The 61452-nt window shown below is 43.2% G+C and overlaps 2 protein-coding genes and 1 long non-coding RNA gene across 5 annotated transcripts in view; 2 read left to right on the top strand and 1 right to left on the bottom strand.

The window, feature by feature from the left end:
• The first annotated feature begins 2449 nt into the window (after positions 1 to 2449).
• LOC115512123 lies at positions 2450 to 3296 on the top strand. The gene is made up of 2 exons (XR_003968282.1): positions 2450 to 2517; positions 3199 to 3296. It is a non-coding gene; the product is annotated as an uncharacterized LOC115512123 (long non-coding RNA).
• A 1812-nt stretch (positions 3297 to 5108) lies between these two features.
• On the top strand, positions 5109 to 56389 carry DZIP1 (DAZ interacting zinc finger protein 1). Of its 3 annotated transcripts, XM_030312801.1 has the most exons (19): positions 5110 to 5185; positions 5297 to 5857; positions 13568 to 13652; positions 16365 to 16489; positions 19048 to 19209; positions 25168 to 25305; positions 28244 to 28306; positions 34530 to 34670; positions 35119 to 35167; positions 36316 to 36372; positions 38460 to 38516; positions 43833 to 43892; positions 49514 to 49656; positions 50087 to 50249; positions 50552 to 50681; positions 51532 to 51585; positions 53227 to 53420; positions 54875 to 55005; positions 56217 to 56389. In XM_030312801.1, the coding sequence occupies exons 1-19, from the start codon at positions 5183 to 5185 to the stop codon at positions 56316 to 56318; spliced, it is 2418 nt and encodes an 805-aa protein (XP_030168661.1). In that variant the 5' UTR covers positions 5110 to 5182; the 3' UTR covers positions 56319 to 56389. The 3 variants fall into 3 exon arrangements, with proteins under 3 accessions (XP_030168671.1, XP_030168661.1, XP_030168681.1); XM_030312811.1 differs by lacking the exon at positions 51532 to 51585 and having other exon boundaries at positions 5109 to 5185; XM_030312821.1 differs by lacking the exon at positions 43833 to 43892.
• Positions 56390 to 60358: 3969 nt separating this feature from the next.
• CLDN10 (claudin 10) overlaps positions 60359 to 61452 on the bottom strand; it is a 23057-nt gene continuing 21963 nt past the window's right edge. The window contains 4 exon segments of the mRNA XM_030312835.1: positions 60359 to 60647; positions 60649 to 60694; positions 61303 to 61379; positions 61381 to 61411. Coding sequence (XP_030168695.1) covers positions 60474 to 60647; positions 60649 to 60694; positions 61303 to 61379; positions 61381 to 61411 — 328 coding nt within the window. The 3' untranslated portion in view covers positions 60359 to 60473.

Raw genomic sequence — 61452 nt, 5'->3', positions numbered from 1 at the left:
AATAAATTAAACTACATTTTTGTTTACTTACTATAAGAATCAATATTCACCTGGGGCGCCTGGGTGGCTCAGTCGGTTGGGCGGCCAACTTCGGCTCAGGTCACGATCTCGAGGTCCATGAGTTCGAGCCCCGTGTCGGGCTCTGGGCTGATGGCTCAGAGCCTGGAGCCTGCTTCCAATTTTGTGTCTCCCTCTCTCTCTGCCCCTCCCCCGTTCATGCTCTGTCTCTCTCTGTCTCAAAAATAAATAAAACGTTAAAAAAAATTAAAAAAAAAGAATCAATATTCACCAATATTTCTATTTTCCTTTTTTAGGATATTTCTGTCTTCAAAAAATACTTATTTGAGCATTTACTACATGCTCAACATGCTAGAATACCTGAAGTTCTCATTGTCTATTGGAGATAGATACTTAAATAGTTTCTTTTTCTTTTCTCTTTAACTTTCTTTTTCTTTCTTTTTTTTTTTTTTTTTTTTTGAGAGAGAGAGAGACAGAACATGAGCAGGGGAGGGGCAGAGAGACACAGATTCTGAAGCAGGCTTTAGTCTCTGAGCTGTCAGCACAGAGCCTGATGCAGGGCTCGAACTTGTGAACCCCAAGATCATGACCTGAGTTGAAGTCTGACACTTAACTGACTGAGTCACCCTGGTGCCCCCCTACATAGCTTCTTAAAAGGGAATTGTGTAATTATCATAACCACTTCCTGCTGGGCTGTGCTAACTGGTATGAGAAGTTTGAAAGAATCAAGAATGTATGAATGATTGCCATGCCTTACCAAAGTCAACTGGTTCACTTTATTTCTTCCAACTCCATATATGTGGGGTAAGGTACTGACCGTGGGGAATGATGGATATGAGGAACTCAAATGGTGTATCATCAAATAATGTTCAACTATCATGCTACACACACACACACACACACACACACACACACACACACTCACACACATACCAGAAAGGGCTACAGAGTATAGACTTTGCAAAAGCAATGGCCTTTCTAGTTCATAATGCCTGAAAATTCTACCTAGAGATCTTTACCCATTCTACTTTTTTTTTTTTAAGTTTATTTATTTTTGAGAGAGAGAGAGACAGAGCATGAACATGGGAGGCACAGTGAGAGAGGGAGATACACAATCTGAAGCAGGCTCCAGGCTCTGAGCTGTCAGCACAGAGCAGACTCACCAACTGTGAGATCATGACCTGAGCCCAAGTCAGAAGCTTAACCGAGGGAGCCACTCAGGTGCCCCCTACCCATTCTACTTCAGAGGATTCTTATGGGATCTTGGATTCACTTTCGAATTGAAGCATTTTAAAATTCAACACATTTAAAAATCTCACCAAGGCTGTGCAAGGCCTCATGATTTCAAGTAAAAACTAAAGAAAGGAATTCACATAAATACTTATTAAGCTACTACTATGCTTGAAGACTTGTATTAAATAAAATGCGGTACAAAATTGATTGGGTCAGGGAGAATCACAGGGAAAACATGTTACCATCCTGAAAAGATTCTGTAGTTACTCCTTTCTAAGTGAAGAACATTTTTTTGCTAGAGCAGACGCTAAAATTATGCAAAATACGCACTCAAATTCCTCAATCTGGGTCAAGCTCATGGCTGTTATAAATGATACATGAATACATACTTTTCGGATTACTACTTATTTTAAAATACTGAATTTTGTCCAATTGTCAGACCAAGTGTTCCAATTTTAGGTTAAAAAAATAACTACACTACTCTTGAACTGCGACATCCCGTCTCCCCCCACTGTCAAACTTTGTACCAACAGAGATACGTGCCTCGCGTCCTGAAGTGGACAAAACCGAAAGAACGCGGAAACCTACGTGGGTTTACTCCGTGTGTGCTTCTGTGCACAGACCCTAATCCCGTTTTCCACGTCACTCAAATGCACAGCTGCATTAGATAGCCTCTTCAAGGTTCCTTGCATCTGCAGACTTCTACAATGAAAACTCCTCTCTTCTTGGGAGCGAGTTCACAGAAAGCCCCTATGGTGAGGGCCAGGCCACCCGAAGGATTGGACTGAACCTGGTTTCTCTTTGAAAATCCTTTCTGGGAAGAACATCCCACGCCAGCAACAGAGCGCGCCCCGGCACCACGTGTCTGCACCAACGGCGGGATTGGCGGAGCGCATTTTAGTGCTGCGGTCTAGACGCGCGCGGTCCCGCCCAGCTGCCAGAGGAGCTGGGACGCCGAGAGGAGAGGCCGGGGGGAGATCGCAGAGGGGAGGGGGGCGGGTGGGGGGTGGGGGATCCCGAGGCGCCAGCGGCCGCGAGTCTGGAAAGGCCCCAACGGCGCCAGGCCCGCCACGCCGCAACTTGCCCAAACCAGACAGGCTTCATCCTGCGCCCTGGAAGAAGGAGCCGGCCCGCCGCCTCCCGCTCGGCTGCTCCTCTGCCTCCGCCGGCCCCGCCTGCGCCAGCAGCGCCTCTGGGGTCTGGGCCCCCAGCGTCGCCTCAGTCCGCCTGCAGCGCCCGGCGCCCGCCAAGGAGCGCGCAACTGGGGTGAGCCGAGGCCCGGGATGCGCCCGGAGACCTTGGGAGCTTGCGGCGGACCGGGCATCTCGGGGCCCGCGAAGCCAGGGCCTCCGCCCGCTTTCCCCGGCTGCGAGCCGAGGCACTGCAGACCCCGCTGGCAAGGCTGCGGCAGCCCCCACCCTCAGTTTACCTTCTAACGGGTGGCGCCGAGCCCTCGCTGGAGCCCACCTAGCTCGGCCTTTGTCTTTGCGGGTTCAGCTGGCCGGCCCTGCAGTGCACCAAGGACTGGTTGCGCCGCGCGGGGCTGCTGCCCAGCCCCGGGATGGGGGACGGAGGGAACGGAAAAGCGTGCCCCCTTCTTTCCTGTTCCGGCCATCTTGCGACCGAGTTTCAACCAAAGGGGCAAGGATGGCCAGCAGCGCGGCGCTCTGGGCCGGAGTGGCGGCGGCGAACAGAGATGGGCACCTCAGTCCCGCGCGCCTCTTCCCTGGACCGCAGTGGGGGCGTGCGGACCAGCCCTCTCATTCAGCTCCAAGGGCCTGGGCCCAGAGCACGGGTGAATCCCTTAAGAGGCCAGAGGCACAGAAAATAGGAGGGATACCGGCCGGGAGCCAACAGTTATTTAAGCGCCTAATTCATTCAATCATTCTTTATCCACGTGTCCATTTGGCAAATTCTCAGCTCCTCACTATGCCTGTCCGTTGTTAGGTGCTGGGGACACACGGTGAGCAAAAGAAATCACGGCCCTTGTTCCCGCTGATCCTGCAGTCCAGTGGATGGAGCCCACAGGACACAGACCTGCCAGGTCGGTAACCTGACGTCCTTTAAACAGATAGGGAAACTGAGGCCTAGGACTGACATAACTTGTTCTAGGTCAAGCAGCAAGTATATCGAAGAATCAAACTTTGAACCTAGATCTTTAATTTTATACTGGCTGCAGTGAACCGTTAATAGTTCTTTTTTCCTAAAGACCCATTAAAAGTTGTTTGGATGGACAGTTTATATGAAGTCATATGAACTGCATGCTTTATTTCTTGGATGTTTTTATATGGATTTATTTCTAGTTCACAATATCTGGGAGTGCTAAAAATATTTGATATTACAACTTTGCTTGAAGTTACTCTGAACGGTATTTTCCTTTCTCCTACTCACATATCTGGCTGTTAGGAAAGAAAAAAAAATTCCTGATGGTTGGTCCACGCAGGGACACCCCGGTGGATTGAGGAATGTCTGGCTTTTCCTCAGCTCATTGATCTCTGTGGTAGCCACAGGCATCACCCAAAAGACCCCAAGAATGAAAGGCCTGATGTCTACAAGTTGCTGCTAGAGCAACTATCAGCAGATGCTGCAGATCTCTGCAGATCACAGAATGCAGCTGCCTCACAAGTTTGTAAGGTAAACACCGGGGCCCTCTAAAACTTGATGGTACAAAGCTGATGGTTAAAGTTCCCCTATATATATATATATATATATATATATATATATATATATATATTATAATTTTTTTACCTTCACATTTTGAAAAGGTATCCTTTTGGGAAGACAAGTACAAAAAGTATTAATAATATCTGTGGAAGTTCCTTAATTTGTACTTTTTTTTTTTAAATGTTTATTTACTTTTGAGACAGAGAGAGAGCGAGCATGAGCGGGGGAGGGGCAGAGAGAGAGGACACAATCCGAAGCAGGATCCAGGCTCCAAGCCATCAGCACAGAGCCCAATGCGTGCGGGGCTCGTGCGGGGCTCCAACTCAAAAGCCGGAAGATCGAGATCGTGACCTGAGCTGAAGTCGGACACTTAACCGACTGAGCCACCCAGGCGCCCCTTAATTTGTACTTTTATCAGTGTCTTATACTTACCAGTATCTTATTTTTATATGTAGGCAATCCATAGAGGAAAAGAGACCCCATTTTAAAAAGTATTTCAGGTGTAAGAAATTTAGAAAGCCTGCCGTCAGATATAATTAGCTCTGCCACTATTTTAATTTTTAAAACTTTATTGTGATATAATGTACAAATGCACCCTTAATTTTCAATGCACAATTCGATAAGTTTTGGCAAATGTATATACCCGGGTAATCAACAAACAGCAAGCACAATCAAAACAGAATATTTCTGTTATAGCCCCAAAAGTGTCTTCCTGCTGTTTTGAAGCCAATTCCCCTCCATCCCATTTAATTTTACATAGTTTTGTTGTTTAACGTTTCTTAAGTCTGTGTGTAAAAGAGGAGGATGAATAGGCATTTCTGATCTCAAAATCTAAGGTGAGGACAGGGGTGAATAACCGGAGGCTAGCGGCCGGAACGGAAAGTTCCCCGGGGATGTGGCTCCCCACTCCTTAAGGACAGGGAGGGTCAGCCCCAGAGCCAGGGAGGGTGGTGGCCCGGTGAGCTGGCGCTCAGGAAGTGCCCTCTTCCGTGGACGGGCTCGCCCACGAGGTCTCCTCTGGTCCCGCAGGGCCCTGGGCGCACGCTGACTGTGCGGGGGCTGGCGCGCCCTTTGCTCTCAGTCCGGGTCAGGGCGCTGCCATAGCAACGGCCTGGACGCCCAGACCTTAGGCCGCCGCCGCCGGAGACCCGGCCATCTCCCGCTCCCGAAGGGTGGGGCGGCGGCGGCCCGGGAGGCGGCCGGGGCCGGATAGACGGGACCGCCCCCTCCTCGGATACCAGCTGAGGCCGCGGGTTTGCTTCCAAGCATGGTAAGTGAGAGCGGGGAGGTCGGGCTGCCTGGCGATGTGGGACTGGGGGCGGCCGGGGCTCCCCGGGACTCCCAGCACCCTCACCACCCCTACGCTGCCTCCTCCCCGCAGCCCTTTCAGAAGCACGTCTACTACCCGCTGGCCAGCGGCCTGGGAGGACCCGACGCCCCCGCAGCAGCTGCCGCGGCGGGAGCGGCCACGATGGCCTGTGGCCCCCCCAGCGTGGCGTCGGTCCCCCTGCCCTTCTTCCAGTTCCGGCCGCGGCTGGAGAGCGTCGACTGGCGGCGGCTGAGCGCCATCGACGTGGACAAGGTGGCGGGCGCCGTGGACGTGCTCACGCTGCAGGAGAACATCATGAACATCACCTTCTGCAAGCTGGAGGACGAGAAGTGCCCGCACTGCCAGTCGGGGGTGGATCCGGTGCTGCTGAAGCTCATCCGCCTGGCGCAGCTCACCATCGAGTACCTGCTGCACTCGCAGGAGTTCCTCACCTCGCAGCTGCACCACCTGGAAGAGCGGCTGCGCCTGAGCCTGGCCGATGGCGAGCAGAGCAGGAAGCTCCTCACCAAGCAGGCCGGCGAGATCAAGTTACTCAAGGAAGAGTGTAAACGCAGGAAAAAGATAATCTCGACCCAGCAGCTGATGATCGAGACCAAAGCCAGCTATTACCAGGTGGGACGCTGCGTTGTGATTCCGATTCATAATCCAGTTTAACATCCTCGATTCCCACCTCGGTATTGAGTGAGAGTCCTTTCCTAGATCACCGATTTTTTTTTCCCCTTTGTGAGATTTTTACTGTAAATCAGAAGAAACAACATGGTTAAGCAAAATAGTAATTTTAACCAACAGCTGACATGGTTCGTTACCTTCTGTAGACAACCAGAGGATTAATAATTAAACAAGCAATGTTGTCTGTCGTGCTTTGCTGAAAGTCCTCTTTATAAATGCTGGCTGTTTAAGAAACTGTGTCCTCCCCCTAATTGATGTAATGAGAAATAAACCAGGTACAAATTGCTGTCAAGGTCTGGCCCCAGATGATCTGGAATGATTAAATTTGTGGGGCTTTTAGTTCAAGATATTTTCAAGCTTGCTGAAAAGTTGTAAGAATAGCGCAAAGAACTTCATAAACCCCTCACCCAGATTCTCCAGTTGATAACATTTGCCACATTTGCTTTATTTTCTCATTCTATATATACATATTATTTTTGAACCCTTGGCCAGTGAGTTCCAGGCTCCTAAGTAGTTCAGTTTGCATATCTCCTAAGACCAAGAGCACTGACTAATGTAACAATATTAATGATATAGAACAACAGTATTTGTTAATTGAACTGGTATTTTAAAAAAAAATTTTTAATGTTTATTTTTGAGAGAGAGAGACACACAGAGTGCCAGTGGGGGAGGGGCAGAGAGAGAGGGAGACACAGAATCTGAAGCAGGCTCCAGGCTCCCAGTTGTCAGCACAGAGCCTGACTTTGTGGGCTTGAACCCACAAACCGTGAGATCATGACCTGAGCCGAAGTCAGAAGCTTAACCAACTGAGCCACCCAGGCACCCCTGAACATGTAGTATTTTAAATATATTTTATGGGGCACCTGGGTGTCTCAGTTGGTTAAGCATCTGCTCTTGATTTTCTGGCTCAGTGATGAGATCTAGCCCAGTGATCTAACCTGGGGGCTGCCTCTGTGCTGAGCATGGAGTCTGCTTAGGATTCTCTCTCTCCCTCTCTCTGTCTCTACCCCACTTGCATGTGTACTCTCTCTCTCTTTCTCTCAAAATAAATAAACATTAAAAAGTAAAATAAAATATATTTTATTAATGTAACAATAGTATTAAAAAAATTGAAACCTCTTGCTTTTCTGTGTTTAATCTCTAACTTTTACAGGTTAGATATTGAGCTAAGATAAATATTGTAATTTTTTAGTATAATAGAAATCAGTTGTATATATTTTTTTATTGATTAGATGGAGAAAATGCAAAGGGTATCAACAATGTTTGATAAAGTTATCAAAGAAGCAATAGGCTGACAAGACTGATTTCATATCCTTACATTGTAGTCACTTTGGCTAAATATGAATTAAAAGGCCTCAGTGAATGGGCGCCTGGCTGGTTCAGTCAGTAGAGCATGTGACTCTTGATCTTAGGGTTGTGAGTTCGAGCCCCATGGTAGGAGTAGAGTTTACTGGGAGGAAAAAAAAGCCTCAGAGGACTTAGGTACTAGCAGCGTGAGTAAATGCAGAGAACTGGGTGTAGGCACAGATTATGGTGTGGTCATTAGTGCTTAGGACTGACCCAACAGGAGCCTTGAGAGAAGTGTACTTAAGATAGGTGCACAATTGGGACAGAATACTGTTAGAAAGGCTTAGTGTTTAGCCTTGGGTACACAACCCTGAGATATAATCCTCAAATGACACCTAATGTTGCTAATTGCCTACTTGTTTCATAAATGCCATGTACATATTTATAAATAGTGTTGATATGGCCTTTTATAAATACATCTATTAAACAATGAATAGAATAGGTTCTATTTAGACATTAAAAATAATTTAGCTTTGGTAGCAATCAGTGATATGTTAACAGCTATAACATACAGAAATTTTATGTTTATGAACATTTTTTCATTCTTTTAGTTACTATAAAAATAGCTGTTAGTAAAGATTTTCAAATGTGAATGATACACATGAATAAAGGTAAGGGCTTCGTTTTATTTAATGACTGACACCTGCCAAGTTGGCCACTCAGCAGAGTCTCTGAATAACAGAGTTATCACTCAGCAGAGTCTCTGAATAACAGTGTTGGGTGTATGGCGTGCCCCACTGTGACCATGTAGAGGTAGGATTGCCCAGACCATTCCTACTTAGTGTGGTATAGATAACACTCTGCTCTCTTAGGTGCCTTGCCATTGTCTCTTGATGGACTGAGCAGTGTGAGCCCTTTAGGGTGACAATTCCAGAGTTGGACTGTCTGGGTTTGAATCCTAACTATTCCACCATGCAAGTCAGTTAACATCTAGACCTCAGTTTCCTCATCTGGAAAATGAGAACATTAGTAGTAGGTACCTTTTAGGGCTGTTCTGAGAATTCCATGAGCTAATGCACATGCAGCATAAGGAAGTCTCAGCAAATGGCATCTGACATGTGGTGTTGATTTCCACACTGGCTTCTTGGTAGTGAGCTGTGACTCCTCAGGATCTCTGCAAGGCCTCACGCCTTTCCTAGGAGGTGAATAGCGGTGGTACAGGAAGAAGGCCAGGGGTTGCAGTGATGATGCTGTAAGAAGCGGTGATTCAGGGAGGGGAAGTCAAGTCTGCTGCTAAGAATAGTTGGCACATAGGCTGGCTGGGGGTCCAAGATGTTACAATTATTTCAACTCCAGGTTCGGACATGTGAGGATATTTGGCCTATGATAAGATTTATAGGAAGACAATTGATTTTGTTTAAATAGCTATTTGACTTTAGCCTGCAGTCATGAATTTGTGTTTATGGAGACCTCCAAAAGCTGGGGAAGTCTCATGGCCATGTGTAAAGGCCAGTGTGTGCCAATGATGTGGTTGTCAAATTATTTTTTTTAATGAAATTAAAAAATACCAGTGTATCATAACAGGACTTAGACTCATTTTAAGAAGAACTTTTGTTTTCGCAGCTGGAAGACTCAGATTCCTGTCCATGCTTTAGCACTACAGGCAGATTTTGGAATCTATGTCAGTGGATTTCTGACCCTGGTTGCAGTTTTTCAGTGGAGATAGTGTTGGGGTAGAAAAAAGCATGCATTTTGGGGTGCCTGGGTTGCTCAGTTGGCTAAGCATCTGACCAGCTCAGGTCACAATCTCACGGTTTGTGAATTTGAGCTCTGCGCTGGGCTCTTTGCTGTCAGAGCAGAGCCTGCTTCAGATTCTCTGTCTCCCCCTCTCTCTGCCCCTCCCCTGCTCTGTATGTCAAAAATAATGAACATTAGAAAAACAAAAAGAAAAAAAAAAGCATGCGTTTTGCAGTCAGAGAGACATAGGTTAAAAAATGCATCTTATTGGGGCGCCTGGGTGGCGCAGTCGGTTAAGCGTCTGACTTCAGCCAGGTCACGATCTCGCGGTCCGTGAGTTCGAGCCCCGTGTCAGGCTCTGGGCTGATGGCTCGGAGCCTGGAGCCTGTTTCCGATTCTGTGTCTCCCTCTCTCTCTGCCCCTCCCCCGTTCATGCTCTGTCTCTCTCTGTCCCAAAAATAAATAAACGTTGAAAAAAAAAATTAAAAAAAAAAATGCATCTTATAACGCTGTGACCCAATTCATTCCCCACACCCTTAACCAACCTCTGGCAACCACTGGTCTTTTTACTGTCTCTGTAATTTTGCCTTCTCCAGAATGTCATATAGTTGGTATCACTCAGGATTTAGCCTTTTCAGATTGGTTTCTTTTACTTAATAAAATGCACTTAATGTCCTTCCATGTCTCATTTATCTGGTCACTTACTGAAGAACATCTTGGTTGCTTCCAAGCTTTGGCAATTATGAATAATGCTGCTATAAACTGATATGTGTGCAGGTTTCTGTATGGACATAGGTAATCTAAGTGGCTGTGTCATTTTGCATTCCCACCAGCAATGGGTGAGAGTTCCTGTTGCTCCACTTCCTTGCCAGCATTTGCTGATGTCAATGCTCTGGATTTTGGTGATTCTAATGGGTGTAGGGTGGTATCTCATTGTTTAAATTTGCATTTCCCTAATGACACGTTATGTGGAGCATCTTTTCCTATGCTTAATTGCCATCTGTGTATCTTCTTTGGTGAGGTGTCTATTATAGTCTTTGGACTATTTTGTAGTTGTTTGTTTTCTTTTTGTTGAGTTTTAAGAGTTCTTTGTATATTTTGGGTAACAGTCTTTTATCAGTTGTGTGTGTTTTGCAAATGTTTTCTCCCAGTCTGTGGCTTGTTTTCTCATTTTCTTCACATTGTCTTTTACAGAACAGAAGTTCTGAATTTTAATGAAGTCTTGTTTATCAGTTATTTCTCTTTAAAATTTTTATTTATTTATTTTGAGAGAGAGTGCACGCACACATGAGGGAGGGGCAGAGAGGGAGGGAGAGAGAGAATCCCAAGCAGGCTCCACACTGTGACATTGCGGAACCCCGTGTGGGGCTTGAAGTCATGAACCATGCGATCATGACCTGAGCCAAAATGAAGAGTTGTTTGCTTAACCAACTGAGCCACCCAGGCGCCCTCAATTATTTCTTTCATGGATTGTGTCTCTGGTGTTGAATCTAAAAAGGCATCATCGAGATCATCTAGGTTTTCTTCTATGTTATTTTTAGGAGTTTTATAGTTTGGCCTTTTACATTTAGGTTGGTGATCCCTTTGAGTTTGATTTTGTAAAGGATGTGAAGTCTGTGTCAACATTCATTTCTTTGTGGATGTTCAGTTTTTCCAGTACCATTGTTGAAGAAACTGTCTTTGTTCCATTGTATTGTTTTTGCTCCTTTGTCAAAGATCAGGTGGTGATATTTATATGGGTTTATTTCTTGGCTCTCTCTTCTGCTCCACTGATCTGTTTGTCTGTTCCTTGGACAATACCACACTGTCTTGATTACTGTAGCTTTATATAGTAAGTCATAAAGTTGAGTAGCATCAGTCCTCCAACTTTGTCCTTCTCCTTCAATACCTCGTTGGCTATTTTAGGACTTTTGCTTCTTCATACAAACTTTAGAATCAGTTTGTTGTTAACCACAAAGTAACTTGCTGGGATTTTGATTAGGGTTGCATTGGCTCTGTAGATCAATGTAGGGAAAATTAACATTTTGATAATATTGAGTCTTCTTATCCATTAACACAGATATTCATTTATTTAGTTCTTTGATTTGCTCTTCAGAACTTTGTAGTTTCCCTCCTATAGATATTTTACATGTTTTATTTTATTTTATTTTTTTGAGAGAGAGTGTGTATGCATATGAGAACATAAGCAGGGAAGGGGCAGAGGGAGAGGGAGAGAGAGAACCTTAAGCAGGTCCCATGCCCAGGATGGAGCCTGACTCTGGGCTTGATCCCACAACCATGAGATCATGACCTGAGCCAAAATCAAGAGTCGGACATTTAACCTGCTGAGCCAACCAGGTGCCCCTAGATCTCATACATATTTTGTTGGGTTCATACATAAGTATTCATTTTTGGGGTGCTAATGTAAAGGATGGTGTGTTTTTAATTTCAAATTCTACCTTTCCATTATGGAATATAGGAAAGCAGTTGACTTTAGTATATTAACCTTCTACCCCACAACTTTGCTATACCTGGTTATTAGTTCTGGGGTTGTTGTGGGTTTTTGTTTGTTTGTTTTGCCAATTCTTTTGGATTTTCTATAAAGACATTAATGTCATCTGCAAACAAAGAAATTCTGTATCTTCCTCCCTAATCCGTGTATTTGTTACTTCCTTTCCTTGCCTTATTGCATTAGCAAGGACTTCTAGTACAATGTTGAAAAGCAGCAGTGAAAAGGGACTTCCTTGCTTTGTACCTGATCTTAGTGGGGAAGCTTTGAGTTTTTCCACCAAGCATGATATTAGCTGTAGGTGTTTGTTGTAGCTAGTCTTTACCAAGTTGGGAAAGTTCCCCTCTTCCCTGGAGTTTTTAACTCTTAGACCCTTCCACTGTGAGCCTCCAGCAATTTGTCACAGTTTAGGTTTTCCTACCCCTTCTTACCCTGAGTTCATGGCTTTTCTGTATTGTTCAAATAGTTAAAATATCTATTTTTTGATTTTAGAAATTAAAAGTCACAGTTTCCAGAAAGCCTCATCCTTTCCTTTCTCCAGTGCTGTGCCTGGCCCTAAAGCCCACACCGACATCTGAGTCCAGTGGGCAGGCCATGACATACTAAACTTGAGCAGTCATCAAGAGCAGAGAAGGCTGGAAAGATACTTTAAAGACTCCCCAAAATGCAAGGCCAAGAAATATGCCATAATGTTGGCTTTCTGGGAAAGAGACCCTGAACTTCTGATGCAGTTATACTGATTTGGAGTAAGGCAATACTGCACATGAATAGAAGAACATGTTAGTAGCACAATGAAAATGAAACTGCAAAATCCAAACTGGAAGAAACTCTGTAGGACACGTGTTTAGTTTCTTCAGCAAAAGAATTGCAAAGATAAAAGAGAGATGGGGGGGGGCGGGGGCGGTCTATAGACCAGAAGACAGTGGAGAGACATAATGAGCAGTTGCAGGATATGGCCGTATTTGGATCCTGATTCAAAACAAACTGTAAAATTTTTTTCTAAGAATGTCCTTTTAGAGGCTCCTGGGTGGCTCAGTTGGTTAAATGTCTGACTTCAGCTCAGGTCATGATCTCACAGTTCGTGAATTTGAGCCCTGCTTTAGGCTCTGTGCTGACAGCTCAGAGCCTGGAGCCTGCTTCAGATTCTGTGTCTCCCTCTCTCTGCCCCTCCCCCACTCATGCTCTGTCTCTCAAAAATGAATAAATGTTAAAAAAAATTAAGAAAAAAAATGTCCTTTTAGAGATGGATTCTGAAATACTAACAAATGAAATATATAATATCCAGGTTTTAATTCAGGGTAATCCAGGAACAAAGATATAGATGAAACAAATGGAATTTTTGCTTAAAATTTGAATCTCTGTTAAAGTGGAAAATAGAAATATTTGTGGATTTTTTTTTCAGTAAAATTCATTTTAGGAGGCCAAGTATTTCTAAGCATGTGTTCAGTGATTTATTAATGCTGGGCTCTGAGAATAATGCTGTGAATAAGATAGACAAGAGCCCACACTGTCAGGAATGTGACATTCTAGAACCAAGAGGGATTGAGCAGAGAACAATAAACAAGTAAAGTGGCTAAACGTGGAAATAGTAACTGTTGAGACATGCAATGATGAAAGTAAGTGTGGTGGGACAGTGACTGGCAGGAGGGCCATCTGCCAAGGTCTTGTTGAGGACGTGCCCAGTGGGGAAGATGCTCCCGGAATGACTCCTGAATGTCAGGAAGGAGCCAGTGGGGGGAAGGTCTGGGCAAGGTTCAGGCCGGGCACGAGCTCATGCAGAGGCTGAATTTGGCCTGCTTGAGGGACAGAAAGAAGACTGGCGTGGCTGGAGTGTCTCGAACAAGTTGGTGACAGGCTGGGAACCAGCTGTGGAACAGGAGCAGCATCAGGGGTTCCTGCAGGCACCCAAATGGGCTACTCTGGCTGTCGGGAGATAGCTGTCACTGCCTTGTTCTCAATTTGGAGAGAACACCCTGGTTTACAGTTGTCTTTTTAGTCCTGCTTTTAGTATCCCTTGCCAGGATGATATCTTTTGGGGGACTGTTCCCAAGAGGTGGTGCTTTAGGTACCCCAATTTAATTGAAATTAGGTGGGAGAGCACTTGTTACAGACATTCAGATTTGTTGCTGTCTCCTTTTCAGTGCCATTTTTGTGATAAGGCCTTTATGAACCAAGCTTTTCTACAAAGTCACATTCAGCGCCGCCACCCTGAAGATTCTCAGCTTGGTAAGTCACGAGCTCAGCTTCACAGAACTGTTTTCCTTTTGGTACCTTTCTCTATTTTCAGCGAGGCACGGTCCAGTGCATCTCTCAGTCCTTCTAAAAGTATCATAGTCTTTGTTCATTCATGAAATATTGAGCGCCTACTATGTGCCATGCACAGCACCAGGCCTGGGGCTATGGGCGCACACGAAACAGACCAAGTTCTGCCCTCTGGGGTCTTACATTCTGTTAGGAGGGGCAGAGGAAACACACTTAAATAAATGAGTGGTTCCTCTCAAACGGTGGCAAATGCAACACGGAAAATAAAACAAGAATGGGGTGGAGGTGGTCAGCAAAGTCTTCGTGGAGGAGGCCTTATTTGATCAGAGACTGGATTGATGAGGAGGTCCCAGCCCGGGGAAAAGCTGGGGAATGAATATCCCAGACATGGGGAGCTCTGAGTCTCGGAGGTGTGAGGGGCAGGCAGCACAGCATGTTTGAGGAACAGACAGAAGATCAGTGGAATAGAGCGAGCAAGGCAGTAGCGTGTGGGGACATTGGAAGGGAGGGGGCCAGGTCACGTGGGGCATTGAAGGCCCAGGCCAGGAATGTGGGTGTAGCGGCTGGTGAAGAGCATAGGGGCCGTGGTGGTGGAAGCAGGTGGAAGAGTAAGGAGGCTACTGGGGTAATGCAGGTGAGTGATGTGGCAGCAGGACCAGGACGGGACCAGGGAAGACCAGAGAAGTGAAGATGGAGAGGACGTGTGTTCTGCACAGAGCCCACAGACATGTGACTTAGCATGAAAACAAGAGATAAGAGAAAGACAGTCTTGGATTTTGTCCTGTACATTTGGGTGAGTGGCAGTGACGTCTACTGAGGTGGGGACCTAGGGGTGGGAGGTGGGCTGAGGAAGGAAGGAGAATGAGAGTGTGTGTTGGTCAGGGTAAACCTGAGGCATACATACAAACGCCATGCGAGTGGAGATGCAGGGGGTCTGGAGGTCACGGTGAGGCCCAGGGTGGAGATACAAATCCAGGAGTCGTTAGCAGAGCTGGGCTGGATGAGCTCACCTAGACAGAGAAGAGAAGGTGGCTAGGGGCCAGCCTCAAGGCTCTCCCAACATCAGGAGCTCAGGAGGAGCAGCCTAGTGGGTGAGAAATAGTTATGGAAGCAGGAGGGAGACCTGGGGAGTGTGTTGTCATGGAAACCAAGGGAAACAAGTGTTTCAGGAAGGAGGCAGTGACCAATTTACTGAATGTACCTGAGGCGTAGATAGAGTAAGATGAAGACTGAGAATTGGTTATTGCTGTCACGATGGCTGTTGTTGACCTTGACATAGCAGCTTCAGTGGATTGGTGTGGACAAAAACCCGAGGGGAGTGAGCTGAGCTGACAATCAGGTGAGCAAGTGGTCATGTTGTAGACATTTGCTTCAGTAACATTTGCTGGGAAAGACAGCAGAGACATGAAGCATTGTCTGGAAGAAAATGTGGAACAAAGGGAAAATTTTTGTTTCATTTGATGCGGGAGATACAAAGATGTGTTTGGGTGCTAATATGAATTAACCATGTTTAGAGGAGAAAAATAAGCAAGAGAGGGCAGGAGTTCGGTGGCTTATCAACTAGATTTCCTGTTAGTTAAATATTCTTAAAAATAAAAAGTACCAGGTCTATTTCTTCTTGCAGATCAAAGCATTCTGCAGATTGCCTAGAGACCAGTAACCCACTGGAATTCTCATTATGATCTTAATGTTTTCATATCTAGATGTACGTACTCCTAACTTGTCACTAAGTACTTGCTTTCTGAAACCTCCCTTTTTTGCCAGTCTGTTTCCATTCCTGCCTATTTCGGACAAACAGATTGATTTAGGAAAATAGCTAAGCTTTGTATAAACAATACGAATGGCATAAAATTCCACATGGAAGTCATGGACCGTTGATACTACTTAGCAATATAGTGGAGAGATTGGGAAGATTAAATAGTTTAATTAATCTACCATTCTTCCGTGTGAAACTGACCTTCTTTCTCTTCTGTTTCAGTATCTTATTCTATCTCATACTCGTTTCAGAGAGTATTTCGGACTCTGAAATGAGTATTATTTCTTCAGGTCATCTTTGAGATTCTGACTTTCCACTTTGGCTTTCATACCTTGCATGTCTACACTCACAGACACATGTACATCCATTCAGTCATGTGCACATCTTCATGTAAGTACATGTACATAAGTATCTTCCCTTCACTTGTTGCTTCCTTTTACAACCTTCTGGTACCTCTTTTTGGCCCTGTGAACAGTTTATGGCCCCAGTTTGCATCTTGAATGCCAGCCTCTGATTGTCTTAGCACTGATGGGGTTCTCAGGAGAATGTGGTGGGAGCCAGAAAGATAGTGACCTGCCGTGGAAGCTTCCCTTCTCTCACCGAGACAGGCATCTCAAAGAAGAGCCCGGGATTATTCCTTGTCACCATTATTATTCCCTGAATGGGCTCTCACACTGTCTCTGGAGGGTAATCCAATACAGTGGCCGAAATAATCTGCTGAAAGTAATTCAGTGCCCAGTAACACGATGGGCTGCAAGTAAACACTCATGAGCAAAAATTGGCTCATGTGGCACAAAAAAGTAATAATATCCCAAGTTGGAGCAGTTTCCTTTGTATTTGTCATATCAATAAGACCCTGTAAGTTTTCAGATAGGTTTCAGTAGAGGTGGTATTTCAATAAAATATTTCTGTTGCAACAGAGTGTAAGAAAAAGGCACAGACTGATAAGCTCCAGAGTGAGATTGACATGCTGAAGGAGCAGCTGCAGCTCACCAAGTCTCAGCTGGAGGCTGCACAGCACGCCCACGCTGTCAGGTTCTCTAAGGTACGGTACTGAATTCGGAAACGGTGGGATGGTGAGAAGAATCGGGATTAATTCCTTTTAAATGTTTGGTGGAATTCACCAGTGAAGCCATCTGGTCCTGGGCTTTTCTTTGTTGGGAGGTATTTGATTACTGATTCAATCTCCTTATTCATTGGTCTGTTCAGATTTTGTTTTTCCATGATTCAGTGTTGGTAGGTTGCATGTTTCTAGCAATTTATCCATTTCTTTGAGATGGTCCAATTTGTTGGCATATAATCATATGCATAGTGGGCTATTATAATCTTTTGTAATTCTGTAGTGTCCGTTGTAATGTCTCCTCTTTCATTTATAATTTATTTGAGTCCTTTTTCTTTTCTTGGTTAGTCTAGCTAAGAGTTTGTTAATTTTGTTTATCTTTTCAAAAGCTCCAACTCTTAGTATTGTTCATCTTTTCCATTGTTTTTCTGTTCTCTATTTTATTATTTCTGCTCTAATCTTTATATTTCCTTCCTCCTGCTAACTTTGAGCTTAGTTGTTTTTTTTTTCTAGATCTTGAGGCATAAAGTTAGATTGTTTACTTGAGATATTTCTTTTTTTCTTAATGTAGACATTTTTAGCTGTGAACTTTCCTCTTAAAACTGCTTTTGCCATATCCCATACGTTTTCGTCTGTTGTGTTTCCGTTTTTGTTTATCTCAAGATCTTATTTACTTCCCTTTTGATTCCTTCTTTGATGCATTGGTTGTTCAGGAATGTATTGTTTATTTTCCACGTATTTGTAAATTTTCATTTTCCTCCTGTTGCTGATTTCTTCTTCTTTTTCTTAATGTTTAGTTCTGGGAGAAAGAGAGAAAGCACAAGTGGGGGAGGGGCAGAGAGAGAGAGAAAGAGACAGAATTCAAAGCAAGCTCCAGGTTCCAAGCTGTTCAGCACCGAGCCTAATGTGGGTCTCAAACTCATGAACCAAGAGATCATGACCTGAGCTGGTCTGTCACTTAACCAAATGAGCCTCCCAGGCTCCCCCTTCCTGTTACTAATTTCTAGTTGCATACAATTGTGGTCAGAAAAGATACTTGATATAAATTCAGTCCTCTTGAATTTGTTAAGCCTTGTCATCTAATGTATGATCTATCTTGGAGAAAGTTCCACATGAGCTAAGCAGACTGTGTGTTCTGCTGGATACTATCTGTTGGATATTATATGTCTATTGGGTCCATTTGGTATGAAGTGTTCAAATCCTGGGTTTCCTTATTGACTTTGTGTCTGGGCAATCTATCCATTGTTGAGAGTGGGTATTAAAGGCCCCTATGATTACTGTGTTGCTGTTTATTTCTCCTTTTTGTTCTGTTAGTATATGCTTTATAAATTTAGATGCTGCAATGTTGGATACATAAATATTTATAATTCTTATACCTTCTTGATAAATTGATCTCTGTTATTGTTAAGTAACCTTTGTCTCCTGACATCTTTCTTTTTTAACGTAGGCGTTTACAGCTATAAATTTCCCTCTTAGCACTGCTTTGGTTTCTCCTTTTTTTTTTTTGGTATGTTATGTTTTAATTTTCATCCATCTCAAAGTATTTTCTAATTTCCCTAGTGAGTTTTTCTTTGTCTCATTGGTTGCTTAAGAGTACAGTGTTTAATTTTTTAAGTATTTGTGAATTTTCCAGATTTTCTTCTGTTATTGATTTCTGGCTTCATTCCACTGTGGTTGGGAAATACACTTAGCACACTTTCAATCTTTTAAAATTTATTGAGAGGGGAGCCTGAGTGACTCAGTCGGTTGAGCATTCTATTCTTGATTTCAGCCCAGGTCATGATTTCATGGTTCATGAGATTGAGCCCCACATTGGGCTCTGCGCTGACAGTGGGGGAGCCTGCTTGGAATTCTCTCTCCCTCTCTCTCTGCCTCTCCCCCTTCCCTCAAAATTAACAAATAAACTTAAATAATTAAAATTTTTGAGACTCTTTTGTGACCTAACATTTGCTCTCTCCTGGTGAATCTTCCATGAGCATTTAACAAGAATGTACATTCTGCTGCTCTTGGGTGTTCTGTATATGTCAGACTAAGTTTGTTTATTGTGTTAAGTCTGCAGTTAGGTAAAAAAAAAAAAACAAAAACTGAAGGTCATTGAGAAATCAAAGGCTGATTGACTAGACATAAATTTAGCTTGTATAAATAGGAATTTGTGTTTTGGGAGAGAGATGGGGCTACTCTATCCAAATTGATACAGTATTGAGAATGGTTCTTCTGCTCAATAGACATTTTCTTTTAAAGGATGTTTACATTTTACATATTATTGCATATCTACTATACAAGTTCATAGATCACCGAACTCTTGAGACTTTGGACCTCTGTGTTTGTATTTTAAGAGGTGTAAGGATGAAAGGATGCCATGTGCTGTTTTTGGCTTGGAAAAATCGCTGTGGATGTTGCCTATGAAGTGCTATTGCACACCTAACTGATACACTCAATACTAGCTGGAGCTATGTCCATTTATTTAAAATTTTGCACATGTCATTTATTTAAAATTTTGCTTCATATAGAACTTTTAAAACCATGCATTCAAATAATTTCAGGAATATGAAATGCAGAAAACAAAAGAGGAAGAATTTCTGAAGTTATTTGATAGATGGAAAGAAGAAGAAAAGGAGAAACTAGTTGATGAAATGGAAAAAGTCAAGGAAATGTTTATGAAGGAGTTTAAAGAATTGACCTCCAAGAATTCAGCATTAGAATATGTAAGTATTAAACCAAGTACTCCTCATAGTATTGGTAGGATTGTTGCCTTGAGAGGTAACATTAGAATGGCATTATGGCCAGTGGATCTAGAAGTCACTTTATTGTGCCTTGGTCCAGACAGCCCCTTTCTTGAGAGTCCTGAGGGAGCTTGAGACCTACAGAAGACAGAGCAAGTCAGAAAAGTCATTTCTTTGAAAGTGGGAGCTTTGGCTCCAAACGCATGTGCAGAACACTTGGTACATTTGAGGGGCTCCTGGCTGGCTCAGTCAGTGGATCATGCAATGCTTAATCTCGAGGTTGTGAGTTCAAGCCCCATGTTGGGTATAGGGATTAACTAAAAAACTAAAGATTATGGGGCGCCCGGGTGGCTCAGTCAGTTGAGCGTCTGACTTCAGCTCAGGTCATGATCTCACAGTCCGTGAGTTCGAGCCCCACATCGGACTCTGTGCTGACAGCTCAGAGCCTGGAGCCTGTTTCAGATTCTGTGTCTCCATCTCTCTCTGAACCTCACCCGTTCATGCTCTCTCTCTCTCTGTCTCAAAAATCAATAAGGGTTAAAAAAAATTTAAAAATAAAATAAAATAAAACAATAAAGATTAAATAAATCTTAAAAAAAAAAAAAAAGAACACTTGGTACATTTGGTACCCTTGGTCAGATCATAGAAGAGGGTCTCTGTTTCCTTAGCTAGTTAGGATAGCCAATAAGCCATAAGCCTCCTCCCTGAATTCTGAAGCTTTCTAAGTTCCAAAGGAACTTTCCGGAAAGACTGACACAGATCACCAATGTGGAAGAAGAAAGCCAACCCACAAAGACAGAAGTAGAATTTTTTTTTGCCAGGTCCCTTCCTGGCCGGTGGAAAGGACAGCTGTTCTGAGCAAGCAGAATGTAACTAAATGACTCTCCATCCCCTATAGGAGCAGTCTTGTTCCACACTGCCCTGGTCACATGCATAGACAGAGACATGGCTTGCTGGGCTAGGACCTTAACCTCTGTGACAGTGATCGCTGTCCTCCAGCGAAGAATGACTTGAGCTGGATGGGCAGCCCAGTCCAGGGTCACCCTTGGGGAAAGGAAGCAAGATCCTTGAGCTCCCTCTAGGGGCCAACAAGTTTTACAAACTAAAATGGAAAGATATTTTTGGAATATGGCTCAAGGCCTTCTCTAAAGCGCCTTGAAGTCTTGCATAGGGGTAGGGAAACCACAACCTGTGAACCGAATCTGACATACCACCCATATTTGTATGGCCAGTGAGCCAAGAAAGGTTTTAATATTTCTAAATGGTTGGAAAAGGTCATAAGAAGAATATGTCACAACACATAAAAATTACATGAAGTTTACATTTCTTTTTTTTTTTTTTTTTTTTAATTTTTTTTTTTCAACGTTTATTTATTTTTGGGACAGAGAGAGACAGAGCATGAACAGGGGAGGGGCAGAGAGAGAGGGAGACACAGAATCGGAAACAGACTCCAGACTCTGAGCCATCAGCCCAGAGCCTGACGCGGGGCTCGAACTCACGGACCGCGAGATCGTGACCTGGCTGAAGTCGGATGCTTAACCGACTGCGCCACCCAGGCGCCCCGAAGTTTACATTTCTGTGTCCATAAGTTTTATTGGCATACGACCACATGTGTTCCTTTACACTTTGTCTGTGGTGCTTTTGTGCTGGAGCCATACAGGTGAGTGATTATCACCAAGGCCTTATGTGTCTCCTGAAGCCAGAATACCGTCTGGCTCTTTACAGAAAATTTGCCAGCCCCGTCATACCTTTATAAAGCAAACATGGCAAAATGTTAACAATTGGTCCAAATGGGTGTTCATTATATTATTCTTTCAACTTTTCTTTTTCCTTTTTTTTTTTTTTCATTTTTATTTATTTTGAGAGAGTGCACAAGCACTAGCAGGGGAAGAACAGAGAGAGAAAGAGGGAGAGAGAGAGAATCTCAAGCAGACTCCATGCTGTCAGTGCAGAGCCCAATGCAGGGCTCAGTCTCATGAACTGTGAGATCATGACCTGAGCCGAAATCAAGAGTCAGTTGCTCAATCAACTGAACCACCCAGGTGCCCCTCAACATTTCTATAAGTTGTAATTTGCAAATAAAAAGTTGAAAGGGAATAAATTTGGATGGTTCACTGTGTCTTTTTTGTAGGGCTACAACTTCTTGTTGGTTCAGTCATTCCATATCACCTCTCCTTGGTTGTTGTTTCTAAGCATCAGAACACCTAGGCAGTAATTTCTCTATCCATGGTTTCTTTTTCGACCCCTGCACCAGGGACCTTTCCTGAACTCCTATCTGTGGTTCAAAGTGGGATGCCGTATAACCCACTGGTGGATTGCGATACTAACCAATTTAAGACTGGCTTCTCACATCTTCTTCATCAAGGCTGTACTCATTTTTCCCTTTGTGATAAGCTGCTAATTAGAGTTCTTTTGCCTAAGGTTCCATCCAGGATCCTGCCCCCAGCTCCCTGCTCCCGGGATAATTTTAATAGTGGATTGGGACTTTTCCCCACATAGGGCTTTTTTACCACTCCTACCTTTTTTGGGGGGTAGGGGGGTAAAAAGATGGCTTTATTGAGATATAGTTTCTATACCATAAAATTCACCCACTTAGAGTGCACAGTTTGGTAGTTTTTAGTATGTTCACAGGGTTGTGCATCCATCCTCACGTTTTGGAATATTTCATCACCACGAGAAACATTGTGCCCGTTGGCACTCCCTCCCCCAAGCCACTGGCAACCACAGATCTGCTTTCTGTCTCTGTGGATCTGCCTATTCTGGACATTATGTGTGAATTGAATCATACAATATGTGATCTTTTGTGAGCAGCTGCTTCCCAGTTAGTATAATGTTTCTGGGATTCATCCACGTCGTAAGGATGTATACACATCACTATTTCATTCCTGTAGTTGCCGCATGATTTTCCATTCCATGAATATCATACTTCTTTTTCTTTTTTTTTTTATTTTAAAAAATTTTTTTTTTCAACGTTTATTTATTTTTGGGACAGAGAGAGACAGAGCATGAACGGGGTAGGGGCAGAGAGAGAGGGAGACACAGAATCGGAAACAGGCTCCAGGCTCTGAGCCATCAGCCCAGAGCCTGACGCGGGGCTCGAACTCACGGACCGCGAGAACGTGACCTGGCTGAAGTCGGACGCTTAACCGACTGCGCCACCCAGGCGCCCCTCTTTTTCTTTTTTTTATGTAGAGTTTCAGATTGTTTTTTAATTTAAATTTATTTTTTATTTTTTAAAATTTGCATCCAAAATAGTATATAGTGAAGCAATGATTTCAGTAGATTCCTTAATACCCCTTACCCATTTAACCCATCCCCCCTCCTACAACCCCTCCAGCAACCCTCAGTTTGTTCTCCATATTTATGAGTCTCTTCTGTTTTGTCCCCCTCCCTGTTTTTATATTATTTTGTTTCCCTTCCTTTATGTTCATCTGTTTTGTCTCTTAAAGTCCTCGTATGAGTGAAGTCATATGATTTTTGTCTTTCTCTGACTGACTAATTTCACTTAGCATAATACCCTCCAGTTCCATCCACATAGTTGCAGATGGCAAGATTTCATTCTTTTTGATTGCTGAGTAATACTCCATTGTGTATGTATGTGTGTGTATATATACATACATATACGTGTGTATATGTATGTATATATACCACATTTTCTTTATCCATTTATCCATCGATGGACATTTGGGCTCTTTCCATACTTTGACTATTGTTGATAGTGCTGCTATAAACATGGGGGTGCATGTGTCCCTTCAAAACAGCACACCTGTATCCCATGGATAGATGCCTAGTAGTGCAATTGCTGGGTTGTAGGGGAGTTCTATTTTTAGCTTTTTGCAGAACCTCCATACTGTTTTCCAGAGTGGCTGCACGAGCTTGCATTCCCACCAACAATGCAAAAGAGACCCTCTTTCTCCACATCCTCGCCAACAACCATGAATATCGTATTTCATTTGTCTGTTCATCAGTTGACAACATGTGGGTTGTTTACCCATTTTTAGCTATAGATGGTTTTTAAAATTATTATTATTTTTTAAGTTTATTTATGTATTTTGAGAGGGACAGAAACAGTGTGAGTGGGGGAGGGGCAGAGAGCAAGAATCCCAAGCGGGCTCCATGCTGCCAGCCCAGAGCCCGACACAGGGCTCAAACTCATGAACTGAGAGATCATGAACTGAGTGGAAACCAGGAGTTGGATGCTTAACTGACTGAGCCATCCAAGTGCCCCTAAAATTATTATTTATAAGAGACTTCATTTTTTAGAATAGTTAAGCTTACAGAAAAATTGAGCATCCAGTACAGAAAATTTCATGTAACACCCCCCTCTCCTACCCTGTACAGTTTTCCATCTTACTGACAACTTAGTCTGGTACATTTGTTACGGTTGATGAGCCAATACTGATATATTAGTATTAATTAAACTCCATACTGTGGTTCCACTTCTTTAGCTTTTACCTAACGTCACTTTTCTGCTCCAGGGTCCTCTCCAGGATACCACATGATATTTAGTTGTCACACCTCCTTAGCTTGTCTGAGACAGTTTCTCTGACTTGTTTTCAGTGACCTGGACAATTTTGAGGAGTACCTTACCTGTCAGTAGGACGCCCCTCTACTGGAATTCACCCAGGAGTCTTCTCTTGGTTAGACTGGGCTTACGGGTTTGGGGGATGAAACCCTCAGTGATAAAGTTACAGTTTTCATCACATCATCTCAAGGCTAGTACTCTCTTCATGATTAATGGTTGTTGGTGTTGACCTTGATCACCCGGCTCAGGTTGTGTCGGTCAAGTTTCTCTGCTGAGAAGTCAGCCTCCACCAATTTCACACTGTACTCTTTGAAAAGAAGTGGCTGTGTTCAGCCCAGATTTAAGCAGGGGAGCGATGCTCCCCACCCTTTTGTTTCTTCGGTTAACGTATCACCTTTTGTGATTTTTCTGAGGGTTTTGTACCGCTGCTAACTTTAGGAATAACATAACAAGCAATAGGTAAAATTAAAACATGTTGTCCCTCATGGGTTCACGGATACAGTTGCAGGATGATGGTGGCCTCACCACTCAATTGTCATGAGAACCTGGACACCTGGCTGGCTCAGTCAGTCAAGCATCTGACTCTTGGTTTCGGCTCAGGTTATGATCTCACAGTGCATGAGTTCGAGCCCCGCATCGGGCTCCATGCTGACAGGGCGGAGCCTGCTTGGGATTCTCCGTCTCCCTCTCTCTCTCTGCCTCTCCCCTGCACATGTCCCCCACCCCCGCCTTCACCGCCTCTCTCAAAATAAATAAATAAGTAAATAAATAAATAAACATAAAAAAATTGTATTTATATTAGGAATACAAATAAGTAAAAAAATAAAAAGATATAATCATGAGAACCAGCTGCACGCAGTTCCTCTGTTCCTGGACACTGTTGTGTGCCCATCAGAAATTTTAAGACCCATTGTATAAGACTAGAAAGTCAGGTTGTCCTTTCTGTTGCAATCACCCCGTACATATGCTGTTGGAAAAACTGGAAAGCAGCAGAAAGAAAACCAGAAAACCAGTAGGTGGGAGAAGGAGAAAGCACAACAAGCATCTAGTAAGGATAGTCGGATTTAAACGTGGCTACATGTTGGGGCGCCTGGGTGGCTCAGTCAGTTAAGCATCCGACTTCGGCTCAGGTCACGATCTCACAGTCCTTGAGTTCGAGCCCCACGTCAGGCTCTGTGCTGACAATGTGGAGTCTGGAACCTGCTTCAGATTCTGTGTCTCCCTCTCTCTGCCCCTCCTCTGCCCCTGCGCGCTCTCTCTCTCTCTCTCTCTGTCTGAAAAAAAATAATAAATAAACATTAAAAAAAATTAAATGAAAATAAAAGTGGCTACATGTTCCCCAATTTTATTTGTGTTCAGTCTTTTGAAAGTATAGACATCTGCACCAGTGAGTTTGCATTTATTTTCTTTCATAGCAATTGTCAGAAATCCAGAAGTCCAACATGCAGATCAAGTCCAATATTGGCACGTTAAAAGACGCACGTGAGTTTAAAGAAGAACGTCCTCAGTATCCCCAGGATTTCCAGAATGTGATGCAACTTCTTGATAGTCAGGTATGTGCCAGTGGCCAGTAACTGCAGCTGGGGCTTGATTTTTCTTCCTGAAGCAGTTTACAGCAAGCATTTCCTATAAAAAAAGGGTTTGTCTCTTCCCGTGACCATGAAGCTAGTTCTTTTCTTCTTGTCTCCTAATACACATATAATTAATCATAGCTGTTCATTAGATGCTTGTTGATTGACTAACAGATGGAGATATAGACTGGTTGGCAAAACTGTTTCATTTTTGGCTAACGCAGTATCAACTTGAATTGTGTGGGATTACCTTAGAGTTTATTTTTCGTATTTCAGAGGTAGGTCCCTGCTGTCAAAAGGCCTAGAAAGGCATAATGAAGCACTAACTTTATTTTTAGAGCTGAAATATCTGGCTGCATTGCTGTACTGATGGTCTTCTTCATTTATGAAACCTAATTACAGTCATGTGGAAAGTGGCGTCCATAATCAGCACAGTTGTCATTCTGGCAATTTTCACCCTCCTGGTTTAGGGGAACATTGCTTTTTACCAGGAAACAAATGGAGATTAAAGTTTATGAAGTTAGGATTTTGTTGAAAAAAATATTTGCAAACAACATATTGGATAAAGGATTAGTATCCAAAAACTATAAAGAACTTACCAAACTCAACACCCGACAAACAAATAATCCAGTGAAGACATGAGCAAAAGACGTGAATAGACACTTTTCCAAAGACATCCAGATGGTAACAGACACATGAAAAGATGCTAAACATCACTTATCATCAGGGAAATACAAATCAAAACCACATTGAGATACCACCTCATACCAGTCAGAGTGGCTAAAATTAACAACTCAGGAAACAACAGATGCTGGTGAGGATGTGGAGAAACGGAACTCTCTTGCATTGTTGGTGGGAACGCAAACTGGTGCAGCTGCTGTGGAAAACAGTGTGGAGGTTCCTCAAAAAATTAAAAATAGAACTGCCCTACGACCCAGCAATAGCACTACTAGGAATTTACCCAAAGGATACAGGAGTGCTGATGCATAGGGGCTTGTGTACCCCAGTGTTTATAGCAGCACTTTCAACAATAGCCAAATTATGGAAAGAGCCCAAATGTCCATCAACTGATGAATGGATAGAGAAGATGTGGTTTATATATACAATGGAATACTACTTGGCAATGATAAAGAATGAAATCTGGCCATTGGCAGCAACATGGATAGAAGTGGAGGGCATTATGCTAAGTGAAATAAGTCAGTCAGAGAAAGACAGATATATGTTTTCACTCATGTGTGGAACTTGAGAAACTTAACAGAAGACCATAGGGGAAGGGAAGGGGAAAAAATAGTTACAAACAGAGAGGGAGGCAAACCATAAGAGACTGTTAAATATAGAGAACAAACTGAGGGTTGATGGGGGAGAGGAGAAAATGGGTGATGGGCATTGAGGAGAGCACTGGTTGGGATGAGCACTGGGTGTTGTATGTAAGCGATGAACCCCGGGAATCTACCTCCCCAACCAGGAGCACACCATACACACCGTGTGTTAGCCAACTTGACAATAAATTATATTAAAAAATATATACATATCATTTTTAAAAGTAAGTGTATTTTTGGAATACAGACCACTGCCACTGTTTCTTACGTTGCTGCTCACGTCTTGCCTCTCTCCCTGGCCATTGGCCTTCCACCGTGCAGCCAGGCCGGCCACGTCACTGTCCTGTCTTATCCTCCCACGGCTCCCCATTCTTCACAGAGCCAAGTCTGGAATCCTTAACCAGCAGCCAGAGTCCCTGAGGATCTGGACCCTGTGGTATCTCGCACTGTTCTCGGCTTTACCTCAACGCTCCAGCTGCACCAAACAGCTCATGGGTCCCAGGAGACAGCATTCTGTGGTTCTGCTTTTGCCCTTGTGGCTTTCTTTGTCACACACCTCTCAGTCTTCAGGACCTGCGGCTTAATTCTTCAGCTGAGGCAGCACCTCTTCTAGAGAGTTCTCCTGGACCTTTGGGCTATTGCATTTGGGTAGTTCCCTCAAGCAGAGGACCTGAGAAGGTTGCTCACATGCACATTATGGGGGGGGCTGTCTGTTGTTAGGTCCACTTTCCTCCTATTCAAGGCAGAGTGTGTCCCTCAGTCCTCGCCCAGCTGGCCACGACAGCCCAGCGAGGCCGCTGGCATGTGGTAGGGGACCGCGAATTGTGTCTTCTATTGAACTGTTGACAGTTGCTCCCTGTGAGCTGGGCTCAGGAATTGAAGGACCAATTATGAATCCCAATGTCCCACCTAAAATTCTTTTGTTTCCTTCCTGTGAGCTGTGTTGTCAGGTCAGAACCCAAGGCCTCAGAAGCCTTGGTGTTTCTTGGGGCACCTGGGAGAATCAGTCGGTTGAGTACCTGACTTTGGCTCAGGTCATGATCTCACAGTTCGTGGGTTCAAGCCCCGCATTGGGCTTTGTGCTGATAACACAGAGCCAACTTCGGATTCTCTGTCTCCCTCCCACTTTCTCTGCCCCTCCCCATCTTGCACTCTCTCTCTCTTAAAGATAAATAAATAAACATTAAAAAAAAAAAAAAAGAAACCCTGGTGTTTCCTTTTAGCTCCTTCGACTGCCAAACTAGCACCTATTTTTGAAAACAAAATTTTATTGGAACACAGCTATGCCCACCCATTTATGTATTATCTAGTGGATATTCTCCTACTGCTGGTAGTGGTGACTGAGTCCTTTGGCCCCAGAGCCTAAAATATTTACTATTAGTCCCTTAAGAGAAAATGTTTGCTGACCCCTGCCTTAGAGTTTAAGATGATAACCACGTGCAAATGTATTTAGACACTTTTGAGCGTCTATAATCTAAAAAATGCTTGCTAAAATTTTACCAAGTAGGTAGTTGGGTTCCAGAGGTACTCACTACAAAGGAAGCTTCCATTTTGAGTCAATTTTATTGCACATAAATTACTGTTGTTTTACTGTGTCATAGGAAAGCAAGTGGACCGCCCGAGTTCAAGCTCTTCACCAAGAACACAAGAAAGAGAAGGGTCGGGTAAGACTAAGAAGCCAGAGTCTGTCGGTGGGTCATTTTTTTAAAGAATATATGTTTTTTCTCTACGGCAAAGGTAGTGTTTGTCTACTTAACAAATTTTATGGAGAAATGTGTGACAGAAATTAAAATTACTTATAATTTCTACACCAACGATAACCACTGCTAACTACTTTGTTGTAACTTCTTTTGGTCTGTTTTCTGTGCCATAAATGTAGCATTTCTGTACGTTTTGAAACCATACTTAGGGTCTTACAAATTTTGAATCATGTTTTATCACTGTGTACGCTTCTCACTTAATAGATTGTAAACTTTCTTCTGGCTTTTTGGGGATTTGTTGTTTTTTTAACATTCTTGTGTGTGTGTGTTTTTTAATTGTTTATTTGCTTTTGACAGAGAAAGAGAGACAGAGAACGAGCAGAGGAGGGGCAGAGAGAGAGGGAGACACAGAGTCTGAAACAGGCTCCAGGCTCTGTACTGTCAGCATAGAGCCTGATGCGGGGCTCAAACCCATGAACCATAAAATCATGACCTGAGCCAAAGTCTCAACCAACTGAGCCACCCAGGCTCCCCAGTATTCTTGTGTTTTTAAAAATATTCTTCAAAATCATAATTTTTGTAATGGCTATAGAATGATCTTGTGGATGTATCATAAGTTATTATTAATCATTCCTTTATTGCTGAACCCATCGTTTCTGATTTTTTCACATTGCACATCAGTAGTCTAAATAATCTTTAATTTTATTAAAGATAATTTAATGTGGGGCGCCTGGGTGGCTCAGTCAGTTGAGTGTCCGACTTCGGCTCAGGTCATGATCTCACGGTCCGTGAGTTCAAGCCCCGCGTTGGGCTCTGTGCTGACAGCTCAGAGCCTGGACCCCACTTCGGATTCTGTGTCTCCCTCTCTCTCTGCCCCTCCCCTGTTCATGCTCTGTCTCTCTCTGTCTCAAAAATAAATAAACATTAAAAAAAAATTAAAAAAAAATAAAGATAATTTAATGTGAACAATTCTTCCATTTTAGTGAAAACAGTTTGATTATAATACTGCCTTTCAACTGAGTACATCCCAAATTTAAGCATTATTGCACTGGTGCAGAAAATCTAAAGTACTTTTATTTGAGACAGGAAAACTTGGATGTATCTTTTCACTTCATATGTACGTTGTAGCCCTATGTCTGCTGTGTCTTTGTCGGCTTGGCTGCTATAACAAAATACGGTAGACTGGGTGGCTTACAAACAACAGATATTTATTTCTCACAGTTCTGGGGCTCTAGGGATTGAGCAGAGAGTTTGTTAAAGTGAGGTCGTGGCTGCGTGTAGGTGTAAAGCCCATGTTGATTTCTCCAGCCTAAACTACCCTCTGAGCTCCGGATGAGATAGCCAGCTTTGTACTTGGTATCTCCTCAGGCTTCCCAGGTGTCATATGTCTCAGATGAGGTGCTCGGGCTCGTCCCCAGATGTGGTTTTCTGTTGTTTGGTGGCATCCTGGTCTGAGCAGTCAGGAGCAGGCCTTGAGCCCGTGTCTCCCTCAGCACCCAGCACCCACCACCCAGGGCCTGCTGCGTGTCTCATATCCACATTCTTCTGTCCATTTCCATTGCTCCTGCCCTCCACCAAGCCCCCGCCATTTCGAAAAGGACCCTGTAACTGGTCTCCCAGTTCCAACCTTCCCTTTTCCCAGTTTGCTTTCCAAGGAGCAGACAAGACCATCTGGCTGCTGGCTACCACCTGCCACCTCATCCCGGATCCTCTCTCCGAACCTACACTTTCTGACCACAGTCGCCTTCGGGACACTTGTAGAACATGCCAGCCTTTTTCTCTTCACACATGCTCTTTGCTGCCGGGACATCCTTCCATTTGCTCTTCACGTGGCTGTCCTTCCCCTCTGTATTAGTGTTCTGTGCCTCGTAGCAAATTACCAGCAATTCGTCTTCTCCGAGTGTCCGTGAGCACAGGCCTGGTGGTGCCCTGTGCTCGGAGTCTCACAGCCGCATTCGGGACGTGGACTTGGCTGCTTTCTCATCTGGGGCTCAGGGTCATTCCAGGCCCGTTCAGGTTATTGGCAATATGCAGCTCCTTAGGGTTAACAGTAGGATCAGGACCCTTAGTTCCACAGCTCACTACCCGGCTGTTGACTTCTTCAAGGCCAGCAGGAGAGAGGCGCTCGCCTGACTAAGGCCCGTGCAGGATAATCTCCCTTTGCATTAACTCAGAGTCAGCAGATTAGGGACTCAAAAAAAATTTTTTTTTAATGTTTATTTTTGAGAGAGAGACAGAGAGAGCCTGAGCAGAGGAGGGGCAGAGAGAGAGGGAGACACAGAATCCAAAGGAAACTCCAGGCTCTGAGCTGTGAGCATAGAGCCCAACGTGGGGCTCAAACTAATGAGCCATGCGTGAGATCATGACCTGACCCAAAGTCGGACACTTAACCTGCTGAGCCACCCAGGCATCCCAGACTGGGGGCTTTAAATGTATCTGCTAAGTCTCTTCACGTTTGCTGTCTTGTGTTGGTTAGAAGCACATCTCAGACTCCAACCAGCCCATGTCTTCGAGTCTGCTCTTGCTGCTATAACAAAATACCATAGACTGGGTGGCTTTAAACAAGGGACGTTTATTTCTCACTGTTCTGGAGGCTGAGAAGTTGCACGGTCAGGGGGCCGGCTCAGTTCCTGGTAAGAGCTCTGTTGCAGATGCCTTGTCGCTGTGTCTTCACGGGGCAGGGAGAGAGCAAGAGAAAGCTCTCTGGTTTCTCTTAAGAGCACTAATCCCATCATGAGGACCCTACCCTAATTCATCCAAACCTAATCACCTCCCAAAGGCCCCACCTCCTAATACATCACGTGGGGGATTAGGGCTTCGACACAGGAATGGAGGGGCAGAGGGGTGCACAAACATTCAGTTCATAACTCCACCAAGAGAAAGGTTTTACGCAGGGCGTGTAGTCTGGGGGTACAAACTTGAGGACCATTTAGAATTCAGGCCCCTCTGGCCTTGGCTTACAAGTCATCTGACACCATCTAAGTAGGTAGCCTCCTCCCTTACGGTTCCCATCATGTCACAAGTGTAACTCTGATTGCTGTTTCACATAGTTAGATTATTTATTCACTTGTTTACTGCCTCTGATCGGATCACTAGCCCTGCGAGGGAGGGACTCTGTCTATCTGGTTCTCTGTTGTATTCCCAACGTTGACTAACCTAAAGTGTGATTGGCATTCATTAAATATTTGCCGAATGAATGTGGAAGGTTGCTAGTCGGCCAACAAGGAGATCATTCAACCTTGTTATGGATGGAGGAATGCTGATTGGAGGGGTCAGAAGAGCAGGGTTGAAAGAGTCATCTGTTGGTATGAGCACAGGCCCCTGGTATGAACCCGGGCCCCCTTAAACTCAAGGCCATGCTGGTCTACCTTGTTGCCCTGCTCACCTGTCATGCTTCAGGCACTGAGCCAGCTTGAGAGAAGAGGCAGTGACAACTTAGAGCGGTTGCTTTTCTGGGAGAATGTTCTAGCTTCCCTTCAAGATGCTCTAAGGTAGTAGAAGTTCCTAACCAGGACGTACTTCAGCATGACCAGAGGCTCTTTCCCAAAATACTCTTGCCCAGCTCCACTCAGTGAGATTCTGATTTAGTCTAGGATGGTTTCTGTTTTGGATCCATGGTTTGAACAACTGCTCTTATGATTTGAGGTTCAACTCTTGTCCTTCAGGACGTCTTACAGCATTGGTATCTAGGGACAGAATTCAGGCCTCCTTACGAATGGGGATGATGTTTAGTCCTTGCTCCTTTAAAGCCTCCTGTACTCCAGACCATTGCAGGAGTTCCGGTGGCCCTCCGGCCAGAATAGAGTGCAGGTTGCAGAGTTGTATTCTTGGCCACTGCGAGGCGTGATGGAAAGATGGTCTGTTGGTGGTTTGGTGGAGGGAGGAGAGGCCTTCCCTGGTTCCGAGTCGGCTGAGCTGCCCCAAGTATTGGGAGTGTGGAGTGTCTGTGTTGCCGCTAGGCTACGCTGCTCCATTGTCTGTTGGTTTTGCTTGTTCAGAAGCTGCTTTTCTCCTTCCTTAACTTCTCTTAAACCCTAACAGAGGGGAGAATTCAATCAGGTTTAGTAATCTCTGCCTGAGACCTAACTATTAATTATTCCACATGATTGCTGCCTACTGTTCCTACAATGCACATATTGTATTTCTCTGTTTAAGGGAAGTTGTGATTGCCAACTTTTTATTGCTTTACCTAGGCCTCTTGGCAGCTCTTTGTTTTTTTTTTTTTTAAATAACATTGGTAGGAGTTCAAAGGGAGTCACAGATAAACGATGGCATGCGCTTTTGACCCGACAGAAGACTGTAGAGCTTGGGAGGTTGTATGGTGGTCACGTAACAAAAGGAAAGGAGGACAGAGTACTGTGTTCTGGTAGAGAAAAGAGCATAGTACTTGGAATGGTAGGAGGTCACAAGAAATGGGCTCAAGAGCTCCAACTTTCTGAAATAATCTGTGGCTGTCCCTTGCTTAGACTGTTCTCTCAGCAGACTCTTTTCTGGGCTTTTCTAGTCCATTCTCAATTCCGATATCAAAATGTTGCCAACCCTTAGCTTGTCCTGTGTCTCCATCTTCTGGGAGTCTGGACGAACTCTACATGTTGTTGATCAGAAACCCCTACCCAGACCCCTGGACATTTTCACTGGCTTTTCCTTCTATTTTCCAGCTCAGCATTTCCCAGACTGCTTTGGGGCACTCTCCTCATGGTCTGTAGAAAATGTGGGGAAGGTTGTTGGCAGTGTTCTCCTGGGGGAGGTTCTTGGCATCCGCTAGGACACGAAAGGTTCTTCTTCATCCTCACTCAGGAAACCTTTTCCACTTGGTTCAACCCAGTGCTTGTCTCACCTCCTCTGGGCACAGAGCACTCCAGTGGGAAGACCCTGCAATGTATTGAGAGAGAGCATTAACTTGTTGTTGTTGTTTTAAATGTAAATAGATTTTTTTAGAGCTTAGAACTTAAAATAGTTTTAGAATATTTTTCTAAAATTAATTATTAATTAATATTTAATTTTTAATTAATAATTAATTATTAATTAAAATTAATAATTTTAGAACTTAAAATAGTTTTAAGTTCACAGCAACACTGAGCAGAAAGCACAGAACGTTCCCAAATACCCCTCCCCCCCTCTATACGCACAGCCTCCCCCGTTATCAACATCCCGCACCACAGTGGTACCTGTGTTGGAATTGCTGGGCCTACATTAACACATCATTGTTACCCGAAGTCCATAGTTCACATTAGGGTTTACTCCTGGTATCGCACTTTCTATTTCTATAGATTTTGACAAGTGTCAAATGACATGTAGCCACTGTTATAGCATCATACAGAATGGTTTCACTGCCCTAAAAATTCTCTGTGCTCTATTCATCCCACCCTTAACCCCTGATTTAAAAAGCCAAGCAAGTTGGGAAATGCTGCTTTAGACGCTCTTTGTATTTCTCCTAGGCACACTCACCGGCCCCCTTTCTTTGGTCTACACAGCCCTCTCCATTTCCAGGGTGTAGGCTTGGAATGTCCTTAGCTCCAAGGACCCATGTGTTTTTCCCTCTGTTTAATGAGTAGTGAAATTGCTTTAATAATCTTTCCCTAAATTATTGAAAACAAATTCTTCCTGAAGGTTTTTATATTCCATTTCCTGAAATGAAATCTCTGAAGATGAATCTGTTTATAAATCTTTGGATCTTTCTGTTCTCTGTGTCCTTCCCACGCTCCTCCCTCCTTTCACCTTCCTTTTCTCAGCGAATATTTATTGGGAACCTGCCAAGGGCCCGAGATGGTACTTGATCATTGGACATATGAATAATTAAGGTGGACTCTCCACCCCAGGCACATGTGGACGCCTGAGGGTTCAGGACCGCATTGGGTTGCAGCCACTCTGTGGGGCGGGGTGGGGGGGCCCTGACCCTTTATCAGTCCTCATTCCTGTGGTATTGCATGCGATGTGCTCAGGTGCACACAGCTGTTCACGCTATCAGTGTTGTGTGTCGTGGGTCACAAGCTCCCCAGGAACAGAGATGAAGCCCTCATACAGCCAAGGCCATGGTATACAGTACCCAAAGATGGATTCAGTGACTTGATGTGCACAGATAACCTAAGGCCAGCAAAGAGCCACAGGGTGTATACATACAAACCGCAGAATGGAGACATTTCACATACAGTTTGCAGACTGATGCCTTGATTTTTTTTTTTTCCAGCTCTTGTCACATATAGAGAAACTTCGAACCTCCATGATAGATGATCTAAATGCAAGTAATGTTTTCTACAAGAAAAGGATAGAAGATCTAGGGCAGAGACTCCAGGAACAGAATGAACTGATTATCACGCAGAGACAACAGGTATTTGGGGCTATATATTGGCACTGTTTTTCCTTAAGTAGTGCAATTTATCTAAGAACATTTTGTTTTATTTTAGAGCATTTGTAAGTTGGATAAGATAAAGGAGGTAGGATATTTTCTTCCATATGGTTGTTTGTAAAAGCACATCCAATAGTTTTTTCAAGGCATTTTCAAAAACCTGTAAAGAGCAAGCAGATTTATTCAACTGGAATTTAGAATAAATTTGAAGAGAAGAATTTCTTTTCGTGATTACTTTGAGAAGAAGCCCAATCCAAATGCTGCTTCTATAAAACTTTTGCCTTCATGTCTTTAAAGTCCATTTGTCCTCTGTTTTGGGGGGATTTCATGAAAAAAGTTAATTTGCTAAGTACAGTTATCTTGTCCATTATCTAGCATGTCCCTATCCAGTTTCAAATATGAATCGTTAGAAGACTGTTTTTCTTTGCAGATTAAAGAGTTTACCAGTAGACCATTAAACACTGTCAGTGAACCCAAAGGTGAGTGGACCAGGATCCCAGTGTTGGAGGCAAGGCGGGCCTCCCTAACCGTGCACCAGTCATCAGAAGAATGTGGGGTCCCGATGGTTGACAGGCACTAAGATGACATTCCTGTGGTGACTTTAATTTTAGCGATCTGTTACTGAGATCCAGAAAGTTGAAGAATTTTAAATACCTAGACTGTTGTTGAATGGCCTTATATACTTTTTATCAGAATACTGTTATGCACAAAATACACCCTTAGTAACCATACCTCTGGACTGATGTGCCATAAGGTGAATTTACAGTTAAAAGCAAAAGGTCTAGAGACAGACTGGGCTCAGCGCCCATCTCCGGCATTGTGCAGCTCTGTGAGTCTCTGCCTCAGTTTCCTCAGCTCTAAAGTTGGAGTATGAAGAGTTAGCTACATCATAGTCTTGTTATGAGGATTACATGGGAGAGCATATATAAAGTGCACCTGTTAAACACTGGCAACAACTATTGTTAATGACCCTAACCTCAGTTTCTCTAAAGTACTGGAGAGGCTTCCTGTGTCATTCTCAGCCATGGCAGTTGGAGATTAAAGATTTATTCTAGGCACAGTTGGGGCACAGACAATCCCCGTCTCATTCAGGAGCGAGTCTAGAAGGGATGCTGGAGCCAGAAGTTCAGGGTTTCCTGATAAAGCGTAAAATTTACCTTTGTCTGGACCCCTTTCAAATAATCCAAGTTCCTGCTTGTCTCAGGTTGTTAAAGGGATACTGTCTGCTTGAGGAGCACAGGTTGGGGATTGGTAATGGGTGCATGAGCTACATTTCCTCCTTGAATCTGGGGGTCCTGGGGGTTCATTGACCTACATACTTGGTTCCCTCTTGTTTTGAGATAAAGCTTTGGGAAGGGCTATTGTCCCCTATAACTTCTCTTCAAACGGTGAGAGTCCAGGTAGTGAGCAATACCTATATAATTACTTAGCATAAATATTTGACTGACCATAATTTTAGGAAAAAGTTTTATAAGGATTTATGTTAAACACCTTTACTCCGTTGGATGAGTGACTATATGTTGGTAAATTTTTTTTTTCCTGAGGGAAAAGATTAGTATAAGGGCTGGCAAAATATGACCCATAGCTTGTGATTTTTGTTATTAATTAATTAACTTTTTTATTTCAGGGAATCCTTTAACCTGGCAAACATTCGAATCTAAGCCAACTGCCCCAGCTGTATCTAGTAAGTTTCTATAATAGCCTCAGAGTTCAAAAGATACTTTAATAGTGCTTAAACCAATACATGACTTATTATTTTTAGAGACTCTTCTTTGAAAACCAGTGTGTTTGGAGAGTATATAATAATCTATTTTGATTCCTGGCTTTGACCTAGTTCTAAAACCCAAGACAAGACTGTAAATATCTATGTAATTTTGTGGTGATTTTGATTAGCCATACCTAACCTATTATTTGTCAGGTCTGTTCTCTGTGTCCCTCCCACGCTTGTACTTGTGGGTTTACAATGTGACTGTGTGGGGTGGCCGCCACATTTTGGCATCGCTGAGGGTCAGTGCTGCAGGCTTTGACCTGGTGTTCCGTCAATCACTCACTTGAGGAGGGCTCAGCAAGTCTGTCTTCTGGAACCATCAGGGTTTGGCTATAATCCACAAAGACATAATCTGAAGAGTTTAGAAACGGAAAGATTGTTTTCCTAATAATAGTTAAACAGTTGAAATATTCTTACTATTCTTTTAGTCCATTCAGGAAAGTGTAAGGGTGGAGGAAGTAAGGGTGATCCTGGACAAGAGAGGACGTGCGTGCAAACAGGGATCAGAATACCAGGGAAGGGGTCAGGCTGAGGCTAGGCTCTGAGTGACGCTACCATTCATATGGGCCCAGGACAGTAGTGATGAGCATGTTTGGGAATTTGGCACAATTGACTGGGAAATGCTAATGGTTTTCACCGCTCAGTCTTCTCAAATGCTTCTGGAGGCCTCTCGATGTTACTTCTGCAAGCAGAAGAGGTTGAGAAGTGCTGAGGAGGGAAGGGCAGGTTAGTGCCAAGAGTGGGGTTGAGGGGATGGTAAAAGCTGGGCTTACATCTTATGGAAAAAATGCATTTTGTGGAAGGATGACAAGGTTAAAATGCATTTTGTAGAAGTTAATTGTTATTGTTCATACTTTGTACTTGGCACAATATTGGAACAATCTTTTGTTCCAATAAAACTTTATTTACAAAGACAGATGGTGGACCAGTATGTTCCATGGGTTTTACTTTTGCAAACCTTGATCTAGATTATGAAAGTTGCAAATGGCTTTCAGGGTCTTGTTTCTAGGGTCTGTGTGTGTAATTTACACACAGCTAGGAGTTGAACACTTTCACCAGGGGCCGTTGTAAAGACAAAAATGTATGCCCATGGAGGAAGCTAAGGTTTGTGGCCAGTATTTTTCAGAGTAGGATTAGAATTAAAGATCTATCGTAATAAGCTAGTGGAAGAGAAAACTAACAGACAAATACATAGGCCAGAGAGGAACCTCAGGTAAGAATTGTCAAATACTGGAAGGGAGGCTGTAGAATCTAATTTTCTGACGATATTTTAAAAGTAGAGAGCATTTAGTCTTACTTGAATCAGACCTCTCTCTAAAGGCTTTGACTGAGTTAATGCCTTCTCACAATGTGTTCCAGCTCAGTGATTGGATTTTTAAAATTGATTTATTGTACATGAACGTTCATACCAGCATTATTCACAACAGCCAAAAAGTAGAAACACCCAAATGCCCATCATCTAATGAATGGATATATAAAATGTGGTCAGTCCATACAGTGGAATTGGCTGATGCTAACATGCTATGTGCAACATAGATGAACTTTGAAAATGTGGTATTAAGTGAAAGAAGCCATTTACAAAGGACCACAATGTTTGAGTCCATTTTATACGAAATGCCCCAAAATGAGGCAAATCCACAGAGACGGAAAGTAGATCAGTGCTTGTCAGGGACCATGGGTAGGAAGAAATGGGGAGTCGTGGCTAATGGATGTTTGGGCACGTGTGATGAAAATGTTCTAACATTAGGTAGTGGTTATGGTTGTACAACTCTGAGTTCACTAAACACCACTGAATTCTGCATTTTCAAAGGGCAAACCACATTTCAATAAAGCTGTTACAGAGAATTGGTTTAGGTTAGCTGGTGACTGTCACCTGAAACATTTGTCCCTTAGGATCTGTATATATCTTGACTTATTGGAGGAGTGCTTGATTATCATCAAGTTGAGATGCTTATGCTTTTGTTACGGGAGCCTGTGAGCTTTCTCTCTTTGTGCTGTTTCAGTGACTGCCTCAGCCCCACAGACTTTGGATGCTAAATCAAGTCTAACAATGGCACACGGTAAGTTTCAGCCAAGTCTCAGCATTTTATGTGCAGTTTCTGCCCTGAGTCAGAGAACTTATTAACTAAAAGTGCTTCTGTGGGGGTAATTATGCAAAACAAAACAGAAGACGTTTTAGCAAATGCAAAACAGTTAATAAAACTACAGCCTTCATATGTAATATTATCGTAAACTGTGAATATACCTACTAAAGTCATAAAGTAAAACCTGTATGTGTTGTTGGACTCACAAGCAGAGATTTTTAACTTTGAATAGTACTTTGATTATGTGTGATTTCGGGTGGAAAGTAGTAGGTGTTGGGTAAGAAGGTGATTTTCTACTAGACCAGCCAACCAGCACGTGCCACAGGGCATGTGTGACTGTTTTTGTAACTTTCAGTGTGGCAGCAAATCACCTTTTTTAAACAAACAGTTTCAGCGATTGGTTGGAAAAATCTAGAAAAGACATGTGACGGAAACCAAAGGGAAAAGTAGGAACCACTGGTGGAAATCACTGCCAGGAGTCCGTTCTTGGACCAGGGGCACAAGGATGATAATTGTTAATCACACGATCCAATAGATAGGGTGAATTTTTGTAGCCATATTTTATTTTTATACTATTAAAGTGTTTACAGTCTTTGCAAGCATGTTTTTAGTACATTGTTTTCCTGTGGTCACCTGTGTATTAACTGAATTAAAATGGGAGAGGGATCAGCTTTTTTCTGTTATCTACAAATGCTTCTGGAATGTAAATGATTACTTCATTGCATTTTAGTTAGACTTAAATCCATGGTCAGTCATATCAGACTTTGTGTCTTCAGAAGTGTTGTGGTTCATACAATCGTGGCCTTTTTAATTATCTCTTTGCTCACTGATGGACTCATGAAGTGTTTATTGCCCCTCACTTTTTTTTTCCGAAGGTCATTTCAGGAAGATCAATACCCTTGAGCATATGTGTTCACACTATGTGATGCATAAATTCCCTACTTAGTGGGTGTTATTATTGGCAAGTGTTTATAGAACACTCGGGTTTTCTCCCTCTGGGCCAGTAAAAGAGATAAAATGTATGTTGCATCTGTGTAAATTTGCTTTAATATTGAATAGACAAGAAAATTTCCCCTGGCAATTGCTCTCTACTCATATTCTTTATCTTGGGTCTAAAATCTCTGTCTTGCCTTCTTTTTCAGGGTTGATTTTTATAATGCATTGCTGACTGCTTCTCTGTACTTTCACAGCGTGCTATAGTTTCTTCTTCTGTCTTTTGTTACTTTGTTATCATTAGCCTTTTGTGTGACAGTGTCTGAGGTCTACATTTTCTTTGTTAAAACAAAAAATATAAATATTTTTGGCACCCCTATAGTAAGTATGGTTAGTATTTTGGACCTCTATAGTAAGTATGTAAGTAAGTAAGTAAGTAAGTAAGCTGTCTGGAGTTAATTCAAGAGTCCTGACAAATCCATCAGTTTCAAAGCACTGTGTTCCTTATGGACTTTGCCCTGATTGGAGCTGGACTGCATGAACCAGCCATGCCCCCTTGTTGGCATCTGCTGGGATTAAAATGCTAGTTTTAAATGCCAGCCAGACCTGGCATGAGGCCTGCAGTCTTTGGATTGGGATCTGAGCTGATTTGTGAGCATCTCAATGGGCAGGAGCAAGGAGGAGGCTAGTACGGGGGCCCACTGACCTGCCCCCCACCCCCAGCCATGGCAGTGTCCCCAACGGTAGGGGTGGGGGAGGGGGCAGGGAGAGTAAGTCTGTATTGCATAACATTATTTAGCCCGATTACGTCTCAGCCTTTCCTTTTCCATCTCAGAGCTTGATGAGGTTCTTTACTGTGAGAAATGTTGTGATTACTCACTGTCTTAGGTTGGAGATCTGCAGGTGGGAGGTTATTGGGCAGTGCTCTTGGACAACCCCCGTGAGAGAAGACGTGGGTGGAAGGGGATGCTGAACCCAGATACAGCTGCAGTGGAGGCCTCGTCAGATCTCACCGGGGGCTTTAGAGCTGGGATGGGCAGTTCAGAATTTTCCTGGATCGAGCGATCAGTTACAAGATGTGGGCTGTCCCAGAGAGGAGGCAGGGGTGTAGGCCGCTCCTTTCAGCCAAGACAAAGCAAAAAATAGAAGCAAAAGGTAACAGGAATGCACTAGATGTGAATTAATGGTGCAGATGAATTATTTGGCTGAGCATAGAGTATGCAGAAGAGATTTGAAGGAAGTAAGGTTGGTTGAGACTGTTCCTGGCAAGCGCCGTGTGCCAGACTATAGCTGTTCAGGCCGTTCTTGTGACATTATGTAGCTTCTGAATGTTCTTGAGGCTGGGTGTGGCCAGACTTGGAGGGCTAAGCTTGCGGAAGCTTAGCCTGACCAGAGTGTATTCGAAGAATCAGAGCTGGAGAGACCAGCTGGGGCTCGAGTAGTGGTCTACAGGAGACTCTTCACCTAGGAATTGGGGTTGAGGTTTTGAAACAAGAGGGAGCAGACATACCAGCCATTCCCGGGAACTGGTGGAAAGGTACAGGTGCAGATGGTTCAGGCGAGGATGAGGGAAGGGTTAAGAACACGATGAGCTCACGGAGACCGTGCCATTTAGAGGACTCTGGGAGACAGATGCAGCCATTGCCAGTGGGAAGGCACATGGCTTCACGGCCAGGAGCCGAGACTTTGAAGGGAAGCAGACAGTCTGGATTCATAGTTGACTCAGGAAGCCGTAGGTTTGGGTTTCCCTGCCCGACAAATGGGGAGAGTAGTAATGGCTACTTTGGTGGGCTGTGGTGAGGATCAGGTGAAGCAGGACCTTTGGAACAGGAGCCAGTGAGCAAGCCCTGGCCAAATGTTAGCTTCTGGGGTGCGGCCGACAAGTGCCAAAGGGCTGGATAGAGATCTAAGAGTCTGTCTTCTGGAGGTTATGGTAGGAGACTGACATAACAATTTTTCTGGAAGCCTCTGGAGCGTTCACAGGGGAGAGACTTCAGCTCTCACCCTGGATAGAGATCTCAAACCAGGGCAGGAACTGGGTCGTTTGGAGGCTGGACCTGTGGCTTATAAGGCATAAGAATGGCAGGCCCTTCTCTTCACACTTGGACATCAGTCTGCTAGTTTAGGGAGCTGGGGTCTGGTGGGCCTCACTTGCTTTATTGTAGGAGCCTGGCTTCCCTCCCCTAGAACCCTGTCCTCTGCCCCACAGCAGCAAAGTCACAGTTTTGAAGATTTATCCTGACTCCAGAGAAATAAGTCCTAAGATGATCTCTGTAATACAATGATAAGAAATATGCATATGATGGTTTGGGGAGATTTTAGGGAGATTTTCCTCATAACTTTATTTTTGTCATTTTCATAAAGTATAATAAAATATATACCATGTGACTTTAAAAATTGAAATTAGCTCTCCTCCTAAAAATCCCTACTTTCAGCAGTTCAAACTAGTAAATAGTCTATTTGTGTAACTTTACCTTTTAATTTTTTTTAATATTTTACTGAGATAAAATTGATCTATAACACGTATCAGGTGTACAACATAATGATTTGGTAATTGTATATATTGTGAAATGATCACCACAGGGCCTAGTTAACATCCATCGCCACACATAATTACAGGATTTTTTCTTTAATTATATGACTTTAAAATCTTGCTGCTGGGGCGCCTGGGTGGCGCAGTCGGTTAAGCGTCCGACTTCAACCAGGTCACGATCTCGCGGTCCGGGAGTTCGAGCCCCGCGTCAGGCTCTGGGCTGATGGCTCAGAGCCTGGAGCCTGTTTCCGATTCTGTGTCTCCCTCTCTCTCTGCCCCTCTCCCGTTCATGCTCTGTCTCTCTCTGTCCCAAAAATAAATAAACGTTGAAAAAAAAATTTAAAAAATAAAATAAAATAAAATCTTGCTGCTGAATGACAAATTCGAAAGCACATTTCTAATGTTCAGCAGCCGTGGTCCATGGATGTAATTAAATGCTTCTTTGTGTGATCATGTTCATGTTTCAAAATTAAAGCAGACTACTATTTGCTAGGCCGTGTTCCAGAAATTCATTGGAAGGTAGTTTAAAATGCATTTCTCCCAGTCAATGTTAGATAGGTTGACTTGGTTGCTGAATAAGCTATAAGAGCCTATTTATATATACTTAAGTATAACATATATGTATTTATTTGTGTATCCCTGTATGTGTGTGCATATGTTTGTAGATGCCTAAAACAGAGTACCAGAAGTACCCTTCAGCGAATTAAATCTAGAACATCAGAGTAGGGGGTATTAAATCTGAGGGAATCTGTGCAAAGCACATAGATCTGTGCCCGACAAGCTGGTGGGCTCTCAGTAATTGTTGGCAGTTACTACCCTCAAGGTCACCCACTCTGGGGTCAGGTGGTGGAATGAAATGGCCTTGGCCTTGTGGGTGCAGGTGGAGAGCTCCCTGGGGAGGTCCCTGTGGCAGTCTCCAAGCTGAAGACGAGTGAAGCACGCACTTCCTAAGCTAGATCTCTGTTTGCATTTTATCCCGTGTCTGAAACCTGACTGCCTGACGCCCAAACCTGACCTTCCCCAGGAAGGAACTTTCCCTCTGTTGATGGGATGGCATTTAGCTTTATCTGTGCTGCCTGTGGGTTTCCTAGTGCACAGTCACCAGGAGGCCTCATCTCCGCACCCCCCCCCCCACCGCCCCCCGGGCCCTGTTCTGGGGTGGGATTGGGAACAGCCTGCCTTCACGTGCAGTCTGTCCGCAGCCTTGCCCTGGTGGCTTTCCCGGAGTGGAAGCAGGTGTTGAACCGTGGTTTGGGGACACAGAGGCGTATAAGGACAGGGCCTTAGTCCTCCCACTGCCCCTCGGGCCACCCGTCCTCCACCATCCCGGTCCTCCCACTTAAAGGCCCCGGGGCTAGTGACAAGTGGGAATCCCAGAGCCTTGGGCATTTTCAAATATTTTTATTTTTGGAACTGAAATCCCTTCATTAATTTTCTCTTTAGCCACCCTATCAAAATACCTTATAAGGAAAGTATTTGGGGGGGGGGGGTGGATAAGTGAAGACGACCTTTTGCAGTTGTGTCCTTGTGCCTTAAAAGAATCGCATCAGGCACGAGGTTGCTGAGTGAGAAACTGGGTGTAATTATTTGAAAATATAATTTCCTGAGAGGGGACTTGATGGAAAAGACGTGGAAAGAGAAGATATCACGAAAAAGTGACCAGCTTTAACTGACTGCCTCCATATATTTTCCCCCAGCGAATCCTGTTATTTGGGGCATGATTAAAATACTGCGGAACTATATAGGTCTCAAAGTTGTTTGCAAGGAAACTAATTTTACTTTGCTGTTGTCCTGTTTGTACTGTTCTTATTTTTCCTCATCGATAGAACAGGCATTCCCATCGCACATACTGGAACCAATAGAAGAGCTTTCAGAGGAAGAAAAAGGTAACCAAGGGCTCCTCCATCAGGGGTCCTACCTGCCTAGAGTCTACTTAGATGCCAAAACGCAAGCCTTGAATCCGATCCAGTGGTTTTTGTCACACCGTATCAAAAGCAGGGAAGACATTTAGGTTTGGAGATTATGCTTTCAGTCTATCTGTAGTAATCTGTCATCTTACTCCTTTAACATGCTGTTATATTTTCTTTCCCCTGCGTTCCTGCGTTCTTAGCATCTGAATAAGACATTTTTGTGTCAGTCGTGTGCCCGATGATAACAAAAATATTCGTCGCACAGTAGGTATTTCTCATACCCTGGATCTGGGAAAGGAGTGGGTGAAGTACCCATTTCAAAATGATTTTAATAGCAAGAAAATCGTAATGTTTAAGCTCTCAATGTAGAATATTTAGGTGCAGAATAATATCTGTGTGGGCAAATTTGGGAGCTGTTCAAGGTTTGGGGAGATAATTAGACCAATTGTTGCTTATTCATTTGGCAGTTCTCAAAATCACTTTCTGTCCATTAATTTTGAAGTTTATGAAAAATGTTCCACATTATTAAGAGTATTTTCTATGCCAGACTTGTAGATCCTAACACCATTACATCTGAATCTGTTTATCATCATTTTCTCCTTAACAGTGATAATGCTTGACCATTTATCACCTCTTCAGGAGAAAGCAAATGGTTAATATGTATATAGATTCTGGCCTTGCCATTTGTGTTAGAGAATTAAAATTTTTTTATTAAAAATTTTTTTAATCTTTATTTTTGAGACAGAGAGAGAGAGAGAGAGCACAAGTAGGGGAGGGGGAGAGAGAGAGGGAGACACAGAATCTGAAGCAGGCTCCAGGCTCTGAGCTGTCAGCACAGAGCCCAACACAGGGCTTGAACTCATGAAATATGAGATCATGACCTGAGCTGAAGTTGGAGGCTTAACAGACTTGAGCCACCCAGCTGCCCCGAGAATTAAAATTATATATTCCAATTTGCAAATTCTTAATAGTTGTTATAACTTCTGCTGTGTTATCTAGACAACTTTTTCCAAATTGTTTAGAAATTGAGAAGTGACTAAACCAGGCACATCTATAAAATCTACCTTTTGGGATGAGCACTGGGTGTTGTATGGAAACCAATTTGTCAATAAATTTCATATATATATAAAAAAATAAATAAATAAATAAAATAAAATCACTTACTTACTAAAAAAAAAAAAAATCTATGCAATGTGTATTTTCAATTTGCTTTCAAGTAACATGCTTTCTCCCTCCTCCATGTCATTTACTGATATCTGGAACACAAAATATCTTATTCTGTGAAGAATCTATGTAATGCATCAGGAGGTTCATAGAAAGGGTCCAAAATTTTTAAACAGGAGCCCCAAATCATATGGTTCACACTCATTTAAAAAACGAGTCAGCTAGGTTCCAAGAGGAGTCCTGCTTTGTCCACCATCACTTGGGGCCCTGCTTCCTCCCGCTGCACCCTTCTGCCTCTGTTTCTTTTAAAATTCTCTACCCAGACCATGTAGGGGGTGAGTTTGGGCGGCAAACACCGTAATTGGTTGTGTTGCCACATGCAAGGGACCCGACTGGGAAAGAAAATAATCTTTGCCACCCTTGACTGCATTCAGACACAGCTCTGGTGGGACGTAGGAAAGGGCTGCAGACCACCAGAAAGCCCTGAGTCCCAAGCACACTGTTACAGAAGCCAGGGACCCAATGAATCCTTCCAGTGCTTCCATGGGGCCAGCAGATTAATTGCCATCAATAAATTCCTCAGCTGTGCTAACATTTTGCGATGATATCTGTGCAGCTAAATTTTGGCAGTGGTTTGTTTGCAAAGCGCTGTGGCTGTTACCAAGAAGTAAGGCATGCATGACTATTTCTGCGTCCGTACTTTTTTGACAGTCCCAGAGAGGCATATTTGATCTTGCTGTCCTATAGGACGTTAGGATGTGAGGGCCAGGAGGGCTCTCAGGGGCCGTTTTATTGTTCAGAACCTCGAAACACAGGGGGATCGGGAGCTTGCTCCAAGCTGTTGGGCTTCATTAGTGACGGGGCTGGAACTAAAGTCCAGGTGTTCTGCTTTCCATAGTTTAATGCAAGGAATGAAGTGAGAGAGGCAGGCTGGTCCAGGACTGGCAGGGTGCCCCTTGGAGCAGTCTCTTTACCTCTCTGTTTTTAGTGTCTTCAGGTGAAAAATGAGACAATTAATTACTAGATGATGAAGTCCCTTCCGACTCGGAAATTCTGTTTTGGTTTTTTTTTTACTGTTTGCTTTGCACTGCAATTATTTGCTCACCATGAATGCTGTGTCATTAGTCTGATATAACTGATCATTTGTGTGGGCTGTTATCCACTGGCCACCTACCTGGGTATGCTTTACATTTAAAAAAAAATTTTTTTAATGTTTATTTTTGTGAGAGAGAGGGAGAAGTAGGGGCAGAGAGAGAGGGAGACACAGAATCTAAAGCAGGATCCAGGCTCCCAGGTGTCAGCACAGAGCCCGACGCGGGGCTTGAACTCACAAACGGTGAGATCATGACCTGACCTAACGTCAGATGCTTAACCGACTGACCCAGGCACCCCATGCCTTAAATTTTTTAATGAGAGGAAATGCTGATCCTTAGGAAGTTTTGTCTTACTGATCTTGTGAGCGGTATGTGCTTTAATTAAAGTCTTCAGCTGTGATTGGCTTTCAAGTGATTAATTCCACCTTTACATAAAAACTTTATGTTTTTTCTCCTGTTCATTCTATATTCTTTCTTTTGCTTCTTATCGGCCAGCTCCAGCCTTCTGAGAGTCCTTCCTCCCAAGAGGTTTCTAATTATTCATAAATGAATAATCCAAAGCAAGCATCAACATATAAAGTGAATTTGAGGACAGAGGGAAATGTTTAATCTGCAGTCATTTTGGGAAACTCGGTCATCAGAATGAATTTGTCGTCAGGGTTGAGAATGAACCCAGACCAATCAGCAAACAAATTCAGTTCACTTGACCCCAGTCCTGGAGCAGACAGAGCCTGGAACCTCTCTGGCTGTGCTTGTCTTCAGTTCCTTTTATATCCTGGATACTGACCCCCAAAATTACCTTGTGTAAACAGGGCGAGAGGTGTGTCTGTTTCAGTGGTAGCGCCATGACTCCCAGGCCATCTCTTGGTACCTCTTCTCATTTTAGCCCTAGATATTTGTGCACTTGGTGGCCAACTAGCAGCCAAAGCCAACGACACGGCCATGGCTGCAGCTGGATTTTGGTGCATTATCTCTGGATTTTGATGCATTATCCATTCCTAGGACAGAAGTGCTTTTTTGTTTGTTTGTTTATTTTTGAAAGAGAGGGAGGGAGGGAGAGAGAGAGAGAGAGACAGACAGACAATGTGAGCGGGGGAGGGGCAGAGAGAGAGGGAGACACAGGATCTGAAACAGCCTCCAGGTTCTGAGCTGTCAGCACAGAGCCCAACACTGGGCTCCAATTCACAGACCAGGCTGTGAGATTATGATTTGAGCTGAAGTCAAACGCTTAACCGCTTAACCAACTGAGCCACCCAGGCGTCCCAGAAGTGCTTTTTTTTTTTTTTTTTTTAAGGTGGCTCCAGAATACAGGAAAACATTGGTGGGAAAACAGCATGAATGCTGAGAATATAAAATTTGAGATTACTTCTGACTTGTATTAATATATAATCTTACAAAATTTCATAATTTCAGTTTAGCAAGCCGCAGTACCAAAGTATAGCAAAGCATTATCATGCAGGACCTTTCCTTCTATTTAATGTACATATCATCATTTGACTGATTTTGCCCTCAGCAAAACCGGTTATTAATGAGCAGAAATATTCTTTACCTGCTGGAATCGCACTAAGGTTTAGAGAACATCTGAACCACAGAGCGTTTTGTTGAGGGTCTTCTGTCAATCTGAGTGCCGTGGGTCCCTACACTTCCCATGGACTGAGGTGGGGAGGGAAGAATGGGTGTCTGTGGAGCCCCTGGAGCCCCAGACCCACTAGATGCTGGCATCCGGTGCTACCCTTGTTGGGTGAAACACCCCTGTTTGGAGAATAGACTCCAAAATGATAGCACTGGTGACGTGTTCTCTCAGATCTGGCTTGGGACATTCACTAAGGGTCTGAACAGCCCACTGTGAGGCCCCTTACATCAAATTCTCAGCTCCTTTGACATCGGACTCAGTTCAGGGTCATGTAGACATGCCCCTTCTCCAAATGCTCTTGAAGTAGACATTTTTTAGTGGGAAGGAAAAGCTAGAATATGGCCTATTGTTTTTTCTTTGCTTTTAATTAGAAAGGCTCTTTTAAACAGAACATACTTCTCTCAAGACCTGTATTAACCTCATTTTCATTTTGGTAAATATTTTGGGAGGGGTTATAATTTTCATGTTTTGAAATTTTGTATAAACTTCTACCGATTTTATTAAATAAAAACTTAATTATTTAATGTAAACTGGGCTTCTTCATAAAATGATACATAAATTCTAACTGAATTTAAGACAGATGAATTCTTCAGAAAGTAGCAAAATAATTTTAAGATAAACCATTGAACTTCTAAAGAATTTATTTTTTCTACTGTGCTTCTATAGAGACATTTCTCTTGCATTATTTATCTAGTTATAATTCAGTTAAGTGGGAGGGGCAGAGAAAGAGGGAGAGGGAGAATCCCAAGCAGGCTCTGCACCTGTTAGTGCAGAGCTAGACATGGGGTTTGAACCCATGAACTGTGAGACCATGACCTGAGACAGAAACAAGAGCCAGCCACTTAACCGACTGAGACACACAGGCGCCCCTAAAGACACTGAAGTTTCTTTTTAGTGTTTATTTATTTTTGAAGAAGAGAGAGACAGAGTGTGGGGGGCAAAGGGGGCAGAAAGAGAGGGAGACACAGAATCCGAAGCAGGCTCCAGGCTCCGAGCTGTCAGCACAGAGCCCGACGTGGGGCTCGAACCCACAAACCGCAAGATCATGACCTGAGCCAAAGTCGGACGCCCAACCGACTGAGCCACCCAGGCGCCCCAAGACACTGAAGTTTTAAAGCAAACTTAAGATAGTTTTGAAAGTTGTGATACTTCAGCATTATATATTGTGCTTGAATGACCAAACGACCCAAAAACTGTATTACAAAATGCTTGCTTGCTGTTTAAAAGTGGTGTTTTGCCATTTTCTGCTTAGGGATTTTATGTATTTTTCTTTTTTCTTCTCTTTTCTTTTTTCTTTTCTTTTCTTTTTTAAATTTAAATCCAAGTTCGTTAAGATACAATGTAGTATTGCTTTCAGGAGTTGAATCTAGTGATTCATCACATACATATAACAGCCAGTGCTCATCACAAGGGCCCTCCTTACCGTCCATCATCCATTTAGCCCATCCTCCACCCCCCCCCCCATCGCCTCCAGCAACCCTCAGTTTGTTCTCTGTATTTAAGAGTCTCATGGTTTGCCTCCCACTCTGTTTTTATCTTATTTTTCCTTCCCTTTCCCTATGTTCAGTCTGTTTTGTTTCTTAAATTCCACATGTGAGTGAAATCATATGATACTTGTTTTTCTCTGACTTATTTTCGCTTAGCATAATACACTCCAGTTCAGGAATATTTAATTTTTTTAACACATTTTGTAAACCTTATTTCAGGAAGGGAGAATGAACAGAAATTAAATAACCACAAGATACATTTAAGGAAAGTTTTGAAGGGTAACCCCTCCCTCAATAAGGAAATCAGAAACGTGTTGGAGCAGAGTTTGCTGGAGAAACTGGAAACCTTGGGGATTAATGCGGTAAGCTCATTCATTTCAGGAACATTTGTTGGTTGTGCTTTATTTTGCTTTCTCAATGGGAAGGGATCAGAGAAGAGAAGAAGGCATGTCTGTTCTGTCCTTGTGGATCCATTCTGTCCTGATGGCCCACCTTGCATTGTTGGTTAGACAGACAGAGACAGACACACACACACACACACCCCTCTGTGCATTCGGTCCTGGCACTCAACAGCCTCTCACCGCTAACCAATCATGTAGAGTCATTCACACATCCCCTGTCCCACTGCGCTGGGAGTGCCTTTCGAGGTCAGAATAGCGTGTTGTGGTATGTTAGGGCATCCGCTTACCTCACACGCAGCCATAAGACAAAGGTTGGCATAGTTCGTGCTAACAAATGTTCATGAAATGAAGAACATGCCAGGATAATTCGGTTAACGGTTCATCTCTTCAGGATATACGTGGTATTTCAAGTGATCACTTCAGTAGAGTGCTAAGAACTGTGGAATCAGCAAGACATGAGCGAGAAAGACAAATACCTAACATTCAGCAAATTCGAGAATTCCTCGAACGTGAGGTCAGCTGTAAAATCGAGGAGAGAAACTTACTGTCCTCAGGTAAGCCCGTAACTGACTGCCATTGCATTTCTGCACATAGGAGCGACATCCAGTTATCTTTCATAATTTTAAATGTCTCACAAACTCTAGAACTTGATTGGCAAGTCTAATACCAATGAACCATTTATATGTTGGGTCTCGGATTTTATTTTTATATTAAAAATTGCCTGTGGTGTGGACTCTAGACCCAAGAGACGAGTTTGTTGGTTTCAACTGCCAGTGTAGACAGTATTGTGGTATTTTCTTCTTCACTCACTGATCATCAAGGCAATGGAGACTCATGAATGATACTACTATTCCAGATAAGTATGGTGCTTCTCAAATGGATACCCTCTCAACTGGAGAAATACCCAAGGCAGTGCAACTTCCTCCCAAAAGCAGACAACTGATTAGGCAAAGACCTGTTTTCACTGATAGGACATCTGTTCCCAAGTGAGTATTTTTAACGCTAAAATTTTTGTATTAATGTTTGTCCTAGTCAGCTTGGGCTGCCATAACAAAATACCATAGATTGGGTGGCTTTAAAAGTTTTTTTTTTTAATGTTTATTTATTTTTGAGAGAGAGAGACAGAGACAGAGCACAAGCCAGGGAGGAGCAGAGAGAGAGGGAGACACAGAATCCAAAGCAGGCTCCAGGCTCCAGGCTGTGAGCATGGAGCCCGATGCAGGGCTTGAACTCATGAACTGCGAAATCATGACCTGAGCCAAAGTCGGACGCTCAATCGACCGAGCCACCCAGGCACCCCTGATAGACTGGGTGGCTTTAAACAACAGCAATATGTTTTCTCACACTTCTGGAGATTGGAAGTCTGAAATCAGCGTGCAGTACGGTCGGGTTCTGGTGGCAGCTCGCTTCCAGGCTTGCAGACAGACGCCTTTTTTCCCTTTTGTCTCACTGTGTCCTCCCAGGCAGGCAGAGAAGGACTGATCCTCTTCCTCTTTTTAAAAAGGACACTAATCCATTTATGGGGGCCCCCACCCTCATGACCTCAGATAAACCTAATTACCTCCCAAAGACCCCTTCTTCTGAGAGCATCACATTGGGGGTTAGGGGTTCCACGCACGGATTTTAGGGGGACACACACTCACCCCACAACAAGGTTTGACTCAGCCAAGAGTCACAGTACAGCTCCTCCCGGCCTGTCACGGGCACTGGCACACTCGTTGCTGCTGATCCTCGTTAACATACGTTCAAAGCCACAATCACCAATCCCATAGAAATTTACATTAAATTATGTTATTGGTCCATGCCGTTTAGAAATCGTTTTCTGTTGTTTTTTAGAATTAAGAAAAATATCACAGAAGATCATTTTCCCAAAAAGTCTTCAACTCTTACGTGAGTACTTGGGAGCGGGGAGCAGCCATTTAAAAATTCTTTTCACTGAACGTTCCTTTATCGTAAATTAGTGTGTGCACTGTGATTAACTAAAGCCCTAATGATTAAACATCGTAATTGATTTGTTACTCTTTTATGACATGTCTTTGTTTCTTTACCAGATTTTATGTAAGTCAGTAGCACTTATCACATCTTGACCTCCACTAAGAAGTGAGACCGCCCTGAGTCATTTCGTTACTCCCCCTCAGTGTCCAGTAGTTTTCAATAAGCACAAAGAATTAAATGGATGATGTCAACTTTTAGCGGCTGATTCTTGGTAGCACAGTCAGATGATATTGCAGTCTTCCTCGCTCCTTGTGGAAATCAGGAATGGCCCTAGACCTTACTGTCTTCGGCCCTCTCGGGATACTAAGAATCCTAGCTGAGTTACTCATAAACTGTGTGCCACTGATTCAGTAGTTTACCTTTTTAAGCCTGTTTTCTTATCTGTTCAATGGGATGATGCTGCCTTTTTCACAGGATAGTTCTACTACAAATTAATACATGAAAAGGGCTTGCCTCAGTGCTTGGCAGTTCATGGGGGCATAATAAATTATAGGTATATTTTTGTTTTTACTTAATAATGGTTTTTAGTTTTGTTATTTTACTTATAATTTATATTTAAGGGAATATAATTTAAATATAAATTTGAGTATTTATAAGTAAATTTAATTTTATCATAACTGAAATTTATCATCAAGTTTTTCTGGAGATAGTAATACTGTAAATATCTCTTCTTGAGGCATTGTGTATATATAGTAGAGACAATATAAACTATATATATATATAAACTATATACAAATATATATATAAACGATATAACTATGTATAATTATATATATAATAATCATATATAGTTTATATATAAACTATATATATAAACTATATAAATATATTTAACTTATATAGTTAGAGACAGTATAAATATAGTAGAGGCAATAAAAATGATTTACCCTTCAAAAGCACTCTTCATGTACATAATCTCATAGAAGAGCCTTATTTCATGGGATGTGGTATAACAACATTGTCTGGAATTTAAATGCTCAAAGAATATTTTTTTCAGAGAGAGAGAGAAGGGGAGGGGCAGAGGGAGAGAGGGAATCTTTATTTTTTAATGTTTATTTATTTGAGAGTGAGCATGGGGGAGGGACAGAGAGAGAGGAGGGAGAGAGGATACCCAGCAGAGTCCAATGCTGTCAGTGCAGAGCCCAGCTTGGGCTCTCATGAGCCTGTGAGACCATGACCTGAGCTGAAATCAAGAGTCAGACACTTACCCAGTGAGCCCCCAGGCACCCCAGGAGAGAGAGATCTTAAGCAGATTCCACGCTTAGCATGGAGCCCACGCGGGACTTGATCCCATGATGCTGGGATCATTACCTGAGCCGAAATCAAGAGTTAGACACTTACCCGACTGAGCCAACCCAGGAGCCCTAAGTGCTCAAAGAATATTCTTAAATGAACAAACACTACTCTGAACTTCTCACTTTAAAATAGAATGCTATTTTAAAAGGCATATCCTGTAATGTGAAGTGACCGAAAATCCTGAATCATTGTAAATCCTGAAATGTGAAAACAATGCCGTTTGGGTTTTCATTTGTTTAGGACGCCGCCCTTCAGTTCAGAGGAAGAGTTGGATGGTGAGGACCTCATCCAGGCATGCGCATCCCCAGACTTACTTCTCGTGCAGTCATCCAAAAGCAACAAGAGTAGCTTTGGAAAGAACACTGTCAAAAGTGACACTGACTGGACCGAGGGTAGTGAAATCGAGGACTCCGATGTTTCTCCCAAGCCCACAGGTGAGCTGTTGTCATTGAAAATCCTTAGGAATTTTGTTTAGGACAGTGGTTCCTAACTAGGGGCACAAAGCACCGGGAGTCTGAGCTGGGAAAGTGCTCACAGGAAGGATGGGGCTAATCCAAAAGCTACTGTTGCCAAAGGAAGACGGACAGGGCATGGCAACTGACTGATGTGCAAGTGGAAGGCGAGGAGGGAGCTGGGGATACCGAAGTGTGTCAGTTTCCTAGGGCTTTAGGAACAAAGTGCTACACGCCTTGTGGCTTTGAACAAATTTCTTGTCTCCGTTCCAGGAGCTGGAAGGCCAAAATCAAGGGTGGCAAGGTTGGTTCTTTGTGAGGGCCACAAGGGAAAGATCTGGTGTGAGCCTTTGGCCTTGGCTTGCCAATGGCCGTCTGGTCCCTGTGTCTCATCACATCACCTTGCCCCTGTTCGTCTATCTTTGTCTGAATGTCTCGTTTTTATAAGGACACTAGTCATACTGGATTATGCCCCGCCCCCTAATGACCTCACTTTAATTTGATTACCCCTTTAAAGGCCTTATCTCAAAATAAGATCACGTTCTGAAATATTGGGGGTCAGGACATCAACATATGCACATGGAGGGATACAACTCAGCCCATATACTGGGTGCCTGTAAGAATGGCTGTTCTTATGCACCGTGCTGCCTTCGGGTGGGGCAGTTCTAGAGGAGCAGAAAAGCCAAGTGTAGGACTGCTGATAATTTGAAGAGAAGTGGGGCATAAGGGTCATTTCTTAAAAAGAAGTTCTGCTTAATGCAGTTTAAACATTATATTTCAAAACACCTCAGATATTAATTTATCGTATTGTATACAATTTATATATGTACATATAATTATGTAAAATATAATTAATTTCAAAACAGTTAATACTGTTTTGAAAATACCCACATGAATATTCCACTTATACAGACTACCTTGCTGAAATGAACATTTCTTTTTTTTTAATGTTTATTTATTTTGAAGGAGAGAAAGACAGAGTGTGAGTGGGGAGGGCAGAGGAGAGAGGGAGGCGCAGAATCCGAAGCAGGTTCCAGGCTCTGAGCTGTCAGCACAGAACCCGACTCGGGGCTCAAACCCACAAACTGCAGGATCACCACCTGAGCCGAAGTCAGACACTTAACCGACTGAGCCACCCAGGCGCCCTGAAATGAACGTTTCTGACCACAACTTGAATGAAACCATCCTTCTTTGATTTAAATGAAAACTTTATTACTTCTAGTCTAGGGGATCATGATCTTTTTAAATGGATTATTATAAGGGCATTAATGTAACTTTCTGTCAATGCCCAAAATATATCAATTGATTTTAATTTAATAAATATGATTTTTGCAAAGCTTACATTTTTTCAAATTCGCCTGTAAGTTATTTTGGAACCAAACATAGATAATGATTTTTTTTTTTTTTAACTGTACTATTTCCTGTTGGTCACATAGGAACCTCCATTAAAACGCTGACCGAAAAAGTTGAAAAGACAGTTTCAAATCACGGAAGTGTGAACAAGCCATTTGGTGGGATTAATGTTGCTGAGGCATTCATCAAGAAAGAATTGAAAGAAGACCTGAAGGTGAAATCACTTTTGCTTGCTAGACATACACAGAGAAATTCATCTTTTAATGGGTTATCCTTACTAATTGTATGTTCTTTCTGTAGTGAAATATTAAACAAACCTAGTTACTTGGTGTAGCCAGAGGTTGAGACTTTTACCTTATCTCACTTGCCATCTTGCCTTTCTTTCCATTCTGTAGAGAATCAAGATACTGGGGTGCTAACTGGTAATAAGGCAACATGTGCTTATCAAGTTTCTACAGGTTTTCAATGCCTGTCACACATCCGGGCTTGACACTTGCAGGTGTTAGACGGTTGTACACAGAAACGTGTGACTGACTAGAACCTGGGGCCTCAGATCCGAGTCGGCGGCATGACCTGACCGTAAAATGGGGACTTGTCGAGTCTGGCCCCACTTGGGAGCTGGCGTTGGTGGAGAAATGCATCAGAGATCTGAGGGCAGAGCCCAACGCTCTTCTCCCTGAAGGGAGGAGAGGCCCTGACCACATTCCGAGGGTCCCACGCCAGGACACCGGAAGTGTTTCTGTGGATGGAGGGCTCCTGTTGTATTCCGGGCATCGCTCATCTGTGCCGACTGGGTCTTCCAGTGGGCCTTCCAAGTCACTGCTTGCTTAGATTTAACTCTTCTCCTGCCCATCTAGGGACCCAGAGCATTTTGTCAAACTACTTTAGTAGTGTTATTTGTGTTGTACAAGCCAAAAGTGACAAAACCGTATCACTCAAGCAAGAGAAAGCTAATGTGTCTTCCTTAGAAAAGGGGCAGTATAATGTGTGCTCCTTCAGTCGGGCCTTTCTGCAGGGCCCTTGTGTGACGTCTCCTGCAGTTCAGTGGTCACAGTATCACAGAGGGAAGAGCCCCAGACCCTGCCTAGTTCCTACTTGGGGAGCACCCTTACTTTACTACTACAACGTAGTGTTTCTGGGATTTTGGAAACTCATGGTTGGTAGAGGAGGTAGGAAACCTACATTTCCATGGCAAAACAAAAAACAAAAAACAAAAACAATAAAAGAGGTGGTTCTGTCTGCTTTCAAAACACAGCTTTCAAGTTCGTTTCATTCCCTTCCAGAAATGACAGATGGGCAATCTCCGAGATTCCCCAAATTCAAGTCATTCTGTGTCAGCAGCTCAGTCTAGCCAACAGAACGACCAAGGGGCGCTAACATGGACCACGTCTTTATGAAACGTTCATTACTCTCCTTTTCTTTTAGTGCACAGAGGTGGATGATGAAGACTGGGACATATCATCCTTAGAGGAAGAAAAATCTTTAGGGGAAAAAACTGGGCAAGAACAGAAGGAACCTCTACCTTGAAGAATGAGCCAATTCTACTCAAGTGCCAAATGCCTGGGTTGCATCTAATCTCCAGGGGCCAAAGGGAGAGGTTTGCTGCTTTAACGTCTTACAGGAGCTTGGTCCACTTTCTAATTACTTGTGTTTCTTCCTTATAAATATCGAATTAAACTTATATATCATACACGTATCGATGCTTTATGTTATTTTAAAAAGGACTAAATGTGCACAACATCTGATCTGTATATATCTATTTATTTGGGCCTAATCTTTGCATTTTAATTTTATTACTTTAATTTTAACATTATTTTTGAGAACGCCCATACAGATATTCATGCTTCATGCAGATGCCTCGCAGAAAATTAGAATTTCTGATCACACACCTGAGTGGGGCCATTCTTCTGGCAGTCTTCCTGAATTAATCTGCTCACACATCAAATGTTTTTATTTTCTTTGAAGAAAGATTTCTCTTGCAACATCGTAGCCAGTGGGATGAATTACAAATGAAACCCTGAGGTGACATTGTTCTTGGATGAGACCTAGCATCTGGCTAAGTCCGGGAACTTAAGTCTCAATGTATGTTTAATTTTTAAAATTATAAAATGTAATCTGTGTATTTTTTAATCAAAGACATTCTGCCCATGGTGAAAGCCAAGGGTCACAGAAGGGCTCCTCTGTGTGTCCCTCCACCTCCTACGTACCTCGAGTTCCCCCACATCTGAGTAGTGGGTCACACTAGTGTCCGACTCAACACCTGTAGACGTTAACTGTTGGTGTCCTGCTAAGACAGACGGGGGTCTGGCTCATTTTCTCCCGTCACTACACCTCTCATGGACCCCTCTTCAGGGTCTTCAGGCCCCTATTGGTAGCTTTAATACATGCCAGACCTCTCCCTTTGTGCTTTCCATTTTCAGCAAGATCTCTGCCACCTCACTCTGTAAGATGCCAGAGGAGCCATTGCCATGTCCACACCTTCAAGTCAACTTTTCTCTCCTCCAGGGTGTGAACCGTGCCTATACTGCCACACCGTGCCCATCACCAGGTGGCCTGTGCTGTCCGAAGGTTGATTCTGACAGTCACAACCTGACGACCGTGTGTACATTATAGTAAACCGTATGCACACGGGACCGAGAGGATGCTCTGAATACCTTCCCTTTCTCTTCTCCCCGTGGCATGACCTCACGCCCCTCAAAGAAAAGATGTCTAGAGGACACTCAAGTGGAAATCTCTGCACCACACTTTTTGGTGGCTCAGCACACTTCTTAACATCATATGAAGCCCACGTCCCCTAGAAAATCCTTTTTTTTCCTCCCACCATTTAATTCCTACTTGGCTTATTATAATTTGATTCTGCTTTCTTTACACCTACTACTCAGAGTCCGTAACAGTGACAAAACATTATCGAGCACAGTCAGGATCCAGACCCTGTGCTGAATGCAGGGAAGGAGAGATGCTGAGTGGAAGCCTCCACGTAAGGGTCCAGTGAGGGTGTCCCGGAGACGTGGCCATTCCGTGGCCAGACTGCACCCAGCCTCCTCCACAGCCTGCGGACGCTGGGGCCTGCGGATGGGTGAACAGACTCAGACACCCAAGTTTCGGAGTTTTACAGGCTCCTCAATGTGCTGGTTTGATCACTCAGGCCTCCTCTTCCTCCCCCCACAGACTTCAAGATGAATCAAGCACGTTGAAAAGCAGCTTAGTAACTGTGACTGATTGGAGTGACTCTTCAGATGTGTGACTACAGCCCGGAGTCAGAAGGTCCAGACAGCCAACAGGATTTCAGTAATCGGCCCACAGGATCCTTAACGCTCCTGCCCTACGGTATTTCCCACAAGAACAAGGAAGCGATTCAAGAACAAGGGTCTCTTTAACAGCACCTAATTCAGTATTGAAAACAAAAACTGTCAACGTATTTGAAGCATACAAAGGTGTTTAAGACTTCTGCTGCTTAAAAATAATGTGTCACTGAAGTCATAAAAGTTTTCTCTTCAGAGCGGTACTCTAGTGTTAAGCGCATTTTTTCGACTAATTTTTAAGTGAATTTTTTTAAAACTTATAGCCAGTTTGGGTTCGAATTCAAGCTTTTTTTTTTAATACCTTTCTTATATACGTGTCACACTGGAAGTGATTATTATAAAATTCTGTTAGTATGCTTAAAACTGAATTAGTGGAATCAGTGAAATCTTACGAGTAGACTGGTTATTTTTCACATAGAAATAAGTCTAGAATTATAAAAATATAGCTAGGCCCACGCTAATACATTTTCCAGAAGTACATGTACCAGACTCAGCTTTGAGCCATTGTAAGCATGTTGTTATTAAACAATTATTTTAGAACTTTAAACACCATTTTCTGCAGTATAACCTTTACTTTGGATATTTTATGAATAAAATGTAGCTGTTTTAAACTGTCAATTTATTCAGAATATGAAAAGATTGGGTCATTACTGAATTCTATGTGTATGTAGGGTTTTCCCCCCTTTTTTCAAATGCCCAACCCATGTTATAAAATACCTCAAGCTATTAGTTCTGTTCTTAACAAGTGTCAATGGTCGCAAAGTTCATATAAACTGTTTTTGCATTTTTTGTACTTGTGGTACTACGTGTACTCTTGTTTCCAAAAGAAAGGTAACATTTTAACTAATGGTCTGTTGGGTTTGATGTCTTTTCAATTTGCCAACCTTTTAAGTAAAGGCCTCCATTACATCACTGTGACTGTGGCTGAGTTACTCATTAAAGACAGTTCTGAGCTAAACTTACTTTATGGGGGGGCGGGGGGTTAGGCTTGCCCTGTTAGCTGTGCCACAACAGCCTAATCTAAAGTCACAACAATTATTATGCTTCTGCCCCTCCCCGCCCCTTCCTCGCCCTTCCTCGGGGGTCCCTTTCACTTGTCTGCTTGCACCCTTTCTAACACTTACCCCAGGCCATTTTATGCAGATGTACTCACTTTGTATATAAGTGCTTTCAATCAAATTTTCATGTAGTAGGACAGAGATAAGCAACACACAAAAGCCACGTCCTGCCTGCAAAGGCACAGGGGCCACTGTGTTATTTCAACCCTTATTTAAACAGATACTTATTTAACATACTTATTTAACAGATACTTATGTAACAGACCTTGGGTCTGTTTTGCTTTTTTAACATGCATCATTAGTTCCTTTAATCAAACAACTTCATAATCCTCGTCCTGAAGATGTGCCAAAAGGAGGGGCGCCTGGGTGGCTCAGTTGGCTAAGCATACGACTTCAGCTGAAGTCATGACCTCGCGGTTCGTGAGTTTGAGCCCTGCCTCAGGTTCTGTGCTAACAGCGCAGAGCCTGCCTGGGATTCTCTCTCTCCCGCTCTCTCTCTACCTCTTCCCCACTTATGCGCACTGTCTCTCAAAATAAACTTAAAAAAAAAAAAAGATGTGACAAAAGAAGAATTATTAAGTAACTTGCCGGAGGCCATACGGCTAGGAAGTGACAAGAGCAGGCTTTCCCTGGGCTCCAAGCTCCGTGTCTGCCACATCTTCACTCACTCCTGACGGAAGGGGGTGGACTTCTGCCAAGTGAGCCCCAAATTTAAATCAAGTTGGCACATCTGTGTTGCAAAAGCAGGTGCCACCCAGGCTCCAGGACCTTCCTCTGCGGGCTCCAAAGTCAGGCGTGATCAGCATCTCTCACTCAGCTCGTGCTGATGCTACCGCTCCAGAACCTGCTTTCTACAGAGACACCCAAGCAGTTATTGAAGGTGGACCATGCCAGGCAATGGGCAGGAGCCCTTCCTTGAGCGCTCACAGAGAGTCGCAGTAGTGACAGGCGTAAGAAACCACAAGTCAATGCTACGCAGACTGTATGTAACCTGTCCATCAACCCACGCATCTTTCGAGGAACAGGCTCGGATTGCCCCCACACTGTTCACAAGATACCACTCCTTAATACCCGTTCTGTTTAATATATGAAGGAAAAGAAGGAATGGGGGCAAAAACTGCAACATCTGAATGATTAAGGATACGTTACAATCCTTGATCCTTCGGTGCTAAATGCATGTTCTATAAATGTATCAGATATATACAAATCCTGTAAATAACCTGTTTATTTTCTTATAGAAAGCCACAACAGAAAATGATTAGTATATAACTGTGTAAGAACATTTACATCCATACAATCAGCAAATTCTCCAAATTCATGTTTTAAAAATAGTTTGAGTGTGAATTACAGGAGGGCCTTGCGGGGATCATCTGTGAACAGTTCACTTTTATAGTAAGACAGCTCGCGGTGGTTTTCCTTTCAGACATAAGCGTTTTTACAAACTGTTTTGAAGGGTTTGTGGTTTTAAGATCTCCTCCTGCGCCAGGATATTTCGTTCCGAGAAGACATGACAGATGTGGCCCCGTTGTATGCGTATCCCATTCTGCAAGGCAAAACACCGGAGATCCCGTTTTTTTTACACGGAGGGTAGAAACCATTTCCCCCACTTCTGGTCCCAGCCAAGTTTCAGAGCCTCCCTGACTATTTTAGTTAGCACTCTCTCTTGTACCCCCAAACATTTCACTGCCATTTCTGACCAGTGAGCAGGACCACGGGAATCTCAGCAGAGGAAACTCATGGCTTGTTCATTTGTTGTTTCTCTTTTAAAAACTCCTCTTCCTGGACCCTGGGGGACCCTAGTGACCTTCATCAGTAATGTCTGCCCGTGTGAAAATGACGAGGTCAAGGTGAAGAATACACCACACCCTGTCATAAAACCCGTCTTTCTGCTTACAGAAATAGCTTGGAATGTAAGAATGATGAGCTCTGTTTTTTAAACTAACTTTAACGAAGTATATATTTATTCCATTCAATATATTTATTATATGAATATTATATTCACTATATATTCCTCACTTTTGCCAATTCTAGTTTTTGAAGTTCTTTTTTGTTGTGTTTTGTTTTTCGACGTGTCTAAGAATCGTGTGACCGATCTAGAACCTGCCGCACGTGTAGTAACTTTAACAGGTCATTTTTATCTCTTTTTCATACCTGGGTGTTTTGTTGTTGTCAGATATTGAAAAGCAAAATATGACACCACCAATTATGCAGAGTGAGGCTCCCGCCCATACCAATAAACAGAGCAGCTCCTAATTCATACCTGTGAGGAAGCATTACACATGCATTACAGCCTACTTCTTT

This window comes from Lynx canadensis, chromosome A1, assembly GCF_007474595.2.
Source record: "Lynx canadensis isolate LIC74 chromosome A1, mLynCan4.pri.v2, whole genome shotgun sequence".
In the NCBI taxonomy this organism is placed as follows: domain Eukaryota; kingdom Metazoa; phylum Chordata; class Mammalia; order Carnivora; family Felidae; genus Lynx; species Lynx canadensis.
This window is presented reverse-complemented; position numbering and strand designations above follow the sequence as displayed.

Excerpts from the sequence above, each read along its gene's own strand:
- DZIP1 (XM_030312801.1), top strand. Across the intron at positions 25,306-28,243 it reads TGCAACTTCTTGATAGTCAG|GAAAGCAAGTGGACCGCCCG; the intron begins GTATGTGCCAGT and ends ACTGTGTCATAG. Across the intron at positions 55,006-56,216 it reads AATTGAAAGAAGACCTGAAG|TGCACAGAGGTGGATGATGA; the intron begins GTGAAATCACTT and ends CTTTTCTTTTAG.